Source organism: Pleurodeles waltl, chromosome 4_1 (assembly GCF_031143425.1).
Source record: "Pleurodeles waltl isolate 20211129_DDA chromosome 4_1, aPleWal1.hap1.20221129, whole genome shotgun sequence".
Classification (NCBI taxonomy): Eukaryota; Metazoa; Chordata; class Amphibia; order Caudata; family Salamandridae; genus Pleurodeles; species Pleurodeles waltl.
In genome coordinates this window covers 264,061,703-264,133,791 of record NC_090442.1, presented here as the reverse complement: position 1 = coordinate 264,133,791, position 72,089 = coordinate 264,061,703, and the positions used below count along the sequence as shown (strand labels likewise).

The window sequence follows — 72,089 nt, the reverse complement described above, 5'->3', positions numbered from 1 at the left end:
TTTTACCAGGATGATGGACAGCTTACCAAAAGGCCGCTCAGTGCATTTGCCACTGATTTTGGTGGCGTGTCCTTTATGCTGAGGGATATGAGGACATCTCCACAAAACAAAGAAGCACGTACATTATATAGATAAGAGCAAAGACCATGGTTTGGTAGACATGTATATCTTTATAGTCTTGTTTGCCTCTCTATAGGAGGATTCATGTTATCACAGAATTTTGGAGAAAGAGGAATGAGTCACAATCGCATTGCCAAATACACACAAGGTCAATGAAGACAGTCTCTCTTGATCCACTACACAGCTGTAGTGTAGGATACATACTGGACATTTACCCAAGGAGACAGAAAGAACTCCACTTGGGTAGCTATTCTGTGCAAAACTGTGGACTCTTGTTGGATAAATGGGCAGGTGACTTTCCTTTGTGGCTGAGTCACTCACACAAAGACACTCACACACCCACTCACAGATGCACCCATACATTTATTCAGGCACTCATGCACCCACTCACAGACCCGCTCAGAGACTCACGTACTCACTCACAGACTCACTCAGACACTCACACGCCCACTCACAAACCCACTCAACCCCTCACACCACATCACAGACCCACTCAGACACTCCCACACCCACTCACAGACCCAATCAGATCCTCACACACACTCATCACAGACCCACTCAGACACTCATGCACCCAATCACAGACCCACTCAGAAAATCACATACCTACTCACAGACCCACTCAGACAGTCAATCATCCACTCACTGACCTACTAAGAGTCATGCATCCATCCACACACACATCCACTCTGGGACTCATGCACCCACTCACAGACCCACTGAGAGACCCATGGACCCATTGACAGAGCAACTGAGGTACTCATATACACACTCACAGACCCACACAGAGACTTATGTTTCCTGGGTTTGGTGGTTATAGGGGGTTTGCAGAAGGGCATGTCTGTAGGCCAATCCCTGTGATCAACCCTTGATTCACACTGCCAAAGGATTGCGTGCTATGGGATAGTCATAGGGGGTTGGCTGCAGGATCTGACCACAGGCCAGGCCCTGTGTCCAACCCCATCGTGTATGAGTGACATCCCTGCAAGATGCGGGGTTGGGCAATTATAGTTATAGCGTGTTGGCTAGGAATTCAAAACAAAGGTAACAGGGACATTATAGTTAGGAAACAGAATAAAAAAAACATAGAAAATCACTTAAAAAGCAAACGTTTCAGGGACGTTATAGTTATGTTCTGACTTAACTCACACAAAACAATAGAAATTCATCAGTTATAGTTTCAAGTAACTATAATTTGTGCCCTAAGGTAACTATAACTTATGCCTTCGCCATGCGCAGCTAATTACCACATAATTACAGTGTTGATGACAACTTCTGTGGCATCATTGATATCATCACTGCAGCTTTTTACAAATATTATTGATGATAAAACTGTGCCTGGTGGCGGCGTGAGTTATAGTTACCTTAGGGCACAAGCTATAGTTACCTGAAATAACTCTAACAGCTGAATTTCTCTGGTTTTGTGTGTGTGAATTCAGAACTTAACTATAAAGTCCCCGTAACCTTTGGATTTTTCATTAAATATATATGCAGCTAGTAACAACACCACAATCACAAATAAGGTCCAGTCAAAGTCAAAATAAATTAATCCTTACCCTATGCTTGGTAGCTTAGTTGCTGGGCAGTCAGGCTTAGCTTAGGAGACTGGTGTCGAAGCATTTAATATTAACAAAACAGTAAATAAGTAATACAAAAACACACAATAAAAATCCAACACCAATTTATTAAAGTAGGAAATATTTATATCTTTAAAATGGCACCAAAACCACGAAAACAAAATGTAGGGAACCGGATATATGAATATTTTTAAAAGAAATGTGTTTTCCAATGCCGAAAAGTGAAAAGCGGGACCTCCAAAGTCAAAAGTTAAGGGCGGCCACAATGGAGCATGAGTTCGATACACTGAGTTGTAGGCCTCGGTCAATATTTTACCTTCGCACTCAAGGCCTGATTTAGATCTCAGTGGAGGGGTTACTCTGTCACAAACGTGACGGATATCCTGTCTGCTGTATTACAATCTCTATAGGATGTAATTTTATCAGAATAAGGCAGACAGGATGTCTGTCACGTTTCTGATGGAGTGTTCCCCTCCGCCAAGATCTAAACCAGACCCATAGTCAATTTTTTATTTCTTTTTCTCTCAACAATGAGCAAGTGTCCTCAGCTGGCCAGCTTGCGAGTCAATGACAGTAACTAGCTTTAGGTCAAGGCCTCAGTGAACTCCTGAAGGTCTAGGAGCACCAGAGCTTTCAGTGGGACCAAACTGAAATCCACGCTCGATTGTGGTTCGATGTCGGCGACTTGACTCTTACTTAAATTCTTCCAATGATTCTAAACTTTTGGACCTTCTTCCAGATGGTCCTTTAGGGGTCTTGAATGGTCCACAAAAGCAGGCAAGATTCCAGAAGCTCACAGTTGCTTCTTGGAGAGTTGGCACCACAATTCCCACATTGTACCTGGTCAAATCTTTAAACGTCAACTGGACGCTGGTCAGCTGGGGTCTTCTGACGGGAGTTGATGCAGGTGACTTTTGGTAGCTTCTTTGTATCTGCTGCTTACAGGAGTCCACTCAAGAATTCTTTAGAAGCCGGGCAAAGTCCTCTTTTGTGAAGCCCAAAGTGTGGAGCAGGTAAGGTCCTACAGAGTCCTCTTGTGGTGCAGATCCGGGGTTCTACAGGGCAGTCCTTCTTCTCTTGATGTTTCCAGGTAGGGATCTGAGTTACTGGGCAGCTCTCCCACATTTATCCAGGTTTCGTCGCTGGCAAGCAGGGAGGCACCCCTGATCAATGGGGTACAGGATGGCACACTCTGTTATGACAACTTCCTTAAAAATGTAGCATATTGTTGGCCCAGAAAGCAGTGTTTCACGAAAATCCAAAAAGGAGAAAAACTGCCTGGAGATTCAGGTCTGTCTAAGCCCAACCACAGGTGTGACTAACTTTCTCCTATACTCCCTTCCAGACCCTCTCCTAATTAAACTACAGGGCTTGCCATCTGGCTAGTGGCGCAGGAACTGGGGTGTGGGTCTAGTTTCTCTCCTAACTGTCTTTCTCCCTTTTAAGACCAATCTAAATACCCAGCCCCCTTCCTGTTCTAGCATCTGCAGGCAGCAGATCTCCTCCAACCAGATGCCTCCTTTGTCTCAGCTCAGGCCACTTCACACCTCATCAGAGCACCCTGGTCAGCCTGTCAAAGGCTGACCAATCAGAAGAGGCTGCTACAGGGCTAGTTTCAGGTAACCTTAGAAAGGCAGTTCTAAAACTACTTTCTTGTAATAATAAATCTAACTTTGGCAAGTTGTTGGATTTATTGCAACTATTAATTTCACACTTTTAATGACTGTTCAAGCTCAAACCTATCAAAAATTATTGGACTTTATTAAACTTTAATAAAGCCTTCCCATGTCTGCCTATGGAGCTACCAGTGCTGCAATGGGGAAAAATAAAATTGACAGTTATTTCCTCACTAGGGCATATAGAACATTACCCTGCTTATTATTGCAAAGCACCCTACCCTTGGGGCACCTAGGGTAGACCTTGGGGTGAGGTGTGTGTAAAAATAAGGTAGTTTGAGATGTTCAAAGTACTTTTAATTCCAAAGTCAGATTTGGACATAGGCATATTGTAAAATCAGCCTGCAAGTCAAGACTGGCTTTTAAAATGACAGCAGGCACCACAGCAGGCACAATAGCAGTGCACACTTAAGTGCATTAAATCTACCAGTCCTCGAAATCCACATGCTCTACCATATGCTAGGGAATTACAGGTAGCTTGCTATTACCCATTGTAATTATACCTAATCACCACATACCTTCTAAACAGAGCACTGGCCTTGGGCCTGGTTATAAGAGCCCAGGGCACAACCAGAGTCAGAAAACACTAGGATCAGTCACAAATGTAGGCAAAAAAGTAAGGGGACATCTGCAAAAAGGTAGGTTTTCTCGAACAACCCCTCCTTCTTCCAGCCAACACACACAGGGGACTCGACCCAATTCTGGGAGAGTTTTACTGGCTTGTAAGGCGAGGAAGACAGTGAAAAAACTGGCAGTAATATTAAAGGACCTGCTTTCCCTTACATCCTGCTGTTAACATCACTCCCTCTGGGCAGTTGACCCATCCCTACAGTGACAGGACCCATGTTAATTTGAAACTCCAGTACAGGATTGTTGGTTTCTTCCTCCCTTATTATTGTGGGTAGTGAGCTGCGCACCTATACCTTGGCTAGGGTAAAATATAGCTTACCCACAGAGGTCACCCAACACTTGAGCCACCCCACCATGACCAGCATGGTCAGGGGGCCTAGGTTACTTTTGGCCATAGGTTCTGCCTCCCACACCAAGTGCAGTGCTGCCATGAAGGCCGGAACCCAGCAGAGGCTATTGACAGTTGTCAGAATCCAAAACGCAGCCTGCGTTCTCCACTGACATGTGGGTGGGCTGCTTCATAGGCAACTGTGGGTTCTTGGAACCTCGCTTGCTGTATAGAATGGGGGCTACCACATCCTATGTTAGACACTCTTCTTCCACTTTCCCTTCTGTCTGTGCAGGAGTGATACCCTGCTGCTGAACAGCTCCTGACTGCTCAGGACTTCCTTGCAGTCAGGTGAAGCCTTACTAGTGCCAACCCTGGGCTTCCCCCTCACTGGGTCTGAAGGCCCTTGGCACACTGGATCTCACTTTAAGAGTGGCTTACCCTTTCTCCTTTTTCCCTTCCTTTTGAGAACCCAGTCTCCTAACTGTAGGGACTGGCTTCCTAGGATCTTTGGGTTGGGGCGTTCCCTGGGCAACCGTCCCATCTGGGATCAGACCAACCTCTGGGAGGTCATTGCCTAGGCTACAATCTATAGGGGAGGTCACCACTGTTAACCACCTTGTACCTGCCAAGGGGACCCTCCCTTTCCAGGTGCACTATGGCCTCAGGCTTAGTGTAGACCTTACCTGGAGCTGCCCTTGCTCCCTTGGTTTCTCCTGGCACATATAGGTCTGGGGACACCAACCTGTCACTCACTATGGTGTGACTGGCACATGTGTCTCTCAGGCCAGTGGTAGGGATCCCATACACCTGAATAGAGTGGAAGTACCTACTCACCTGCTCCCACCCTCATGGATCACAAACTTACCATCCTGACCTGTTTCACAGCAAAATACCAAGCAGACCTTCTTATTTGAGGAGTCCCTCCCCTAAAGGTACACTGAACAGCCCAATGCTAGCCACATTCTTAGTACAGGCTGAGTCACATCTGAAATGACCTGTCTGCTGACAGTCAAACCAGGCCCTGTTCACCAAGATTCTTTTTAGCCTGGGCCCCGTACTCTGATTGTCAGAGTTCATGTGGGATTTACTCTCCTCCTTTTTAGGCCTCTGGGGTACTAAGGGAGTCTAGTTGGTGGGCGGGTTGGTGGGTTTGTGGGCCTATCCTCCCCTTTCTTGGAGTCTCTGCCCCTGGGACTTCTTGGGCCCGCCTGGCGGGAACCGCCGAATGACCGCACCACCGCAGTGGCCATTCTGGCTTTCCCGCTGGGCCGGAGGGCAACCGCCAAAAGGCCGCCCGCCGGCCCAGCGGAAAAGACCCAGCAACGATGAAGCCGGCTCCTCTGGGGTGCGACGGGTGCAGTGGCACCCGTCGCGATTTTCAGTGTCTGCAAAGCAGACACTGAAAATCATTATGGGGCCCTGTTAGGCCCCACGACACCCGTTCCCGCCATCCTGTTCCTGGCGGTAAAAACCGCCAGGAACGGGATGGCGGGAAGGGGGTCGGAATCCCCATGGCGGCGCTGCAAGCAGCGCCGCCATGGGGGATTCCCTGGGCCAGGGGAAAACCGGCGGGAAACCGCTGGTTCCCCTTTTCTGACCGTGGCTTTACCGCCGCGGTCAGAATGGCCCAGGAAGCACCGCCAGCCTGTTGGCGGTGCTTTCACGGTCGTTGGCCCTGGCGGTCGGTGACCGCCAGGGTCAGAATGACCCCCAGAGTCCTCTATTATGAAGTCCAAAGTGTGCAACAGGTGCAGTGCTTCAGAGCGCAATCCTGGGCAGTTCTTCTTTCCTTGATGTTTCTAGGCAGAGATCTGAGTTGGTGGGTAACATTCTTATATTTATTGAGGTTTCTGAGCTGGTAAACAGGGGGCACCCATGGCCAGTGGGGTACAGGGTGCCACCCTATGTGATTACAACCCCCTTAGAAGTCTGACATATTTTTGTCACAGAAAGCACTGTTCAACAAAAATCAAAAATTGAGAAAATCTCTCCTGGAGGTTCGGGTCTGGTTAAGGCCACCCATAGTTGTGACTATCTTTCCCTACACTGCCCTTCCAGTCCCTCTCGTAATTCAATTACGGGGTCTCCCATCTAGCTGGGGGTACAGGAAGTGGGGGTGGGCCTGGTTTCTATCCTAACTGTCTTTCTCCCTTCCTATTCTGGCATCTGCAGACAGCAGATCCTCTCCTTTGGCTCAACCCAGGCTGGTTTACACATCATCAGAGAAACCTGACCAGCCTGTCAAAGGCTGACCAATTAGAAGAGGCTACTACAGGACAGATTTTAGGTAACTGTAGGAAAGCAGTTTAGTAAAGTGCCAATAGGTTGAGCAAAATAGTTATAACTTTCTATGTATTTTTTTCAAAAACTATGGAGCAGCGCAGGAGCACTGCTGTACCCTAAAAATGTTTCCAAGGTTAGCTTTTTGTTTATAATTTAGTCTACATTTTTATAGAAATGGAGGGTTACTTTTTTAAGTAGTGCAGTGATTTTTTGTAACTATTTACTACACTTTTATGTGCATATTTAAATATGTAAAAAACTGAAAAAACACTTTAGCACATTATATTAATAAAGTATGCCCTACAGTGTACTTCCATTTTTTGCATTTTTGTTTTGGGGTGATTCTTGTTACCGTGGTACTGCTGCTATACTCCCAATGTTTAAAAAAATATATATATAAATGTATAAATATTTTCCCTACTTATAAGCATTTTACTATAGTGTTAATAGGTATGCGAAAAATATCAAACCTAATACTTACCTACAGTGAATGGTTTAAAGTAGAACATAGAGAAACTCAAGCTGAAAACAAGATGGCTGCCTCCACTTTTGTAAAGGCAGTCATTAGCTAATCAGCTAATGATGGGTCATCACAATGTATCTCTGGAGTACTGCAGTACTACCATTGCCACTGATATAGCTATATTAAAAACACTTAAAACATATGAAATACTTACCCTATTTCCTTGCAGCTGTCCAAAGAATCATCTGTGCACATAATATTTGATCCTTCCAAATTTCGTAAAAATCCAACGGATGGATTTTGTGCTATGTGAAATACAAATGACATTGTAAAATGCATTGAATTTTATGTCTGTTTTGCAACCCCCTTTCTTCCTTTGTATTTCTTTGATGAAATGCAGCACACTTTCAGGAGTCCAAGAATCAAGCAGGGACTGCAGGTCTGCAAAGTTTTGCAGGTATTTATCAAATGGGAGCAAAGTTATAAAGGGACTAAAGTCCCCAAAAATCACTATCACTGTTCATTGTACAGAGTGGCTAGACACACACACATATATATACACACACACACATATATATGTATGTGTATATATATATATATATATATATATATATATATATATATATATATATATATATATAAATATATATAAATAGATATTGATATAGATATTGGATATGGATAGATATGTATAAGTATATATATATATATATATATATATATATGTATGTGTATGTCTCTCTCTCTCTATATAGACATACTATATATATATATGTATATATATATAGTATGTCTATATATACATATATATATATATACCATATATATATATATTACGTATTACCTACCTACTACTAGTTGCCCGTAGGTAGTTATAATTAGGACCTATTTTCCTTAGAAAAAGCATTTTTTTACTTGCCTATATCTGTGGCGCTGTTTGATGAATCTTCAAAACATTTTCCAAAAAGCGCCCTCTGGGGTCTTGTTGTGCATGGAAAGTTTTAGTATGATCCATTAAGCAGGGTCAGAGAAAAAGGAGGTGGTGAAAGTGTGTTTTCCATGTTAATTCGCATTGACTTTTTAGACACATCTGCAGCCTTAACCACTAAATGGAATTACACCAAATTGTGCAGAAAGGTAACATTTGGTCCGTAGATTAGGTTTTTTGTTATTTGGTGTAAATCTGTATAGTAGGTTTTGAGATATTAAATGAAATCCAAATTTGTGTAGCTAGAAGCGTGAAAACATTGCAAATAGTCCCGATCCCGTGCTGAGATTTTATAGGCTATCAATACTTCAACCAGGAAGCATTGACAGGCATTTTGGGACCTGGCTTTGGCTGAGTGCTTAAAAACAGAAAGGAAAGAAAAGGGGACAGGGTAGGAATAACTTAACAACCTAGCCTTAGTCCATGGGTCCCCATGGGACTCTGCCAGGGCAAACATTTTTAGATTCATGGCAACATTTGTGAATTGAAAAAAAAGAATTGGGTGGTTTAAAAAAATGAAGGGGGCTCACGTGGCCCTCCTCAGAGGCTCTCTTGAAGCCCTGGGTGCCACCACCTCCCCGGGACTAAAATGCAAGTTAAGGGGGGGGTCGCAGACCCCCGGGCCCTGGGTACCACCACCTTCCCGGGGCTACAACATTACAATGATGCAGGGAGCCGAGGGGATCTCTGGGCCCCGGGGAGCACCACCTCCCTGGGGTTACAATTAAAAAAAAATTTAGAGGCCGCACAGCCCCCAGCCCCAGGGTCCAAAACCTCACTGGGGCCAATTCGTCTTTAAAAAAGGAGGGGGGCACAAGCCCCCCTCAAAGGGCTTCTTGAATCCCCCGTGGACAATCACCTCCCCAGGGCTGAATTGCATGTCATGCATGGGGGCCACTTGGACTGCCCAGCCCCGGGGAGCACCACCTCTCCAGGGCTATATAATTGCAATGATGCAGGGGGCCACACAGACCTTCCAGGCCCTGCGGACCACCACCTCCCCAGGGCTACAACAAATGGTGCAGGGGCTAAGCAGACCCCCAGGTCCTTGGAGTCACTTCCCTGGGGTTATAATTAAAAAAATACCCCGGATGGCCACACCAATTCACTTGTCAAAAAGGTGTGGGCCTGGGGCCTCCCTGCAAGGGTTTATTGAAGCCCAGGGGACCAACACCGCCCTGGGGCTGAATTGCGAGTGATGTGGTGGGGCAGCGCATACCGTCCCAGTCCCCAGGGACCACCACCTCCCCAGGGCTATAACTTTCCAAAGATGCAGGGGCCACCCAGACCACCCAGGCCCTGGGCATCACCACCTACCCGGAGCTACAAAAATTAAACTATACAGGGGACCACATGAGCACTCGGGCCCCAGAGACCATCACCTCCTTGTGGCTACAACAATTAAATTATGCGGGGTGGAGCCTCCCCAGGCTACAATAATAAAATAACGTGGGGCGTGCAGACACCTCCCCAGAGCTATAATTAAAAAAGATGTGGGGGCCTACGTGGAACCCCTGGGCCCTGGGAATCCCCACTTCACTGGGGCCAATTCATCTTTTAAGAAGGAGGTGGGCCCCAGGCCTGGCCTGAACAAAAGAGGGGGCCACGTGTTTGAATTAACGTATAGTAATGAAAATTACTTTACGTTAAAAAAGAACATTACAATTCACTGAAAAAACAAAGGCTATAGAGATGTTATAGTTAGGAAATAGAATTAAAAGAAACATAGTAAATCACTTAAAAAAACAAAGGTTGCAGGAAGTTACTTAGGCTCACATTTTAAATGTACAAAACCATAGAAATTCAGTTGTTATAGTTAGAGTTTTGTCAAGTAATTATAACTGGTGCCCTAACATAAGTATAACTCGCACCCTCGCCATGAACTGCTAATTATCCCAGATCTACAGTACTCATGACATCTTTCATAACACCATTTTTAACACCATTGATAATATCACTGTAACATTTGCAGCAACATTATTGATGAGAAAACTGTGCATGGCGAGGGCAAGAGTTATAGTTACCTTAGGGCACAAGTTATCGATACTTAAAATAACTCTATTCATTTCTAAATTTCTATGGTTCTGTGTTTTTGTATGTTTAAAATGTGAACCTAACTATAACGTCTCTGTAGTCTTTGTTTTTTAAAGTAAAAAATATATATAAAATCTAGTGGTGGTTGCCACTAGGTAGTTATAGCTAGGACTTTTCTTCCACAGATGGAGTGCTTTTTGTTTTGCCAATAACTTTGGCATTGATGGAGGAATCTTCATGAAATATTTAAAGCTTATACTTGAGCTCAGCTGCTGTCTTGAAAGTTCCAGGGTGATCCGTCATATGGGGGCTGAGAAAAAGGGGGGCAGCAAAACACTTTTTCCCCATTCTATGTCAATGGGATGTTTAAAAATTTTGAACATAACTACAGCCCAAATCAATGAACGGGACTACACCAAATTTTGACAGAATGCCAGCTTTTGGTCCAGAAAGCATTCTTTTTGTGATTTGGTGTAATACATTCAGTAGTTTCTGAGATATTAGAGTTTCAACAATATAATTAAATAGGGACACCAATCTGAGTCCTGATCCGTGGATCCAGGGGAAAAGCAAGGCCCTGATTGGCTGGGCGCAACCTGACAGAAACGTTGCAGCCACCATTTTGTGTGTTGCATCGGCTCGGGGTGGGAAAGAAGAATGTAAAAACACATAAGGAGTCAGGATACAGGTATCCTAACTCCATAGGACATGAAAAGGGGTCAATTTGCCCAAATACTTTTTTTCATCTGATCTGCAGCTCCACGGTTCCGTGGACACACTGATCCACTGGTGGATCCACAGATCCAGAGAAAATGTTTTTAAAAAAACAACCACAACATCCAACCCCATGCTTAGGCCATGCGCAGCTTGGTTTTAGGTGCATGCAGGAGGGTTGGCCATTAGGCCATACGCCCTGTGGCCAATGCCCACCGCACGCAACCAAAGGTCATGCGCATCGCTGGTTATATTTACATCTGTGCATGCTAAAAAAAAAAAAGAAATTCACTGAAAAAAAATAAAGGTTACAGGGATGTCATAGTTAGATCCTAAACTTACTCGCACAAGATCATAGAAATTCAGCAAATATAGTTATGGTTAACTCAAGTAACTGTAAATCACGCCCTAAGGTAACTATAACTTGTGCCTTCGCCATGCATAGCTAGTTACTTCACATATTACATCATTGATGACTCCTTCTATGGCATCATTAATATTATTACTGCAACATTTGCTATAGAATTATTGATGAGAAAAATGTGCATGGTGGGTGCACAAATTATATTTACCTTAGTGCTTGACTTATAGTTAGTTACTAGAGTTACCCATACCTGCTGAATTTTGTGCACGTAAATTCATAATCTTACTGTAACGCCCATGTAACTTTTGTTTTTTTCCGTGAATCTCTCTCTCTCTCTCTCTCTATATATATATATATATATATATATATATATATATATATATATATATATAGATATATGTAAATATAAATATATCACCTATCACCTACTGGCGGTGGCCAGTAGGTAGTTACAGTTAGGACCATGCTTCTATAGAAAAAGCATTTTTTGACTTGCCTTTATCTTTGAGGTTGTTTGACTAATATTTACGAAATTTTCCCAAAAAAAGTGTGTCAGTGATTCTTGTGGTGCATGGAAAGTTTTGAGGTGACCCCTCAACCATGGGCAGAGAAAAAGAGTGGGTCAGTAACCCACGTTTCCCATGTTAGTTCCAATGGGAGTTTTGAACATGACTACAGCCCAGACCACTGGGGAGAAATCCACCAAATTTGGCACAAAGCTTGATTTTGTTTCATGGAGTGTGCTTTTTTGTTATTTGGTATTGATCCATTCAGTAGTTTTTGAGATATTAAAGGAAAAATATACTTGTATATCTAGGGTTGCAGATCCATCTTAAAGTTTTTGCGGTGATCAGGCGTATTCTCAAATGTACACACCAACAGGAATGCTGTGATTGGCTGACTGCAACCTTGCCGGAAAGTTGTGGCCTCCATTTAAGTTTACGGGACACAGTCCCCGGGGCTGAAAAAGAAAATAAAAAGTTGCAGAAAAGGTCAGTGTTGAGGTACCCTGGCCCCAGGGGTGTGATATAAGGGTCTTTGAAGGTCAAATTATGACCGTTTTTCTTTTTTCACGGTGTGATATGTTTTTGAAAATGTCGCGAAGCTCAGCACAGCCCCCATGTAACGTGCGACAATTTGTTTAAGATCAAAGAAATAACATAAAAAAACATTCACACACTCATTCATGCATTAATTCATTCACTTATAGTAGCACTCACATACTTATGCAGCTACTGACAGAGCCACTCAGATGCTCTTAGACCCACTGACAGACCCACACAGACATTCATACTCCTACTCACATACCCACCCAGACCCTTATGCATCTATTCACAGACCCACTCAGACTGCCACACATCCACTCACAGATCCATTCAGACCCTCACACACCCACTCATAGATCCACTCAGACCCTGATACACCCACTCACAGACCCACTCATACTCTCAGGTACCCACTGACAGACCCACTCAGACACTCATGCACCCTCTCACAAACCCACTCAGACCCTCACATACACACTCACAGAGCCACTCAGATGCTCTTAGACCCACTGACAGACCCACACTGACACACCTAATCACGGACCACACAGGCACTGATGCACCCGCTCACAGAACCACTCAGAGCATCACACATCTACTCATGAACCACTCACTATAGATAGATAGATAGATAGATAGATAGATAGATCTACATATATATATATATATATATATACATCTATATATATATATATATAGACGTAGATGTATATATACATATATATATATATATATATATATATATATATATATATATATATATGTGTATTACCTAGTTGTGGTCGTCACTAGGTAGTTATCCCCTTCTGTGCCCAGGACGTAATGGTTACGTCCTGAGGCACAGTGCTCGTGTGCCCAGGACGTAACCATTACGTCCTGGGCACAGAGCCCAGAGGGAGCGCTAGCGCTCTCTCTGTGGGGTTCCCCCCCACCCCTCCCCCAAGGCAGGAATGGAAGGGGAAGCCCTTCCCCTTCCACCCCCGACCCCCCACCCTCCCCCTGTGACGTCAGCGCGCGATCACACGCTGACTATCACAGAGGCCTCCTCCCGTCACGCTGGAAGCTCAGCTTCCAGCGCGATCGATCACGTGGAGGAGGCCAGAGAGGCTTCAAAGGGACGGAAATTAATTTCCTTCTCTTTGAAGTCTCGAAGGAGCGTTTTAGCAGCCGGATCGCAGCTGGATTGCAAGCAATCCGGCTGCTAAAACGCCCACTAGACCCCAGGGATTTATTTTTTTACAGGAAATTGGCATGAGGGAGCGACCCCTTGGGCAAAGGTCGCTACCAGGGGGGGGCATTTTTTTTTAAGGCCTTTTCTGCCCCCCCTGGGGGTAGATCGGCTTATTATTACCCCCCCCCCAGGGGGGCAGAAACCTCTAGGCGCCAGGGCTAATTTTAATTGTGGTTTTTTTGGTCGCTCCCCTGGGGGGCAAATTGTATTTAGACCATTTCTGCCCCCCTTGGGGGCAGATCGGCCAATTTTAGGTCAATCTGCCCCCAAGGGGGGCAGAAATAACTAGGCACCGGGGATTATTTTTTTTTGCGCCAATGTCACGCAAGGGGAGCGACCCCGTAGGCAAGGGTCGCTCTCCGAGGGGGGTTGGGGGAGCAAATTTATTTTAGGCCATTTCTGCCTATTGTTATTAGGCCGATCTGCCCCCAGGGGGGGGCAGAAACCTCTAGGCGCCAGGGCAATTTATTTTTGGTGTTTTTTTTTGTTTGTTTGTTTTTTTAGAGGTGGGGAGAGACCCATTAGGCAAGGGTCGCTCCCCTGGGGGGGGAATTGTATTTAGACCATTTCTGCCCCCCTTGGGGGCAGATCGGCCGATTTTAGGTCAATCTGCCCCCAAGGGGGGCAGAAACAACTAGGCACCGGGGATCTTTTTTTATGCGCCAATGTCACGCAAGGGGAGCGACCCTGTAGGCAAGGGTCGCTCCCCGAGGAGGTTGGGGGGTGGGGGGGCGAATTTATTTTAGGACATTTCTGCCCCCCCTGGGGGCAGATCAGCCTATTGTTATTAGGCCGATGGGGGGGCAGAAACCTCTAGGCACCGGGGATCTTTTTTTATGCGCCAATGTCACGCAAGGGGAGCGACCCCGTAGGCAAGGGTCGCACCCCGAGGAGGTTTGGGGGTGGGGGGGCGAATTTATTTTAGGACATTTCTGCCCCCCCTGGGGGCAGATCAGCCTATTGTTATTAGGCCGATGGGGGGGCAGAAACCTCTAGGCGCCAGGGCAATTTTTTTTTTTAGTTTGTTTTTTTAGACATGGGGAGCGACCCATTATGCAATGGTCGTTCCCCTGGGGGGCAAATTGTATTTAGACCATCTCTGCCCCCCTTAGGGGCAGATCGGCTGATTTTTGTTAGGCCAATCTGCCCCCATGGGGGCAGAAACCACTTAGGCACCAGGGATTGGTGTGTGTGTATGCATGTGTTTTCTTTAGGGGGGCAGCCCCTTGGGTAAGGGTCGCTCCCCATGGGGGCACATTACTGTTGGCCATATCTGCCCCCCTCTGGGGGCAGATGGGCCAATTTTTGGAAGGCCCATCTGCCCCCAAGGGGGGGTAGAAAGCCCACTAGAGGCCAGGGAAGTTTTATTTTTCAAAAAATAAGAGGGTGGGGGGTATGGCCATACCCCCACCCCAAATAAATGGGGCCATAGTTGTTCTGCCCACCAGTGGGCAGATGGGGCAATTACCCCTGATCCACACCCGGGGGGGCAGAAAGTCTACTAGATGCCAGGGAATTTTAAAAAAACAAAAAATATTGGGGTGGTGGCTACCAACCAGTGTGGGCCTGGTTACACCCCCACCTCAACTAAAGGGGGTAACAGTCTTTCAGCTGTCCCCCGCACTCTAAAACATCTTATCCCACTGCAAGCAAGAAGACATTTGATTATTTTGGGTTTTAGTTTTACATTTGGGCCATGACAACTTGGCTTACTCTCAAAATCGTCCCACTTGGAATGGTGAGGGCTGCACTTTATGTCTTTGGGACGCTGTCATGTAGAAAAATCCACAAGACTAAACATCTGGGTGATTCCAGGGTGGTGTGTTTCACATGCACCCGCACCATTTTTGTACCCACAATCCCCTCCAAACCTCCAACTTTACTGGAAATCACAAATTTTTCCCAGGTTTTTGTGATGGAACCTTCAGGAATCTGCAGGAATCCACAAAATTCCTACCACCCAGCATTGTCTCATCTATACAGATGAAAATTCTGGTGCACTTCTCAGCCTAAAAATGTTCTTTTGCAAACTGCCCTTTTGGACCCCCTTTGTTCCCCCTCAATATCAACTTGTTTTTGGCTCTTCCCTTTCACAAGCACTTGGCCCACCTACACAAATGAGGTGTAATTTTTACCGGGAGACTGAGGGGAACATTGGGTGGTATGAAATGTGTCCCAGTGCGGTGATCCCACAAAGAAATGTGGGAACAATTTGATTTTTTAGCTAAATTTGAGGTTTTCTGAGGATTCTGGGTAAGAAAACATTGAGGGATCCACGCAAGTCACACCTCACTGGACTCCCTCAGGTGTCTAGTTTTCAGAAATGTCTGGGTTTGGTAGGTTTCCCTAGAAGGCTGCTGAGCCCAGGACCAAAAACGCAGGTGCCCCCCTGCAAAAACAGGTAGTTTTGTATTTGATAATTTTGATGTGTCCAGATAGTGTTTTGGGCAATTTCCTTTCGTGGGCGCTAGGCCTACCCACACAAGTGAGGTACCATTTTTATCGGGAGACTTGGGGGAACGCTGGGTGGAAGGAAATTTGTGGCTCATCTCAGATTCCAGAACTTTCTGTCACCGAAATGAGAGGAAAAAGTGTTTTTTTTTGGTCTTATTTTGACGTTTGCAAAGGATTCTGGGTAACAGAACCTGGTCAGAGCCGCACAAGTCACCCCATCTTGGATTCCCCTAGGTGTCTAGTTTTAAAAAATATGCTGGTTTGCTAGTTTTCCCCAGGTGCCGGCTGAGCTAGAGACCAAAATCCACAGGAAGGCACTTTGTAAAAAACACCTCTGTTTTCGGTGTAAAAATGTGATGTGTCCACGTTGTGTTTTGGTCCATTTCCTTTCGTGGGAGCTAGGCCTACCCACACAAGTGAGGTACCATTTTTATCGGCAGACTTGGGGGAACGCTGGGTGGAAGGAAATTTGTGGCTCCTCTCAGATTCCAGAACTTTCTGTCACCGAAATGAGAGCAAAAAAATGTTTTTTGGGTCAAATTTTGAGGTTTGCAAAGGTTTCTGGGTAACAGAACCTGGTCTGATCCCCACAAGTCACCCCATCTTGGATTCCCCTAAGTGTCTACTTTTAAGAAATGTGCTGGTTTGCTAGGTTTCCCCAGGTGCCGACTGAGCTGGAGGCCAAAATCCACAGGTAGGCACTTTGCAAAAAACACCTCTGTTTTCTGTGAAAAAATGTGATGTGTCCACGTTGTGTTTTGAGACATTTTCTTTTGTGGGCGCTAGGCCTACCCACACAAGTGAGGTACCATTTTTATCGGGAGACTTGGGGGAACACAGAATACCAAAACAAGTGTTATTGCCCCTTGTCTTTCTCTAAATTTTTTCCTTCCAAATGTAAGGCAGTGTGTAAAAAAGACGTCTATTTGAGAAATGCCCTGTAATTCACATGCTAGTATGGGCACCCCGGAATTCAGAGATGTGCAAATAACCACTGCTTCTCAACACCTTATCTTGTGGCCATTTTGGAAATACAAAGGTTTTCTTGATACCTATTTTTCACTTTTTTTGATATTTCAGCAAATGAATTGCTGTATACCCGGTATAGAATAAAAACCCATTGCAAGGTGCAGCTCATTTATTGGCTCTGGGTACCTAGAGTTCTTGAAGAACCTACAAGCCCTATATATCCCCGCAACCAGAAGAGTAGAGCTGACGTAACGGTATATTGCTTTAAAACATCTGACATCGCAGGAAAAAGTTTCAGAGTAAAACGTGGAGAAAAATGGCTGTTTTTTTCACCTCAATTTCCATATTTTTTTATTTCAGCTGTTATTTTCTGTAGGAAACACTTGTAGGATGTACACAAATGACCCCTTGCTGAATTCAGAATTTTGTCTACATTTCAGCAATGTTTAGCTTTCTGGGACCCAGCATTGGTTTCTCACCCGTTTTGGTCACTAACTGGAAGGAGGCTGTAAACACAAAAAATAGTAAAAATGGGGTATGTCCCAGTAAAATGTCAAAATTGTATTGAAAAATTGGGTTTTCAAATTCAAGTCTGCCTGTTCCTGAAAGCTGGGAAGATGGTGATCTTGCCACCGCAAACCCTTTGTTGATGCCATTTTCAGAGAAAAAACCACAAGCTGCCTTCTGCAGCCCTTTTTTCCCATTTTTTTGAAAAAACCTAAATGTTCACTGTAGTTTTGGCTAATTTCTTGGTCTCCTTCATTGGAACCCACAAAGTCTGGGTACCTCTAGAATCCCTAGGATGTTGGAAAAAAAGGACGCAAATTTGGCGTGCGTAGCTTATGTGAACAAAAAGTTATGAGGGCCGAAGCGCGAACTGCCCCATATAGCCAAAAAAAGGCTCGGCACAGGAGGGGGAAAAGGCCTGGCAGCAAAGGGGTTAAAGTTAGAACTTTTTTTCATAGACAGAGTGTTTTTTGTTTTTCCAATAACTTTGGTGCCGCTTGATGAATTTTCAAAACTGATACTTTGATCAGTTTGGCTGCTGTCTTGAAAGTTAAGGGGTGATCCGTCAAGTGGGGGCCAAGATAAGGGGGGTCCGAAAACACTTTTTCCCCATTTTACTTCAATGGGATTTTTCACATTTTTAACAAAACTTCCAACTGAACCGCTGGACGAAATTGCACCAAATTTGACAGAAAGCTGGCTCTTGGTCCAGAAAACGTACTCTTTGTGATTTGATGTAAATCCGTTCAGTAGTTTTGAAGAATTTAGAGTTTAAAAATTATAGATATATAAGGATGTGGATCCTATGTGGATCTGACTGTCCCTGCAGATATCTGATTGGCTGCCAACACTTCAACCAGGAAGTGTTGGCAGCCATCTTGGGGCTCGGCTTCAGCTGAGTCTGGAAGAATTTTTTTTAAAACAATAAAGGGGCCAGGGTAGGGACACCTTCTCCCCTTAGCTCTGGTGCTTGTGTCCCAGAGGGGCACCACCAGGGCTTAAAAGCATTTTGTTTTAAAACAGCAGAAAAATCTGCAGATCTTGATCTCCATTTTCTTCTGATGTATTTTTTTTTTAAATGGGCAGTTTCCTTCCCTTTTCATAAGCCCCTGGGTCGGCCAAGTCCCAGGGGCATGAGAGAAAAAAGGAGTGGTGCTCACAGGGCCTCCTCCTGAGCTTCCCGAAGCTGCAGGGACCGCTACCTCCCCAGGGCGAACATTTTGGTTTGTGTGGGGTGGCCATATGGCCCGCCCCACAGCCCCGGGTACTGTCACCTCCCCGGGTACCTCCACCTCCCCGGGGCTTTAAAATAAAATAATGCAGCTGGCCCCTTGTCCCCCCCCCACGGCCTTGGGACCGCCACCTCTCCGGGCCTTTGAAAAATTGAAACACAGAGGAACTGTCTGGCCCCCCCTGCAACCCTGAGGACTGCCACATCCCAAGAGCTTCAAACAATTGCAACGGGGGGTCACCCGGACCCCTGGCAGCCCTGGGGACTGCCACCTCCCTGGGGCTTTCAACTAATCTAGGGTGGGGGTGCTCTGCCCCCCGCAACCCTGGGACTGCCACCTCACCAGGGAGGGCTTTTAACATATCTAACACAAGGGGCCGCCGGGACCCCACAGTCCTGGGGACCACCACCATCTTGGGACTTTAAATAAAAATAAAAGAGGGGCCAAGCGGCACCTCCTGCAGCTCCGGGGACTGCTACCTCCCCAGGGCTAATTTTAAAACAAATAGCGGTTCAGTTTTCAATCTTTGGGCCGCAGGTACCACCACCTCTCGGAGCCTTTGAACAAATATGCATGCAGGGAAACAGATGAAAACATTGCTCCCACAAGCAGGGAGTTTTTTAGAGCAACCTTCTGCTTGTGGGAGCAATGGCGGCTCCTGGAAGACGTGGGGAGCCGGCTAGGACCGCGGGTGCCTTGAGGCTCTGCCGCAGTCCTGTCATTCTCTCTCTCTCTTCCATAATAGAGCGGAAGAGAGAGAGAAATTGTCATGCAGTGGTTTCTCAATACAATGACTTCACAGAGGTAGACTAGCAAGATGTTTGGTGCAAATGTTATAGTTACGTTGGATGCAGAGCAGAACATAGTCACTTCTGGCCTATTTGTCAAGGTCTTGTGCTGTCACTCAGTAGGTTAAAGGGTGAAATCCTAGTATTGCTTGGCAGTGTGTTTGTTTATTTACCAGTGTTTTGACAGTTAAACCTTCCTAGTAATGGAACATTCACATTTCTTTCCAATCACATGCGTGGGCTGACTATTATAGGTATGTCTAGAAGCATCACACTAAGGAGTCACCTATGGTCAAAAGGTTAAGGTCACAGTTCATCACACTGAAAGTTGAGGGCTCTATTCCAGGTGTGCCCATGGTTATTTTCCATCATTCATTTCTTTTAAACTTCAGAAGTTTAAGGTTTAGACTGAAAGGTGATCCCACTCTTTTTAATTGACAAATAAATGTTTGTTTTCAATTTGTCCAGAAATATCACATTCTAAGTATATCATTCATAAAAGCCTAAAAAACTCTCTAGTTCTCTCCCTTGCACTCTTTCTCTCTCTTTCAATGTATCTGTTTCATTCTCTTTCTTCCACTAACACACTCCCACTCAGGCGCTTATGCACCCACTCACAGACCCACTCAGACCCTCCGGCACCCACTCGCAGACCCACTCAGACTCTCAAACACCCACTCACAGACCCACTGAAACCTTCACACACCCAATCACAGACCCATACAGACACTGACGCACCCACTAAGACCCTGATGCACCCATCCTCAAACCTAGACAGACACACTCATCCCCAGATACACATAATCTCAAAACCAGAGAGACAGGCCACGGCCACTCCTGCTGTGCACAGCCAAAGGGACGCGCGCATCATGGAGTTAGGTGGTTAAGCGGGTTGGCCGCAGGGAAAACAACATAGAAACTCACTGAAAAAACAAAGGTTACAGGGACGCTGTAAATAGGAAATAGAAGTTTAAAAAAACATAGAACTTCACAGAAGGGGGGCGGAGCTAGCCAGCCAGGGGGGCGGAGCTAGCCAGTCAACAAGATGGCCGGCACTCTGTGAGGCTCTGCTCTGGCGGGGGCCCAAATAACTTATTTACCCGGCCAGGACGAAGCTGGCCGAGCAGTGAGGAGATGGGGGGCAACTGAGATCGGCGTCACCCCCTTGATGCAGTGAGCAGAGGCAGATTGGCGGCGCGGAGAGGGAAACCGGACTTCTTGTGGCGCAGCGTGGTCTTGGCTGCCACGTCGGAGGCGGAGCCGCTTTGCGCTGTCCCCAGGGAGTCCTGGGGCTGCGCCCATTGAGACGCGTTGGGGAGCCTGTTCGGCGGTGGGGTCGTGCCGCGGCCCCCCCCTCTTCTGCACCTGGGGATTTCTATTCCGACCGTGGTCGGGATCACGGCTGGGACGCGGAGCTGGTTGGCGCGCGGCCTGGAGAGCGGGCGGCTGCGCGGACGGCTCCGTGTGATGGGCAGCCGGGGAGCTGCCTATTGTTGGACGACAACTCGGAGCGAGAGGTGAGGCCTCCGTTGGTGTTGCGGGCTGGTGCCTGGGGGTTTCAGGGGGCCCCTCTTGGCTGGAGTTGGATGACTTCGCGGCCGGCCATAGATGGCTGCCTGAAGTTGCTGAACTTGGCGCGGATAGCAACGTGGAGTGACAGTTCGGCGTGACTTGGCCCCTGTACCTTGGGACTGGCTTATAGAGGTCAGTGGGGCTGCGGTGCCCTTTGGTGTAAACATTGTGCGAACTGCTGGTGTGGCGGAGCTGGGTGTGCGAGCTGGAGGACCGGAGTTGGACGGGGCTGACTGGCAGAAGCCTAGCGGAATTTATGTGAGTGACCTGTATACCTGGCTCCCTTTCTTGAACTTCCACGGAGGTTGGAGATATCTCCTTGGCGCCGACTTGTTGATTGAGAGATGGGGAAGGCGGAGCAGAGGCAAGCTAAGCTCTCCTTTGAGGGAGGCCGACGGAAGGGGGGTGCACCTGCTGCTCGGCTGGAGGAGCCTGCGACGGATGGGGAGCCATCGGATGGATCGTTCAGGGCTATGTTCACGGACTTAAAAACCAGCCTGGCTGGCATAGATGGGAAGATAGACCACGTGACAGAGTAACTTGATCGCATTAAGACTTGGGTGGACGAACATGACTCCCGTCTTGACCAGTTGGAGGCACGTACCTCCGGGCTGAAGGACACGCAGCGAGGGGAGAGTGAGCAGTTGCTGCGCATGGAGAGGGTGCTGGAGGTCATCTGGGCTAAAAATGAATATTTGGAGGCCCGGTCGCGCCGGAATAACCTCAGGCTGATAGGACTTCCCGAATCCACGGACATGGGCAGAATGGAGGACTTTGTTGAGGAAATGCTGTCAGATCTCTTCGCACAGATCGCTGGGGCCGCAGCCCCCCCCTGGGACCCCCCCGCACCCTGTTGTCATCCGACTCCTAAATTATCGGGATCGAGACACGATTCTGAAACTGGCCAGGGAGCGCCGCCTGGTGAGCTATAAAAACACTGAACTGAACTTTTTCCCGGACTACACCCCTAGCGTGCAGGCGGCACGTAGGGCGTTTTTGCCGGTAAAGCGCTCTCTGACCCAAATGGCTGCTAGGTTTTCACTAATATACCCGGCAAAACTAAAGGTGCAGCATGGCGGGTCTCTTCAATTCTTTACGGATCCGAAGCAGGCGGCGAGATATGCTAAGTCTCTCCCACGGAGGTCTGAGGTGGCTCCTGCGGAGGACCGTGCCGCTGAGCGGGAGTCGCTGAGTGACAATGACTGATCGACGCGGATGCCTTCCAGCAGAGAATATGTCGCTGCATCTGGATGTGAAATAGTTTTGTGCCGCTCGTCCTGAAGACACTTCTTTTGCGTTGGGCCCCCTGCCTGCCCTCCCTGCTGTTAGTAGGCGGCTTGGGCGGTTAGCTTCCGCCCTCTGGATGAGTCCCCACTATTTACATGATTGGGTAATTGTGGTTTTTGGGGGAGGGATATGCATTTGACCCGTTTGGGGGGTCGGTGTGGGTGGCGGGGTTTTCGGGGCTGTTGCAATGCGCAATGTTTTGTTTTTCTTTTTGTGTCTTGTGGATGGAAAAGTCTGGCCCGGATGGAGGAGAGATAAAATTCTGCTGTATGTCTGCTGAGGAACGGGGATGACACCGATGAGAGCATCTTTGATTTGTTGCTTAACATGGAACGTGCGTGGTTTGAATGATAGACGGAAGGTGCAACTTATGTCAGCCTATGTTAAGAGGCAGAACATAGATATATGTATGTTACAGGAGACGCACCTGGTGGAGAATACTTTGCATTACTTAAAGGCGGGATGGATTGGGGAGTGCCACGGCTCTGTGTACTCGCGTTATGCTAGAGGCGTAGCGATCTTGATACGGAAGGGCTTACAGTGGCATACTCGTAAGGAAATTGTTGACCCTATGGGACGCTATGTACTGCTTAGTGGAGTGTTGATGGATAAGCCGTGTCGCCTTGCGTCGGTGTATGGACCCAATACAGATGACCCTGAGTTCTTCAGTGAGGTCTGGCGGTTGATTGAGTCTTTGGGGGGAGGAGCTGTGATATGGGGAGGAGACTTCAATGTGACCCTTGATCCTATTCTTGACAGAGAAAGTGCGCCTCGGGTGCAGCGCTCTACTGCTGCTCGCGTCTTGTCCGCAGTTATGGAGGATGCGTCGTTAGTAGACCTGTGGCGGATGAGACATCCTGCGGCCCGGGAGGGCACTTGCGTAAACTATGTGCATAATAGTTGGTCGCGACTTGATCGCTGGATAGGCTCCCGTGATGTGGCCTTATGGACCCGCTCGGTCATCCATCTGGCACGTACGCTGTCAGATCACTCCCCGGTACGAGTGGAGCTGGAGATACCTGGTTGGCCGGCTCAGACCTATGTTTGGAGGCTGCCACTCAGGGCACTTAGAGATGAGGGCCCATATTTATACTTTTTGACGCAAAACTGCGCCAACGCAGTTTTGTGTCAAAAAAATTAGCGCCGGCTAACGCCATTCTGAAGCGCCATGCGGGCGCCGTATTTATTCAATGACGTTAGCCGGCATTAGCCGCCGGCGCTGTCTGGTGTGCATTAAAAAAAACGACGTACACCAGGCAGCGCCGGCGTACGGGGGAAATGGCGTATGGGCATCCAGAAATGGTGCAAGTCAGGCTGAGGCAAAAAAATCGCCACAACCCGATTTGCGCCATTTTTTTACGACGCCCATCCCCCATTGAAATGACTCCTGTCTTAGCAAAGACAGGAGTCATGCCCCCTTGCCCAATGGCCATGCCCAGGGGACTTCTGTCCCCTGGGCATGGTCATTGGGCATAGTGGCATGTAGGGGGGCACAAATCAGGCCCCCCTATGCCACAAAAAAAAAAATATATATACTTACCTGGACTTACCTTAATGTCCCTGGGGTGGGTCCCTCCATCCTTGGGTGTCCTCCTGGGGTGTCCCTGGGGGCAGGGGAGGGCACCTCTGGGCTCATTCTGAGCCCACAGGTCCCTTAACGCCTGCCCTGACCCAGGCGCTAAAATCCGGCGCAAATGCGGGTTTTTTAGACCCGCCCACTCCCGGGCGTCATTTTTGCCCGGGAGTATAAATACGACGCATATGCATCGCAGTCATTTTTTAAGACGGGAACGCCTTCCTTGCATATCATTAACGCAAGGAAGGTGTTCACGCCAAAAAATTACGCTAACTCCATGAACTTTGGCGCTAGACGCGTCTAACGCAAAGTATAAATATGGAGTTAGTTTTGCGTCGAATTTGCGTCGAAAAAAACGACGCTAATTCGTCGCAAACGGAGTATAAATAAGCCCCGAGGTGTTCCGTGAGGAACTGCGCCAGGACATCAATCTTTATTTCGAACAGAATGCAGGCTCGGTGAAGTCTGCTGGCACATTGTGGGAAGCCTTTAAGGTGGCTCTACGCGGGACATGCATTTCAAAGCAACATAGTGTACTATGCGCGCTGCGGCGTGAGCTGGCTGACCCGGAGGGCCAGATTGCGGATCTGGAGACCCAGCTGATGTCGGACTGGTCGGGAGATACATTGGCTGCCCTGCGGACTGCGGTGTCTGCGTACGAGGAGGCCTCTTTGAGAGAAGTACATTTTTTAGGGAAATTTGCACGAGCCAGGGGTTATGGAGAGGGTGACAGAGCTGGGCGCACCTTGGCGAGTTTATTCCGGCGGCCATGGGCTAGCAGCTATGTGGCCGAAATGGATGATCCGAGGGAGGGAGCGAGCAATGGGTACGTCTGAAGTTTTTAGGGTTTTCACTACATTTTTTCAGGATCTCTATTCTGCCCCCTCTGCGATTCCCGTGGAGGTGATTCAGAGATACTTCTCAGACGTTAGCCTCCTCTGGTTTGACAGGGCGCATAGGGAATATTTGGATGTTCCCTTCACTATGGAAGAGGTAAAGGCTGCAATTCGGAGCGTTCCGGGAGACAAGGCCCCTGGGTTGGACGGGTTGACACCAGCGTTTTACAAAGAATATGCTGACATCTTGGCGCCCTATCTGCTGGAGATGTATGATGAGGCCTTACGGGAGGGTGTCCTCCCGGCCTCTCTGTGCGAGGCGCTTATTGTTACAATTCTCAAGCCTGGTAAGGCTGCAACTAGCTGTGATTCGTATAGACCTCTGTCAATGATCAATATTGACAACAAGATATTGGCTAAAATGACAGCGGCTCGGTTGCAGCCTCTTATGACAAGCCTGGTGCTGCCGGATCAGTCGGGGTTTATCCCAGGGCGGTCCACCGCACACAACCTGCGTACATTCTTTGCCGTTGCTGGTTCAATTTCTGCCGATGATGTGGCTGCGGCGGTGTTTCTAGATGCTACTAAGGCGTTCAATTCATTGCTGTGGCAATATCTGTTTGCGCTTCTTGAAAGGGTGGGAATGAGCAGACGTTTTGTGAACTGGATACGTCTGCTGTATTCGCAGCCAGTGGCCCGCTTGCGGGTGAACGGCTGTGTGTCAGAGCCTTTTGCGGTGGCGCGCGGAACTAGGCAGGGATGCCCCCTGTCACCATTGCTTTTTGCGATCGCAATGGAGCCTCTGGCGGCCTTTTTGAGACAGCATCACAGTGAGTGGGGGCTTCCGTTCTGTCAGAGAGCGATTCTGATCTCCATGTATGCCGACGACGTGGCACTGTATGTGCGCGACCCTGCACGCAACTTAGACGTGTTGTCAGATGAGATTGTTAGGTTTGGAGGTATTTCTGGAGTGGCGATAAATTGGACTAAGTCGGTCGTGTTACCTCTGTCGTCTGGAACGGTGGAGTGTTGATTCCATTTCCCTATTGTGTGGGCCTATGGGCCTGTCAGATACTTAGGCGTTTGGCTGAGCTGTGATGTTGAGACGCTATGGCTGGCCAATTATGGTAAAGCCATGGCTTGGCTAGAAGACAGAATTACAGCATGGCGTTCATTACCAATGTCCCTGACGGGGCGGATCGTGGTAGTAAAGATGATTGTATTGCCTAAATTTTTGTATTTGTTCATTAACCTCCCGCTAGTGCTTACGGTTAGCTTTTTACAGCGCCTGCGTTCTGCGCTGATCAGATTGGTATGGGTCAACCTCGCATAGCTTGGAAAACACTAGTGCTGCCATTCGAGATGGGAGGACTCGCGGCCCCTGACTTGGAGTTATATTATTACTGCGTGCAAGCCCTATTTGCGTATTATTGGATCAGGTCGATTCGTTATTTACCGCATCTAGCTCCTGAAAGCGACGCAGTGTGGCCTGACGGACTTGAATGAGTGTTGGGCAGTCTGGACAGGGCTCGGCCTCGGGGCATAGATACAGTGGCTTCCACGGTCCGGGCCTGGTCGAACTTACTGAAGCGTTCTGGAACGAATGTGTCATTTGCGCCGTCTATGCGTGTGGCGGCTGCGGGGGATGAAGTGATGTTTCGAGACTCGCAGCTCCAGAGTTTCCTCCAGGCCTTTGATTTGACAACCCTAGATGATTGGTTTGTTGAAGATAAACTGATGTCCCCCGAGGAGGTCCTGGGCGATAGACCTGCCACTGCGCTTTACCGCTTTTATGTGCAGCGGATATGCGCCATGCTGCGCGCTCGCTTCCCCAGTTCGCCTGTGGCCCCGGCGTACTGTCGTACGCTGGAGGTGCTGTGGAGTGCGCGGTCTCCTAAGAGGCTTATCACTAATCTGTATGGTTGTGTACAGGAACAAGGGGAGAGGACGGGGCTGTCAGCAAGGGTGAAGTGGGCGGAGGATATAGGAGAGAACATTTCAGAGGATGCTTGGAGAGCGTGTTGTGCACATATGAAGGAGCTGTCACCCAACTACAGGCTACGCCTTATACATTTTAAGTTTTTGCACCGCCTGTATTACACCCCTCGAAGTCACATGCGAACCTTTTGTCAGCCCCAAACCTTTCTTTTAAATACACATCAGTCACCCCTAGGGTAGGCCCTAAATAGCCCACAATGCAGGGTGCAAAGAACTTAAAAAGTAGGACATGTAATTTCATGTTTTAATTGTCATATTAAAAAAGATTTGGATTCATTTTCAACTACTGCAAGGCCTACTTCTCCCATAGAATAACATTTGAGTTACCTTATTACATTTCAAACCTGTAATATCCAAATGGGAACAGGTAACCAGTTCATGTTTGATGTCTTTGAAATTATAATGAACATTAGAAAGTTGCCATTTCCCAGCCTTAGCCATTTAGTGCCTGTAGCCTGCCTCTAGTCACATGAATGGATGTAGCTGACATTTGGACTTTGGGTATTTCTCCTAGAGTGTCACATACAATAGGGAACTAAGGTGTGCAGGGATGGGCCATCACTAGCATGATGGGAGGGCAGAGCTAGGCACAGCTCTACTAACACTTGAATAGGATTTGTCCTGACTGCACACAGAAGGCTGCATACCCCCTGTTCGTCAGGAGCCAGGCAGAGAAGACAGTGGAAATGGAAACCGCTTCAAGAGTCTCCTACTTCAAAGGCAGAATTGGGTATAAATATTGAATCTCAGAAATCAACTCTTCTGTCCCTTTCTGGACCTGTGGATACTATGCCAGGCAGAAGGACTTCTGTCCTGTTCAAATGACTGCCACTCTGCTGGACTGCAGTTCTGATAGAGTGCAGCCCTGCTGTGCTGACCTGCTGTCCTCTTTCCTAGGTGAGAAGGACTGGACCTGCATCTGTTGAACACAGGAACCCAAAGTGGCTAAAAGGGCTAGTTGGCTGGCCTTCTGACTAGAGCCTCAGGGACCGAAAGTGGCAACAACCTTGAACCCAGCAACTGAACTCTGTAATCTGTGAGTCATACCCTAACAAGTGGTGCCACCCCAGTCCTGGACCCTAGGAAGTCGGCCTGAAGGTGCTCTGCCAGCCCATCTGTTGTTCCAAAAAAACTAAAGCATCTTTTCAACTGCAATGGTTCTCCAGGTGCAAAGGTCTCCGCGTCAACCTCGAAGCCTGCATCAGTACTCAGGACTGTGCAAAGCTTTCCCGACACTGGTCCTTGCATCGCAAATCTATCGCCAACGACAGACTTGATGACGCAGGTTCTCACATCACAGCCTCACAGCTCCTCAGAACCGGCGGACGGCCTAGACTGTGCGACACATCCCCGACACCGGACTTCACATCACAAGCCCTTGTTGTCAGGATCATCATTGATAGACACAGGACCTGGCATGCAGCTCCGCAGCTCTTCAGAACTGACTCATCTCCTCGGCTGCTTGATGTATTCTCAGCATGGGACCTTGTAATGCTCCTCACCAGAATCCAAGCTGCTGTGCTCAGGGGCCTAACTGGGTCTCTGTAGCTAGCCCATGCTCCATCATCAGATATCCACAGTTCATGCTTTGTGTTTTTAGGCGCTATTTTTACTGAAATCTTTAAACTTGGATATCTCCAGTTCTTCCGGTTAGATTTCGGTCATTCCCATCTTGTTTATTTATCACACATTACTCTATGTTTCTAAATCTGGTATGGGATCTTTTGGTGGTGTGTTTTTAGTGTGTTACTGTTTAAAGTGTTTCACAAATACTTGGGACTTTGCCTTGACAAGCATTGTGGTTTATCCCTGTTGGACCTGGCTTTTTGACAGGGACATCCCCAAACTTTTTGCCTCCTTCCTCCTATTTTTTCTGACCTGTTGTTGTTGGCTTTTGACCTCTGGGCACTTTACCACTGCTAACCTGTGCTAAAGTGCATATTCTCTCTGTGTAAATTGTACTACTGATTGGTTTATCCATGATTGACTATTTAATTTACTTGTAAGTCCCTGGTAGAGTGCACTACATGTGCCTAGGGCAGGTAGATTAAATGCTACTAGTGGGCCTGCAGCACTGGTTGTGCCACCCACCTCAGTAGCCCCCTAACCCTGTCTCAGGCCTGCCATTGCAAGGCCTGTGTGTGCAGTTTCACTGCCACTTCGACTTGGCATTTAAAAGTACTTGCCAAGCCTAGAACTCCCCTTTTACTACATATAAGTCATCCCTAATGTGTGCCCTGGGTAACCCCTAGAGCAGGGTGCTGTGTAGGTAAAAGGCAGGACATGTACCTGTGTAGTTATATGTCCTGGTAGTGTAAAACTCCTAAATTCGTTTTTACACTACTGTGAGGCCTGCTCCTTTCATAGGCTAACATTGGGGCTGCCCTCATACACTGTTGAAGTGGCAGCTGCTGATCTGAAAGGAGCAGGAAGGTCATATTTAGTATGGCCAGAATGGTAATACAAAATCCTGCTGACTGGTGAAGTCGGATTTAATATTACTATTCTAGAAATGCCACTTTTAGAAAGTGAGCATTTCTTTGCACTAAAATCTTGTTGTGCCCTTCAATCCACGTCTGGCTAGGTTTAGTTGACAGCTCCTTGTGCATTCACTCAGACACACCCCAAACACAGGGTACTCAGCCTCACTTGCATACATCTGCATTTTGAATGGGTCTTCCTGGGCTGGGAGGGTGGAGGGCCTGCCCTCACACAAAGGACTGCCACACCCCCTACTGGGACTCTGGCAGACAGGATTGAACTGAAAGGGGGCTTGGTGCATTTCTTAGACACTCTTTGAAGTCACCCCCACTTCAAAGGCACAACTTAGTATAAAACAGGGCCTCTGCCCTACCTCATCAGACACTTGCTGGAGAAGAAACCTGAACCAGAAACTACATCCTGCCAAGAAGAAATGCCTGGCTGCTCAAAGGACTCACATGTCTGCTTTTCTACAAAGGACTGCTGCCTTGCTGTTGGCCTGCTGCCTTGCTGAACTCTTGTCTGGCTGTAAAAGTGCTCTCCAAGGGCTTGGATAGGGCTTGCCTCCTTTTCCCTGAAGTCTCAGGACCAAAAAGACTTCTCTCTTCCTCTTGGACGCTCCGTGCGCCGAACTTTTCGATGCACAGCTTGTTCTGCGGCAAGAAAAACGCCGCACACTGACGCTGATCAACGCGACGTCTTCGGGACGACCGAAACTTTGACGCACGGCCTCGCAAGGACAATGCCGCCCGACTTCCCAGGAGAAATCGACGCGACGCCTGCCGTGAGATCAAAACTTTGACGCACGGCCTCGCAAGGACAACGCCGCCCGACTCCGCAGGAGAAATCGACGCGACGCCTGCCGTGAGATCGAAACTTTGACGCACGGGCTCGCAAGGACAACGCCGCCCGACTTTCCAGGAGAAATCGACGCGACGCCTGCCTTGAGATCAAAACTTTGATGCACGGCCTCGCAAGGACAACGCCGCCCGACTCCGCAGGAGAAATCGACGCGACGCCTGCCGTGAGATCGAAACTTCGACGCGCAGCCCCGCAGAACGACGCGCAGCCAGAAAACAAGCAGGAAAATCCACGCACAGACCCGGGACATCTGGTACTCCTCGCAAACCACAGTAAGAGACTGTCCGCGCGCCGGAAGACGACGCCATACTCCCCGCTTGGAAAATAACAACGCAAGTCCGTGTGTGCTGAGGAGAAATCGACGCACACACCAGTTTTCCACGCACCTCTTCTCCTGTGGCCCTCTGAGGAGATTTTCCACCAGAAACCAGGTACTTTGTGTTTGAAAGAGACTTTGTTTACTTTCTAAAGACTTAAGACACTTTCTATCACTTTTCAGTGATATCTTTACAAATTCGTATTGCAACTTTGATCGTTTTGACCTGAAGATACCCAGATAAATATTATATATTTTTCTAAACACTGTGTGGTGTATTTTTGTGGTGTTATGCTATGGTGTTGTATGATTTATTGCACAAATGCTTTACACATTGCCTTCTAAGTTAAGCCTGACTGCTCGTGCCAAGCTACCGGAGGGTGAGCACAAGCTGATTTTGGATTGTGTGTGACTTACCCTGACTAGAGTGAGGGTTCTTGCTTGGACAGAGGGCAACCTGACTGCCAACCAAAAACCCCATTTCTAACATTGGTGATCAGCGGTGAGGATAGGACTTGTGTTTGTGCAGTGACATACAATAGCTAAGTATTTCACTACCTACCCACAGTTGAAGGTCAACTTGATTTTTCATCTTTTTTTGGCTGTTGGTTCTCTGATGTCCTCCTGGATATACTATTGATATTTTGGACTTTGAATTTTGTTTTTTGCTGAGAAGATCTTATCAGAATGGGATTGTGTACCTACTCATTCTTTGTTCGTACTGACCACCTCACTAAGGCTGACCTAAGGAAGCTTTGCAGAAAATGGGGCCTTCCTGTAGCAAGGAGATCTACTAAGGCAGAGATGCTCCATCACTACATAGTCTGGGGGGAGGAAAGATGGGCAGAGAGAGAGGCAGCAAGAAACCAAATGACTAAGTACCCCTCAGATGAGGAGGAGGACTACGCACCTAAGGAGGAAGACTTCTCAGATTTGGACAGTGACCCAGAAATAGATGAATGGCTCCGAGGTCAAAGGCGACAGGAGCAACAATTAGAGGAGTATCTTGCAGAGGTTGAGGCAAAAAGACTCTTAGCTCTGGAAGAAGAAAAGATTGCAGCTCAAGAGCTGAGCTGTAAAGAGCTGAAACTGGAGGCCGGAAGGGCTGAGTCCAGTTCAGATGGTGGCAGCAAAAATCTTGCATCCGGTACTGCTGAAGAAGGGCACAAGCCCAGAGATGTGGTGCCCAACTTGAAGAAGGGAGTTGACACACCCCAGGCGGTTCAAGGGTATGTGGTAGTTCCCGTTATGCACAGGGTCCCTGAGAAGGATTGGGGAACTGGCACAGGGAGTCATATTCCTACTGGGGGGAGGGACACTTTACTGACTCTAGCAGAGAGTGACAGAGAAAAGGGTTCCCCCCTGGTGGACGTCCTGGATATAGAGTGTAGAGACATCCCAGAAGAGTATGGGTTGAGTGTCAGGGACAGACAGATACTGTCTCACCAGTCTCAGGAGGGTGAGGTAGAGTACTTTTCCAAGGTTGAGTTACTGGGTGGTTGGGTGAAGGGTACTGTGGTTAATACATGTGAAGGGCAGAGTGATGTAATTGCTGGAGAGCATATGTCTGGTCCTTATTTTCCAGAGCTACGCCAACACCAGGTGGAGTGTGAGTTCTCTGACCCCAGGGAACTTACAATGGAGGCAGACTTCTGGGTGAGTACCAGAGAGTCTGAAGAGGCATTTGGGGGTGCTCCTGAAGGGAGTGGTCTAGGTGGTTCCCAACCGAGTGTGGTGGGAAAGGATTGTAGTGTCCCAGGTAGGTTCCAGGTCCTAGAGGGTTCCATGAGGGAACACCAGGAGGGAAGCCTAGCCTGTACCGTAGGGCCACCTTTTGAGGGAAGCCCCGCAGTGTCAGAAGAACTTGGGGGGGTGACTGTAGCCAGCATCCCAACAGTTCTGGTGTCTGGCAGTACCCCTCCTAGTGAGGGGGTGCAGAAGTCCAGACATAGGGTTGAGAGGGGGTTGCAGACTCCAGTGGAGGACCTTGAGAGTCAGGGGACAGCTCTGAGAGCAGAGCCCCCCTGGAATGACCCAGGTGAAACCGTTTCTGGTTTGGGGGAAACCCAGACTCTGCCGGATGGGCAGAGGTCGGGAGACCTGCGCCAACCAGACTCTTGTGTGGCCCTTGGGGACGGTGTGTCCCTTGTGGGGGGTGAGAGTGCCCCCAAGGTAGTCCTGGCATGCCAGGCAAAGATTCAACCTCAGGGTGGTGACTCTGGGTTGGATACCCAGGTTCAGAGGTTAAACTCTGACCTGGTGGGAGGTAGATGTGCCTCCCAAGAAGTCCTGCTGTGCCAGGTAATTGTCCAACCTCAGGGTGTTGACTCTGGGTTGGATGAACAGGTTCAGAGGTTAAACTCTGACCTGGTGGGGGGTAGGTGTGCCCCCCAGAAAGTCCTGGCGTGCCAGGCAATTGCCCAACCTCAGGGTGGTGACCCTGGGTTGGGGAACCAGGCTCAGAGGTTAAACTCTGACCTGGTGAGAGGTAGGTGTGCCTCCCTGGAAGTCCTGGCCTGCCAGGCAATGGTTCAACCTCAGGGTGGTGACCCTGGGTTGGGGCACCAGGCTCAGAGGTTAAACTCTGACCTGGTGGGAGGTAGGTGTGCCTCCCTGGAAGTCCCGGTGTACCAGGCAGTTGTCCAACCTCAGGGTGCTGACTCTGGGTTGGATAACCGGGTTCAGAGGTTAAACTCTGACCTGGTGGGGGGTAGGTGTGCCCCCCAGAAAGCCCTGGCGTGCCAGGCAGTTGCCCAACCTCAGGGTGGTGACCCTAGGTTGGAGAACCAGGTCCAGAGGTTAAACTCTGACCTGGTGGAGGGTCAGTGTGCCCTCCAGGAAGTCCTGGCGTGCCAGGCAATTGTTCAACTTCAGGGTGGTGACTCTGAGTTGAATGGCCAAGTTCAGAGGTTAAACTCTGACCTGGTGGAGGGTTAGTGTGCCCTCCAGGAAGTCCTGGCGTGCCAGGCAATTGTTCAACTTCAGGGTGGTGACTCTGAGTTGAATGGTCAGGTGCAGAGGTTAAACTCTGACCTGGTGGGGGGTAGGTGTGCCTCCCAGGAAGTCCTGGTTTGCCAGGCAGTGATCCAGTCTGAGGGTACAGACCCTGGGCTGGAAGACCAGGTTCAGGGTGTCCCCCCGGACCTGGAGGGAGGAGCTACTGATAACAGTGCCCCTACCATGTTGTCTTCGAGGAGGCCACTCCTAGTTGGAGGGTGCTGGACCCCAGAAGGGAGGGCAGGGGGAGGGAAGCCTCACCCCGGGCCCTAGTCCAACCTGAAGGTACAGGCCCCAGGTTGGAGGGCCAGTTGCAGGTTAACAGCCCTGCACTGGTGGAGGAATGGTACAGGGCAACTTCTGTAAGCACCCTGACCATGTTGGACTCTGGGGGTACCGCTCCAGGAGGGAGGGTACAGAGCCCCAGAGGGGAGGACCAGGTTCAGGCTGTCATCCCTGACCTGGTGGAAGGGAGAGTGGTTAAAGGGTGCCCAGCACCTGGGGCTACCACCCCCCACTCTCCACAGCCACAGTGGTTGGAGAGCTTTGAGAGGCCTGGGGCCTGGCTCTCATCCCTGGCAGCTGTCAGTAATCACTGTGGCTTGCTGTCCGGGTGGACAGAGTTATCCCTAGGGAGGGGACAAGTGTCACACCCCGGGGGTAGAGTGGGCAACACCACTGTGTTGGTCATGGTGGTACTATCCTGCTCCTGGGATACATCTGTGAGCAAAGTAAGGTTAGGTGCTGCACAGATGGGATCCGCAGGTAAGGAGAAAGGTTCCCCATGGGTTGGCTTAGTGGGCCCTGAGAGTATGGACAGAGGGATCCAATTGGAGTCAGGAAGGTGAAGAACTGGAGCATGCCCCTGCTGTTGTGGGCCTGGGTCCTTGTTCTGTCGCCTCAAACAGGGAAGTACATCAGGATAGTGATTGTTCTCCCCTGGCTTTAGGCTGGTAGGGGGTCATGTTGGACCTGGCTTTTTGACAGGGACATCCCCAAACTTTTTGCCTCCTTCCTCCTATTTTTTCTGACCTGTTGTTGTTGGCTTTCGACCTCTGGGCACTTTACCACTGCTAACCAGTGCTAAAGTGCATATGCTCTCTGTGTAAATTGTACTACTGATTGGTTTATCCATGATTGACTATTTAATTTACTTGTAAGTCCCTGGTAGAGTGCACTACATGTGCCTAGGGCAGGTAGATTAAATGCTACTAGTGGGCCTGCAGCACTGGTTGTGCCACCCACCTCAGTAGCCCCTTAACCCTGTCTCAGGCCTGCCATTGCAAGGCCTGTGTGTGCAGTTTCACTGCCACTTCGACTTGGCATTTAAAAGTACTTGCCAAGCCTAGAACTCCCCTTTTACTACATATAAGTCATCCCTAATGTGTGCCCTAGGTAACCCCTAGAGCAGGGTGCTGTGTAGGTAAAAGGCAGGACATGTACCTGTGTCGTTATATGTCCTGGTAGTGTAAAACTCCTAAATTCGTTTTTACACTACTGTGAGGCCTGCTCCTTTCATAGGCTAACATTGGGGCTGCCCTCATACACTGTTGAAGTGGCAGCTGCTGATCTGAAAGGAGCAGGAAGGTCATATTTAGTATGGCCAGAATGGTAATACAAAATCCTGCTGACTGGTGAAGTCGGATTTAATATTACTATTCTAGAAATGCCACTTTTAGAAAGTGAGCATTTCTTTGCACTAAAATCTTGTTGTGCCCTTCAATCCACGTCTGGCTAGGTTTAGTTGACAGCTCCTTGTGCATTCACTCAGACACACCCCAAACACAGGGTACTCAGCCTCACTTGCATACATCTGCATTTTGAATGGGTCTTCCTGGGCTGGGAGGGTGGAGGGCCTGCCCTCACACAAAGGACTGCCACACCCCCTACTGGGACTCTGGCAGACAGGATTGAACTGAAAGGGGGCTTGGTGCATTTCTTAGACACTCTTTGAAGTCACCCCCACTTCAAAGGCACAACTTAGTATAAAACAGGGTCTCTGCCCTACCTCATCAGACACTTGCTGGAGAAGAAACCTGAACCAGAAACTACATCCTGCCAAGAAGAACTGCCTGGCTGCTCAAAGGACTCACCTGTCTGCTTTTCTACAAAGGACTGCTGCCTTGCTGAACTCTTGTCTGGCTGTAAAAGTGCTCTCCAATCTCTGAGGAGATTTTCCACCAGAAACCAGGTACTTTGTGTTTGAAAGAGACTTTGTTTACTTTCTAAAGACTTAAGACACTTTCTATCACTTTTCAGTGATATCTTTACAAATTCGTATTGCAACTTTGATCGTTTTGACCTGAAGATACCCAGATAAATATTATATATTTTTCTAAACACTGTGTGGTGTATTTTTGTGGTGTTATGCTATGGTGTTGTATGATTTATTGCACAAATGCTTTACACATTGCCTTCTAAGTTAAGCCTGACTGCTCGTGCCAAGCTACCAGAGGGTGAGCACAGGCTGATTTTGGATTGTGTGTGACTTACCCTGATTAGAGTGAGGGTTCTTGCTTGGACAGAGGGCAACCTGACTGCCAACCAAAAAACCCATTTCTAACAATCCCCTCAACCAGTAACCCAATTTCACATTTTCATATTCATATTTTTGTGGTTTATTAGCACAGAAAGTATACTGTTTTTGAGTTCACTATATTTGGACGGCACTGTAGCTTATTCTGTACGTGCGGTAAAAGCTGCTTAGTCTGTACCCGTGATGGTGATATGTCACAAATCCTTCGTATACTTTTCTTTACATAAAGAAATATTTGTAAGCCATCTGCAGCTGGTAATCCTCTTACAATTCGTACAATTATGCAGCTCGACCTGCAGGTTAATTCTGGTTGACAGTTGCCAGTTGCGCAGCTCAGTGAATAATGAATTGTGTGCACTTTGCAGAAGAGGCCATCCTTCAGCCAAACAGATGTTCCCAATTATCCGGGAGCGAAGCTCTGTGAGGGATAAGAAATAGAAAAACTTAAATGGTAATGTGGGCTGCGGATATGCTGCTCCAACGGTCGGCAGTGTATGATTTGTCAGGCGGCAATGGTAGGTTCATTTTGGAAACAGCATATGCACGCATGCCAAAAAACTCAAACGTGTCCATTAAATAGGGAGCTTGGTGTGTGTTGCCAAAGAAATGCGTCACAACTCTAGCTCTCATTTCCTCGCAAAAGAATGTCGTGGGTGCCACCTGCCTCCTCGTGCGCCTCACATGTCGGTATACGTGCTGCATCGTACTTCAGTGTTAATATACCGTGTTAAAGGGGAAACCAGTGTCTTCTGAAGATCTTGATGTTTAAAATCTGCGCCCCTGGGTCATGCTCTGAGACACTGACCTCGCTGTCGGCATCATTCCATCATTAAATATCCTTTTGCCTAAATCTCTGTTTTTTTACTTATCTCCTCCATCTTCCTTCTCCTCCTCTGCTACCTCTTCCATTCCATAAGCCAAACTGTATATGCATTTCGTCTTTACTCAGTTCTTCACCTTCAACCCTAAGCAGTATTACCAGGAAATGTAATAGCCAGGTTCATAACACAGGACGCACCGGGGACTAGGCTAAGTGTCTTTTTTCTCAGATTGATAAAAAATTGAAATACTTCAGGGAACAAGCTCTGCCAGCTTAAACCCACAGGTTGCCTGTAAAATTAAGTGTCCATATAAGGGTCTTGATGTTGGTTTTCAATGTCTTCAGGTAAGGGATCTTTGAACACGAGTCCAAAAATTCAAAAGTATGTTCCCACAAAACCCCTATCGTCGAGTGATCTTTCCTCCTTATTGTCTACCAAACTAAGGGTCTGTGATTCATAATCAGTATGTACGGAATCGCAAAAGATGGTTAGTAAATTGACTGCATGGGTTTCTCATGGGCAGACTGTAAGACAAATATACATACATAATGTGTGTGTGTATGTATTCTTTAAAAAACATAGGTTACTGGGACGTTATATTCTGAATTTACTCACACAAAACCATGCACATTCAGCAGTTATAGGTATAATTCACTCAAGTAATTATATCTCACGTCCTAAGAAAACTATAACTCGCGCCCCTGCCATGCACAGTTTTCTCATCAATAATTTAATTGCAACTGTTGCAGTGATGATATCAATGATGCCATAGAAGGTGTCATCAATGATGTAATGTGTGGGTAATTTGCTTTGCATGGCAAGAGTGCAGTGGATCTGCAGATCCACGGATCAGAGTAAAAAAAAAAGGCCAATTTAATGCCCATGAGCGGACTCTCTGTGTGCTCTACGGGGTCAGAATACCTGTATCTTGACCCCTTATGTGTTTTTGCACTTTTGTTTTCCCACCCCACCCAACCAATGAGACGAACAAAATGGTGGCAGCAACTTTTCTGTCAGGTTGCGGCCAGCCAAACAGGGCTTTGCTTTTCCTATGGATCCGATCCACATCTCTTTCTTGCTATATTTTTAATTCTAAAATAACTCTAAATCTGCTGAACTGTTTTACACCAAATCACAAATTTGGTGTAATTCCTTTCAGCGGTTCGGGCTGTAGCAGTGTCTAAATAATGCAAAATCCCCATAGACACAGAATGGGGAAAATTGTTTTGCCCCACCTTTCATTATTCTTATGCCCCTGCCCCACTTAACGAATCACCCGAAACTTTCCACCCAGAGTCACGCAAAGCAGGACACTTTTTTCAGAACGTTTTGTGAAGATTCAGCAAACTGCTCCAAGGGTATTAGCACAACAAAAAACCCTTCATCTGTGGGAAAAGTTGGTCCTGACTATAACTACCTACTGGCTGTCACCAGTAGGTAATGATAATAATAATAAGAATAATGATATATATGTATATATATATATATAATCTAGTGGCAGTCGCCACTAGGTAGTTATAGTTAGGACCTAGTTTCTATAGGAATTTTTTTTTTTGATTTGCCTATTTCTTTGGCGTCGGTTGACAAATCTTCACAAAATTTTCCCAAAAGATTTGCAACTTACGTGACCTGCTGTCTGAAAAGTTTTGGGGTGATCAGTCATGCGGGGGCTGAGAAAAAGGTGGGGGATTCAAAACACTTTTTCCCCATGCATTTTTCTATAGGCCATAGGGATTTTGAACAGGAATAGCTCCAGAACCACTGGATGGAATGGCACCAAATTTGGCAGAAAGGTATGTATTGGTCCAGAAAGTGCGCTTTCTGTTTTTGGTGTAAATAAGTTTAGTAGTCTTTGAGAAATTAAAGAAAAAACTAATTTGGATATAAAGGGACACCACAAAGGGTTTGCAAACCCTCCTGATCTCATGCTGAGATCTGATTGGCTTCAACAAGTAAGTGTTTGCAGCCATCTTGGGACTCGGCTTCAGCCAAGTCCCAGTAAAAGAGGGTACAAAAAAAAAGGAGCCAGGGTAGGCACACCCTGACCCCTCAGATCTCTTAGCTCTGGTGCTAGGTTCCCAGAGGGAACCCCTTTAGAGCAAAAAAACATTTGTTTTTTAATTTTAACCATGAGTTATGGCTGACCTGCAGAACCAGTGAAAATAATAAAAAATAAAAAAAACAGGTTTGGGCTTATTTTGTAAACAGCCCTCAGGTTGGCTAGGGCCAGTGGGCATGTAAAAAATAAGGAGGGCCCCGGAGACTGCCACCTCCCCGGGGATCATATTACATTGAATGTGGGGGTGGCCCCCCACTCCGCAGGGACCCCAACCTCCCTGGGGCCAACTTTGAATAATAAGCTGGGAGCAGGTCCCCCCCAACAGCCATGAGGACTGCCACCTCCCTGGGACCATAGAATGAAATGCAGGGGGCTGTCCAGCCCTCCCCCCGGCCCCATGGACCACCATGTCCCCAGGGCCACATTTAAAGAAGATATGGGGTCCATTGCAGACCCCTGGCCCTGGGGACCACCACCTCCCTGGGGCAAGTTCTAATGTTGGAGGGGCACCCTCGTGGAGTCAATATTGGCTAGGGCCAGTGCCTGCCATGTCCTGGGGTGCCCACCCCTGGGACATAGCTGTTTGCTCTGACTATGGGGGGGAGCTTTGACGGCTCCCACCAAGTTAGAGCAAACACTCTGGTGAGTCATACAGCTTTCACTTGCTCAAAGTGGTGATTTTCTCTGTTTCTGTACCTGCAGAAATGCAGACAGGCAAACAGAAGGAAACTATTGCTTTCACAGAGAGTGAGCTGCATCTTTAGCAGCTCCCTTTCTGTGACAGGAATGCCGGTTCCCAGAGAAGGGGCGGCCTTCAGGCTCCCCTGTGGTCCCCAACCATTTTAGCTGGCTGCCCACGGGGGCACCCAGATGACATAGCCGGGCTCCAGGGGATGGGTTCCCCTTTGCCAGAGATTGGCCGGGGAGAAGGGGGTCGTGTGGCGCCCCCCCCAAAAAATGTTTAGACTGGGCCTCAGGGGATGGGGTTCCCGGGGCTGAGAATGGCTTGGGGAGTGAGGCCATGCAGCCCACCTCCCCATAAAACATGAATATATTAATATCAGGTTCCGGGGGATGGGGCCCTTAGGCCAAAAAGAGCCAAGGGAATTTGAGGGCACGTGACCCCAGGGCCAGGCCCTGGGGTTGGGGTCCCCGGGGTCAACATTGAGCTAGGGAGGGGGCCACTCGGCCCCCTCCCCCAAAAATATAAACATATTAACACCGGGCACCAAGGAATGGGGTCTCCAGGGTCAAAATGAGCCAGGGAGCGGGGTTGAGTGGCCCCCATTCTCCCAAAAACATTTAGATGGTCGGACCTCATGGGATGGGGTCCCTGGGGCCGAAATCCACCAGGGAAGGGGACCACTAACGCGCATGGCTGAAGGCTGTGCACGAAATTGGTTGGATTAACGTGTAGTAATGAAAATTACGTTAAAAAAACATAGAAATTTACTAAAAAAAAGCAAAGGTTACAGGGATGTTATAGTTAAGAAGAAGAATTTAGAAAAACATAGAAATTCACTGAAAAATCCAAAGATTACCAGGGGTGCAAGTTATAGTTACATTAGGGCACGAGTCATAGTTACCTGACAACTATAACAGGTGAATATCTATGGTTTTGTATGTTTAAAATGTGAGCCTAACTATAAAGTCCCTGTAACCTTTGTTTTTTTAAGTAAACATATATATTTCACTAAAAATGTCAATGTGACATCACTGATCACATCATACCGTGCATGTAAGTGTTTCATAAAGTTTATGAGACTTAAAGATATATACTAACCTACTGCATAAGTTAAATTGCTTTTCTTTCTGTACTACTGAGTGATACTGTTTCTAACATATGTCATCTGGTCTATAACCCCATTTTGTAAGTGGGTGTGCTATTTATCAGTGAGCTAGGCTCTTCACTGGCACTGGCTAACATATGTTTATAGTAGTGCTTTGCAACACCCTAGGCTGTTTGAAATTTTACTCCACAGTGATGGCTCAGTATAGTTCTGTTTTATAACACACTGACCAGTTTCAACAGTAGATTGCAACAAATAAGACCGTTTGCTGGGTGATGGCTCAGTGTAGTAGACATTTACAAAGATTGACCACTTTTCTCACTCCTTTCTCTAGGGTGAAGAATATTTTAACTAGTGGTTTGTGACATAGTGCTTGGTCTGCTAAGACCTCTCTAGTGATCATATATTGCAGTGGTATGTGTAAATCTGTCATTTGCACTAAAACCTCTTTTCAGGTTCACAAATAGTATGGTTGAATTTTGAAATAGACTAGCTTAAATATGGTTAGACCTTTTACTTCAGTCATAAGTGTTTATTGTGGCGGTTCAGAAAAGGCAGGACTAGCTGCTGAGAACTGTCTCTTATTTGAAAAGTGAGTGTAGTAGTTCAGAAGCTTACTGTGAGCTCTGTGCTGTACCTCCCTCCCCTTTGTCTTCTTATTCGAAATTTGTTTATGAAGTATATTGAAGTTTACTTTGCTGGATGATGTCATGAATGATGTATTATGTAAGAGCAGTGACTGACTGTGTCAGTCACTTTCTGTCCATATGAGTGGTGGGTACATAGGTGCTTTTGTTGGAGTGTAACTGGGTGTGTAAGTGCCTGCCTGACTGTACGAGAGGGTGTAAATTAAGCGTGGGTGAAGTGCACTGAGTCACACAACAACTCTGCTGTGGTACGTGGAGTTCCGCGGGCAGGTGGAATACTGCATCGTGCCCGTTTGCATTGCATTTTACTTCAAATGCAATTCAAAGTACGTTCTCCCTTTCAAAATCAAGCACAAACTGCACCATGTGGTTCACATGGGAACGACCATCTTGTTTTTCCTGCTCTGTTCATGGTGCTGGGCCTTGTTTGTATCCTTCTATTATCTTTTCAATCCTCCATCCCCTTAATTAATCTACACCTCATTTTTATTTATTGTATTAGAGTGTGTTTTTGCATGTGTATATTATGTTTTTTAACATTTTTCGTGTTTTCTTGACTTTTTGTATTTTTTAACTTATTTTTTCCTTTTACTTCTTTATTTCCTTTTTCCCTTCATTTCCACCTTCCCCTATTTTTTTCATTATCTTTAACCCACCCAGGCCAGTGCCATGGCAGGGTAGGTTGGCAAGCAGGGGAGCAGCAGCGCCAGGCCCTCCCAAGCAGCCAAGAGCAGCCACAGCCCATGTTTTGTGAGGTAGGGGTGGCAGCACTTGTTTTATGGGCAGTGCTACCTCCCCTCCATGCTGGCAGCAGGTGACAGCCCTGGCACTGGGTACCCCCTGCAGGAGCATCAGCTACGTTGGGGGAGGGTGTGTCAGTGTGTGCGGCTCACCAGCCAGGTACAGAGCACCATCCAAAAGTTATTTTTCAGAATAGCATGCTGCTCACACTCAGAGATAAGTTACATTTAGCTTATGCGAAGAATATTATTATGTCATCCAGTTAGAGCTAGGCAGGTGCTCAATGCTACCACATTGTACTTGTCGGCACTCTCTTTGGCTGATTATTTAGGAAGCCATTCCAATGCAGACTCCTCTGTCCTCCTGTCACCATAGTGAATTAGTGATATCAGTGAGTTAGAGTTCTCCTTGACTTTTATCTATGCATCTATGCATTGCAAAAAGGGAGACTGAGTTGGTCCATCAAGGGTGTTGAGAAATGAGAATACAATCAAGGATCATTCATTACAATTCATTAGTTCCAAATGTAGTTTTTGGTAAAGAAATGTGGAATAGGGATTTTAGGAGTATAGCCAACTCAACGATAGTCCATAATAATACTAGTACCATAGGCAATCTAATTTAAATAAGTAAAATGCTACTGCATTTGCCTCTCATAATAATTTTGTGGAGATTAACTGTACCACAGATTTTTTGAATTTTCTTCATTTCTTACATCAGCACCTAAAGGCAAGAAGGGGGCACAGAGACAGGTCCAGCAAGAGCTGGGAAGGAGGACCTGACCACCAGTGCCAATGCTAAGGGCTCTGCTCATCTCAGTAAGTCCTACATATTATTATTACCCTAACTTTTACCTCTGCCCACTATAATACTACTTTTAATTGTGCCTTGTTTTTTTTTAATACTGTCTCCTTTTTTCCAACTCATCTATCCAATTTTTGTTTATTTGCTGTTTTTCCTGCATTATCTTTTTCTGTCTTTTATTGACCATTTTATTCCACCCCTTCATTGCGCTTCAATGATTCTTAGTCATCATCATCATCATCATAGGCTATAGCTTTGCTCCTCCAGTAAAAAAGGTTTTTGGCTGTCTTGACTACCTGGCTTTTCTAACATTGTGAACCAACAAAATGCCAAGCGTGATATTTTTGATAGGAGATACAGCAGTGCTAAGTGAACTGTAGCGATGTATTGTAGTTCCATTTTGTTGACTAAAGAAATGTGAAACTGTAAATTGATTTTTTCTAGCCACACCAGCGCCAGCTGCAGGAGGAAATGGAGCAGGGGCAGAAGCTGCAGCAGGGATGGGAGATGGTAAGTCACATTGCTTGCTTATTAACATTACTATTATACTCATTAGCTACAAGGATGTTGTCATGATCATAAACCCCCTGCATTACCAGCTACAGCAGTGGTTGGGTTATGGGCTCTTCTATCTGCAACTCTGCAAAAATACATATAATGTATGCTACAAATGATGGCTTGATGGAAACGGGAAAGAACGGAAGGTTAAATAGAAAGAATGGGTGAACTGAGTGAAAGGAAAGGATGAGTGGTTGGGTGAAAGGATGCATGGGTGAGTTTTGGGTAAATGGACGGATGGGTAAAAGGATGATTGAAAGAAAGGGTGGATAGCGGGTACTGAATGGATGAATAATGGATTGTGAATTATGGTAAAAGACTGGATGAGAGAAAGTAAAGCTTAAATCATAGTGGCTATAGATGAACATAGTAGGAAGAATGAAAGGATGATTGAATAATTGCATGGATGAATGAACAAGGGAGCTCTTTTAGAGAGGGTAATGCTGCTCACCTGCTTCACTTACTATGTTTCATAGTTATCAAAGCTATGGTTTAAAATGGGGGGTATTTTAATTTGAGATCTAATCCCTTGACTCACTGTATTTGTTAAGCAAGGCAAATATGTATTGCACCCATCATCATTCATCAACTCCCTCCCTGCCAGGGCACTTCATGACACATGACAGAAGTACAGTATGGTTCAATTTGTGACTGCAGTGTTGGCTGTGCAATGTGCGTCTGCTTCAGCTAGTGTGGCATTTACAAAGTTTTCAATGCATTGTAAACCGAACACACAAGGTGTGTTTCCCTTGGCCTACTCAATCACCTCTTAGTACTTCACTCCTTTATTCTTTCCTAAGTTCTTCTGTCCCAGCCCACCAAACAATATGAAAAATCTATTCTTGGCATGTGTCATTTTTTTAATTTTTATAACCAAATTTTATTATGTGTTGTTGAAAATAGTGAACACACAGGATGTTCCAACATTGGCATCATTGAATATGCATATCAAATCTCACAATACATTCCATGTTCATTTGCATTGACAGCAGCATCACAGTAATACACCCTGATAGTTCCACCATTTCCCCATATTCTATCATGCTTCTGCGGACACCCTTGGGTGGCATAAATCAGCTTTTCTTGATGCCCACACCAATCCACCCCCACCCTCCATCCCACCATTGATGGAATTTTGGGTTGCTTTCACAAATCGGCTATATCCTTTTTAGCTAAGGGGCATGCTACTCCTATAAATATCTGCTCTGCACTTGGGCCACCCAGTTCCTCCAGCAGTCCTGTTACTGCTGTTTTGAGGCTAAAGGCCACAGGACACCCCAACAGCTCTCATATTTCTTTACCGACCCCCTCTCAGAAGGGCCTTAGCTGGGATCAGCTCCAGATCACATGGAAGAAGTCTCTCCTGCATCTAGCACAGGTTGGATGTGTCCTAGGATATTCTCAGTAGTCTTGGATGTGATTGAATTGTATCATGCACAGTCTTGCTGAGACGGTTAGTTCCCTGGGGGCCAGGGATGCCTCCTGCCAATCGTCGTTATCAAGTTCCCCAACCAACTTTGTCCATTTCTGTCTCAGATGGTCAAAGCCATCTGGGGGCATTCGTAAGTAGTGACCTGTAGATTTGGGATACTGCTTTTTCCCAAATTTCCCCATTAGTATATTAGCTTCTAGCGGATTAGATTCAGGGAGGTGTGTTTCTGAGGGAACATGAGCCCCCAGGGCATATCACATTTGTAGATAGTGGAAAAATGGTCTTATTCAGTCCATATTGTTCTTTCAGATCTTGAAAAGACAAAAGGCTACACCCTCTATAAATGTCTCACAAGTCAAGTTGGTGATTCCTATCAAGTCCCAGCAGTGGAACACTTTAAGTGCTTTAAGCTGGTGTAGCCATTCCCAAAGCCAAAGGGGAGTCATTTGAGTTAAGCGCAGGTCCCATTTTATTAAATGCAGGGCCGCCCTCGAGCAACCTTTAGCGACCCGAGTACATGAAGACATCTGTTTGGAGATTTTACCCCTCCTAGAGCATACCCAGCAGATCATTAAAACCCACTGAATGGATTCTAGCCGGTAAGCGGGGTCGTCCCTTCCCCCCTGCAAACCAATCATTAACAGGCACCAGCTGTGCAGCTAGTTAGTAAATGCATAAGTCTGGAATCCTCAATCCCCCCTCAAAAGGAGACTGCAGCGCAGTATCAAAGACTATTTTATGTCACCCCCGTTCCACATAAAATTTGTGAATTTTGTGATTTTAGATGTGAGTGATTGGAACCACTCCTGTGGTATCTGGTATGGATAGTTCATCTAGGCATACAGGCAGGATAAGGATAATGGTACGCCCTATTGGGTTTAAGGGCAAACCCTTCCAATGTTGTAGGTCTCGATCCAAGTTTGAGGTCAAGCCCCGAAAATGTAGTACTCAAGCCAACTTGGGGAGAAGGGGGATGTGAACACCCAGGTATTTGAAAGCATTCCTCCGCACCGGAAATTTGGGGCACCAATGTCGTCCCTCTGCATCACCCTTCACTTCCACCAGTGTTGATTTACTAGCATTAACAAGAAGCCCAGTTATCTCCCCGAACAACTCTAATAGCTCCAAGCACCTGGGGCCCGACAAAGATGGATCACTCAAAAGCACCAGGACATCATCTGCTTTTAGTGCCACCTTGTCTTCCAGTCTGTTACCCCATCTCCAGCCCCACATTAGAGGGTCGCTACGCAACAAGTAGCACAAGGGGCTCTATAGGTAGTGCAAAGAGCAACAGGGATCAGGGACACCCCGGCGTGTTCCCCGCCGAATTGGAAATGGGGGGGATAGAACTCCATTCACCCGGACCTCAGCTGTGTTTTTTGATATAGGATGAGGATAATTTGGTGAAATCTCTTTCCCAACCCCATACGCAATAGGACTACCTCCATATATTCCCAAAATAATCTGTCAAATGTTTTACAGAAATCAGTGAGGAGCAGGGACACTTTACCCCCCCCAGTTGTGGGCCTCGGGAGAGGGCCGCCTGGACTCGACGGATGCAGTGCCTCGTGCTTCTATCTGGCATGAAGTCACATTGATCTGGGTGGATGAGATGAGATAGTGTGCAGGTAAGACGTGTTGCCAGTATTTTGGCTTGTATCTTTATATCGGCATTAATAAGAGAGATTAACCGATATGATGCACATTGGTCACGGGTAGTCCATCTTTTGGCAGTGCCACAATCGTGGCACAGTCTAGTTCAGGAGAAAGTGTCCCCTTTGACAATGCCTCCTTATAGAGGTTTAGAAGATGAGGCACCAACAGTGAACAGAACATTTTATAGTACTCTATTGGGTGCCCGTCTGGTCCTGTAGTCCCCCCCACCCTTAAGCTCAGATATACCAGCCTCTACTTCCTCTTTCGTCAGCGGTTCACATATGGTTGGCACCACTTTGGCAGCTGCCTCACCTGTGGCCAGCCAGTAGAACAACTTGCTGGGTTTGTCACCCACCCCATAGATTATACTGGTAGAAGCCTGCTAGCATTGTTTTGCCTATTCAAGAGATATCTGTCTCAGTTCAGTCCACGCCTGCACCAGCTGATGTTGTGTCACCTGTATTTCTGATCGTCAGGCCTGTCTCTCTAACTCAAGTGTCCTATTCTCAAGGTCTATGCATTTTTCCCACTGTTCCCATTCTTGTCTATGGATGTAGCCTTTGAGTATTTCCTGCATTGGAGGTTTGCATGCCCCCAGAGCTTCGCTCTAAAATTTACTGAGTCCTCATTACAGTGGAAGAAAGCCTTAAGTTCCCCCTCTACAAAACGGGCACATTCAGGGGACTTCAAATACCATGCATTGAGTCTCCAAGTCTGCAGCTGTGCCAGCCGCACCAAACCCCAATCCACTGAAAGCAGCGCATGGTCCGATATGCCCCTAGGAAGTACTTGAACGGATCTCAGAAGCATCACATCCGTTGCCAGTACCCGTATGAGGTCTATTCTGGCTTCAGTATGATGAGCTGCAGACCGGTGGGTATAGGCACGTTCCTCCGGATGCCAGACCCGCCATGCATCACAGAGGCCCAAGGAATCTGCCCAGGTTTTTGAGTATGCAGACTGGATGCAGCAGTTGGATTTGGATCCCGCTGAGACATCCCAGATCGGGTCCGGAACTGCATTGAAATCTCCTCCCACCAGAGTGAATCCGGCAGGGAGCGACGTTAGGTGCGATCCCAGTGCCTCCCTCGTGGGCTGCAAAAGTTGTGGGGGAATATAGCAGGACAGCAGATTGTATTGCTTGGCCTCTATTTGGCCCTCCACACCTATATACCTCCCCAAGGGGTCTTTGTGAACCTTTCTTACTGTCAGCGGAAGCGATTTATGCAGTAATAGGGCTATTCCCATGGAGCTTCTCACAGACCCTGCATGATAAACCCAATCATATCTAAAGCACCCTAGGAAGGAGCAGTGGATCCGCAATAGATGTGTCTCCTGTAGAAAGACCAACCCCGGGGAATGCCTCTTTATGTACCGGAGGACTGTGGTCCGTTTAATGCGGTCTAGCAGCCCGTTAACGTTCCATGAAATTACGGATATAATTATAAGTACAAGGATTAGCATGAACAGCCCATGGGGCTTCCCAATGGACAGAGGATGACCTCTGGGGACATTTGACTATGAGAATTGGTCCTTTGGAACAGCACAGTGTATGCCTCAGTGCACCTGAACATGTGTGAAGTGAGCATCAGTGATATACGTATTCATCTTGTGAACTGGAAGAGAACAATCTGTAGAAACAACCTTAAATGGAAAAAAAGTACCCCAACTCCCCACCTCCTCATACTTCCTCCCTAGAAGCATCTGTCAGCCTTATATTAGCCATTATATAACTGTATTAACTCATGAAGGTGTTCTACAACCTGAACTTGGATAATTCCCACCCACGTCTGGATGATTCACCTGACAGCTTCATTTGATATACGAGAAGAAAGATGGAGGGGCGACTACTCAGTACTTCCAATCCCACCCTAGTGTCCCAGTACTTCATCTCTCTGGACTGTCCCGGGATGAGAATGACCCATGGCAACAAACAATCATAGCTAGGCAAATATCAGTGTTTATTACAGTTGCTGAACAGGTTTCCTGTTTCCAGATCATTCAAGGCCACGATCAGGGGGGACCCCCCCATCTGAGTAAAAAATGGCTGGTGCATTAGACAGGTAGGACTCCTCGGTCTCTGAACTCCCCTGCTCAACCCCCAGAGCCGGGCATGCCGACACCCCCCTCTGCCTCCACATGAGGGGCGCCTCCTCTTGGACCCCCAGTGGCACTCTCGGGGCTCTCTAGCAGGCTGCAGCAGCTGGGATCCAGGTCCATCTATGGGGTCCACTGCCGGACCACTCTGAAGATTCAATTGCCACTGTTCCATCACCCATTCCCATGCCTGCTGCGGCATTTTAAAAAAAAGAGAGTTGAGGCACCATTGATTATCTTAAGCTTGGCGGTTAAAAGGAGCATGTAGGGCACATTCAGCACACACAGCTTCTGTTTTACTTCCTCATAAGAGCGACAACGCTGGTGGACAGCTTGAGTATAGTCCGGGAAGATCAGGATTTTTGTATTTGGGTACCGTATCTCTGCCTTGGTGTGGGCCTCTTGGAGAATAGTGTCCCGGTCTCTGTAGTTGAGGAGCTGGACCACCACAGGCTAAAAAGGAGCCCCGGGCGGTGGCCTTTTTCGCCAATACTTGATGCGCCCGCTCCACCATGGAGCAACGAGACAGCCTATCTTCAGGTACACAAGAGCAGATTCAGGTCTCCATTAGTTCCTCCATGCCACCCTCTTCTATTTCCTCCGGCAAGCCCACAAGACGGAGATTATTTTCGCAAGAATGGTTCTCGGCATCACTCAATCAGCTGAGCCTACAGCTGTCGCCAAAGGTGCAGTGTACTGGTCCATTTTCATTTGCGCCACCTTAGTATGAGGGGGCCTGTCACACCCCATGTCCACATGGGATGTCAGCCAATCGGATGTATCCTGGGGGCTGGAAGGAAAGCACCCCAGTCCCACCGTACTGTCAGTGGTATTCAGGAAGGCCCCCTGATGGCTTGACGGCCCCTGTTCCATTGACAGTCGATCTACAGGACACCAATCACCAGGGCAGAAGCACAAATCTCTGGAGTGGGGGGCTCACTGCACCACACCTCCTTCATGGCCTCTCACTGGCCGCACCATTCTCTACCCCCTTGAATTCAGAGACCGGTGGGGGCAGAGAGGTAGGAGTCCAGCCATCCAGCTGCGAGCCTGCTGGCGCAGTGCCCACAGTTGGCCTTCTGGCTGTAACAGTTGAGTCTTAGGCCCTCATTACGAGCCTGGCGGTCATAGACCGCCAGGCTCGCGGTTGGCGGGAGCACCGCCGACAGCCCGGCGGTGCCCCGCAGGGCATTCTGACCGCGGCGCTTTGGCCGCGGTCAGAAGAGGGAAACTGGCGGTCTCCCGCCAGTTTCCCACTGCCCAAAAGAATCCTCCAAGGCGGCGCAGCTTGCTGCGCCGCCGAGGGGATTCTGACACCCCCTACCGCCATCCTGTTCCTGGCGGTTCGCCCGCCAGGAACAGGATGGCGGTAGGGGGTGTCGCGGGGCCCCTGGGGGCCCCTGCAGTGCCCATGCCAATGGCATGGGCACTGCAGGGGCCCCCGTAAGAGGGCCCGCTTGTATTTCACTGTCTGCATAGCAGACAGTGAAATACGCGACGGGTGCAGTAGCACCCGTCGCACCTTCCCACTCCGCCGGCTCGATTACGAGCCGGCTTCATGGTGGGAAGGTCGTTTTCCCCTGGGCTGGCGGGCGGCCTTTCGGCGGCCGCCCGCCAGCCCAGGGGAAAACTCAAAATACCCGCCGCGGTCTTGCGACCGCGGTACGGTATTTTGGCGGCTCCCGCCCGGCGCGCAGTCACCGCGTCCGGCGGGAGTCGTAATGACCCCCTTAGTCTGATCTAGTGGCCCCCAGTGTGCGAAGCCCACTGACCACACCAGCACCGGTCTGCCGGTCGTGGCACGTATATTCCAGTCACCTCCATTGAAGGGAGGGGAGGATCAGGGAGCCACGGAACCCCAGGCCGCAGGGAGCCCCCCAGGGCCTGAGTGCGATGCCATCCACCATCTTGTGAGCATCAAAACCCGATCTCCTCCTTCTCCCACTCCCGCCAGCACCAGCACCAACCTGCAGTTCAGGGCAGAGGGCCTCACCCCAATGTGATCCTCAGTCTCTAACATGCAGGTCCCCCGGTTGCAGGACGAGGTTCCAGCTGCCTCAATTCACCGGTCCACCCCAGTGGGCTCCCTCGTTCAAATGCAGCCGTGCGGTGTGCCCCGCAGTGCAGCCCCAGGATCTCCACCACAGCCAGGAGCCACTCCCACCTACAGGCTGGACCCACTGCTGCTGCCATCTTAACGAATGATGGCGGGCTCATTTGCCGTAGAGCCGCATGTCCCACTGGGCCCCAGTCGCTCATGCCTGGGCAGGCCTCAGCCTTCCGAGGCTGCCACACTGCACACCTCGCCCGCAGCTCCCCTGCAGATTCCCCCCGCTTCCGGGCGCCTCACCCGTCACTTAGGCATTTCGGGGTGCGTTCTGCTGTCAGGCAGGATGACTTGTCGGATCGGAGGAGCAGGAGCTCCTTCAAGTTGCGTCCGCTATGATGGCTCCCTCCGGCATGTGTCATATTTTTATGGCCATGTGAAGTGTTTCCAAAATATATTTAATGGTTTCCCATAACTTATTTATTTTATGCCTGTTCAGATTTTTGCCTTTAGACTTTCTTCTATACCGTGAATGAATAAGCCAAAACGTAGGCAAATGATGAATTGATGATCAGTTGACACTCCTCTATTTTATTGCAAAAGCTCTGACTACCCGCCTAATCCCTGTGCCTTACTCTGTAGTAGAGTAAGTCAAGTTTCCATTCGTTACTGCCCAGTGAATGAATTTGTTAGAAAGAATTTGTGATGGTGGGTGAGGTCAGTGAGTAAAGTGGGACTAGTAGGTGCCCGATTTTATTTCAAGTTTGGTGTAAGGAACACTCTGTGACGAACGTACCAAATACAATCAATATAGCCCATTCCTTTCCCTGTAGTGCAGTGCATCGTTTTCCCCACTGTCTGCATAAGACAGACAGGATAATATATCCACATTTTATACGTGACATGTGTGATGTATCTTATTTATTATTCATCTGCCTCTTAGTGTTAGAGTAGAAACTAAGTGAAAGGCATTTGAAGAAGAGCAGGGCTATTGGAATTAAAGATAGATAATTGTCAACTATAGCTGCCCCAGCTACAGATAGTAGCAAAGTACTTGAAGCGTTGGCTGGCATGCCTCCATTAGTTTGGCAGAACAGCCTGTACTTTATAGTACATAATGCCTTACTCATATATAAGAGGAAATTCATTTTTATGTTTCCACTAAAAGTGTCTGTTTAGTTACGAGAAAAGCTTTTGAAAGAAAAAAATCAAATCACAGTTTTTTTATTATAGTGTTATTCTGCATTAATTTTTTTCTACTAGACAGTCAGTGCTTTTTATCTGAGGCATGTGTGGGTAAACAAATAAAACTGGCCCTGAGACCCCAAGAATAATAATCACATCAAATTCCAATGTGTGTAGGGGACCAGCAATGTTCTGCTGCTGTACCGCCCACTACCTACTTTTTAAGAAGTGTTTGCTTGGAGAATTGGTTACAAGTTGTCTTTTTTATTTTTGTTTTTCTCAATATTGATACTCCAGCTGATTGACCAGCACTACACACCAGGCAGGAGATAGCTGCCCATCTTCAGCAGCAGAGGCTACAGAGTATACAGGCTGAATACTGGATGATAGTAGTCCTGCAGGAGGAAGTGGAAGAAATTGCTGCCTTTTACCCAGGACCAAGTTCAGCAGCACATCAGCCCCAGCCTCCCGGCCACTACATTGCCAGTTGCTAGGGTCCTTGACAGTACCTGCTGCCGCCATCACCTGCTCTGAAAGGGCATTGCTCCACATATACTGCAGCAGATGGACGGTATGGAGAGCAGGCCTGGACCAGCTCTGGACTCAAATAGACAATGCCTTCTTCCGAGCCCTTTTTTACATTTTTTGTTTTGGTGGGAGGAACTTGTTGAGGGAATTGTGACCGGATTTCACTTTGGACTTTCGTGGGACTTTCGGTGACGGGGCTATTTGTTTGGGGAGAGGGGCAGGCCTGTTGTGGGTGGAAATTGTGGGTTCTCTATTTGTTAAAAATAGAAGGGGATAATTAATGTTACTTGATTTATGCCTTAAATGTTTATTCTGGTGTTTTAGTTTGCACTGCTGTCTTTTAGTGTAGCCTGTTTTTTAAATCTGCTAAAAAAGTGTATGTCATTTACTTATACCCTTGCTCTACTGCCCTCTGCAACTACATTGACCACTAGGGATGATTGATATTGCCTATTTTGCATAAAAAACCTAGATACACACAAATAACATATTCTTCAGTAGAAGTTAATTACTAACTAAACAAGTTCAGGTCAGTCCATAGCTGTTCCCTTACCTGAATAGATGAAGCAAAGGAATCTTTTTACTGCAGGGTTTTTCCCAAGGTAACATCTTAAGGCGGTGGTAGTAGTAGTAGCAGGCTAGTGCGCTAACAGGGAAGACAGAAGGCACCACTCCCACCTATGTGAACTCCATCTGCAGGATTAATCAAAGGGTTATCCATCACTGTCAACTAGATTGAAAGAAAGCAGTTAGCGGGTCATATCATATAACTTTAGGAAGACTGAGACCAGACCACCACAATGACAGTATTTGAAACACAACAAAGAAGAGCTGTTATAATAATAAGAACTAGCAATATCAACATCTTCTGGATAAAGGTGGGGAGCTAGTATTTAAAAATTAAACGTAGGAAATAAAAATCATGAAGTAAGGAGAAGTGGAGTCAGGAGTTGTTGGACAAGGTTAATTGTTTGCACAACACACAACAAAAGGCCTTAATGTTGATGGGCCGGTGTGGAATATTGCTCAGGTAATAGAAGGTCATGCAGTGAGTTCATGTCGCTTTCACCACATCCACCCCAGCAAGTGTGTGATTCATTTATGGTGCAAAACAAAGTCACACCTCAATAAATCCCACAGCCTGGTGGAAGAGGCTTAGGGGCTCGATGAATGGATGGGAAGGGGGATTTGGGGAAAGGTTTTATAAATGCAAACACTACAAAAAATAAACTACAACAATATTCATTGGGGTGCTGAGCAGCATCATCATCAATCTGTTGTGGAAGGAAACACAATCTTTTGTGGAAGAAAATGATGAAAGGATAAGTATGACACAGTTCTTTAAATGCATTGCAAACAGTCCTTCTGCCCCAGAGAGACCCAAGATAGTACATCTCTAAATGTTATGTCTTCTAGGTTTGGAAAATACAAATAATGGAGAATTTAAGTTAACCCTCCTAGTTCTAAAATTTTTTTTTGTTTAAAGGCAAATGATCCTGTATTGACAAATTAGGCTGTGCATCTCCATTCTTCTTGGAATGTCCGTCACTCCTGGTTGAGTGCCTGGCTAAATCTTTCCAGTAGGTAAGCTGGAGTGTTGATCTTTCACCAGGTTTTTTTTGTGCAGGAGAGGACTAGGAAAAAGCCTGCATATTGAAAAAACAGTAACTGTATTATAGAATAAAGGAGAAGGACAAAAGGAAGCAAGGTAAGCTCCATAAGGAGACAGACCGTACCAAGAAGACTCAGAGGCAAAGAAAGAATATAAGAGGAGTTTCATGTTTGAGTCAGCATTGCAGCAAACACATACTCAGAAGCATTTCCCAAATCAACACACCTCTCTCCTGTAAACAAAGCTGAGAGAGTAGTAGGCCTCAGAGTCTTTGCCATCATCATGGGTTCTCTTTAAAGTCAATAGCTTTCTCCTTCTAGCTGTTGAGGTAGTCCTGCCCTGAGTCCTTCCATCCTCCTCCTACTGATTCTGAGTAACTCCCTCCCAGTCCCAAACCAAGCAAGGCCATTTTTTGCATATTCCTTTATTGTATTTTACTGTAAATTAGCAAACATTCCAGATGACAAATCTATACAGTATGATAAACTTTAAGCTGCAACAACCCATTGCCTATTTTTGGATATTGGCATCCAATACAGTACACAATAAAGACCAATCTTAGTGAACTAGGAATCAAAGGCAGTAAAATATGTAACGGTGTAGATCAATTACAGGATAATAGTTACAAGACCGCTGAATAATATGCATATGTCACTCTGTTTGCGGGATACAGAAAAAGCAAAAGAAAAAACAATACAATACCAACCCCTTAAACAACTGCAATAAACTACAATAAACTGCAGTTGAACTGAGTAGAGGCGCTGCCAGGACATGTCAAGGGAGCGCCAAAGAGGGCACCTGAGCCGGATTTGTGTTTGACTATTTACGAGCAGGGCGGGGGGCGGTGCCGCGAATGGGGCACTACCAATGCACCAGCACACAGAGGGGGAGAGGAGGAGAGAAGGAAGGGGGAGAAGGGTGAAAAAACAACCCCACCCCCCACCACACAACCCTGTTGGCCGATTCAATTTGCTCTCGATCACCGCAAGTACCCCTTCCCAATCAGGGAGATTCGAAGGGGGTCCAATCTCAGCATGTGATGATGTTAGTACCTGTTGTTCTGCCAGAACACCAACGTGCAGATCAGCGAGCCATCTCGATACTGGCCGTAAATTGGGGGATTCCCAACTCATAGCTAAGTGTCTTTTTGCCAGTACTAATGCTAAGTCTAGAATTTTATTCGCTGATTTGTTTTTGGAGATTCTGCGTGTTCTGCCAAGTATATAGTGTGCCATATCACAGTGCGTGATCCCTCCCGTGATTTTATTCAACGTCGCAGTTATGGTTATCCAATATTCGACTGTGCGGGGGCAGGACCACACCATATGTAAGAAATCAGCAGTCCCACTGTGGTACCTCGGACACTCATCCTGTGCAGATGGGTAAATCCTCGCCAGTCTCGCAGGAGCAAGATAGGTGTGATGCAAATAATTGAACTGGATAAGTTTGTAGCGGGCATTCATTGATATGATTTTAGGAGCTGCGAGGGCCTGATGCCATTGGGTATCTGTAAGTGTGATGTGTGGTGCCTCCCCCCAGTATGTCCGGAGTGATGTAAGGGAAGTATTGTGATCTATGCCTAGCACATTGTATACACTTGTGATCGCCTTATTTGTGTTCCCATGAGTCAGAAGTGTCTGGAGCAGAACCGATGTGACAGGCCCACTGGGTAAGGTGCCCCAGTAGGTTGCTGCTAATCGGGTTGGAGTGGCATAAGTAAGAAAGGATCCTGGAGGGAGGCTGAAATCGTCCACCAAGTTAGCAAAAGGTGTCACCCTGCGGTCTTCAAAGAGGTCACCCCATTCCACTATTCCCGCCTCCTCCCAGGCAGCGTCCACTGTTTTATGTAGGGTAGGAACCCACCCCGGTAGTACCCACAGGGGGAGCTGCGACGTGTATGGAGTAACCCGGCCCGACCTGTGTGTGTACCTGAACCAACATTTCTTTGTGTTTCTCATCAGTAGGTTGGTATCTGCAATTGTGGTAGCGGAGTTAGGGGACAACAACCATCATATTATTCTAATTGTACCTCCTTGTTTGACCGAGACACATAGTTTGTGCAAATTATGGCCTGCTAGCCAACGCATAGCCCATTGGAGCTGAGCCGCCGCATAGTAGTGCTCTAAATTTGGGGCACCCAGGCCACCCTCCGACAGGGGAGTGTAAAGTTTGCTTAAACCCACACGTGATCTGCCCTTGCCCCATATCAGCGCTGTGAGGAAGGAGCGCATCTCCGCAAACCATTTATTCGGAAAAGAGAATGGAAGAGCCGAAAAGTGATATAATAATCTTGGGAGGACCAGCATCTTAGCGATAGTCAATCTACCCAGGGGAGAGTGTGGGAGAGAAGTCTAAAAAGGAAACAAAGACCTCGCTCCTGATAGAACGCCATCTATATTTGCGTCTATTAAATCTTTTACCTCATGGAAGATCTTAACCCCAAGATATTTATTGGTGCTGCATGCCCACGACAGGGAGGTATTAGGTAACTGCTCGCGTTGGGCCATGGACAACGGCGTGAGAGGGAACAAGCAGGACTTTGTCCAATTTACTTGGAGGCCGAATGCCTTGCCAAACTCCTGCAGCAATGACAACAATTGGGGCAAGGCCGCCACAGGATTGCAGAGGTATATCAAAGCGTCGTCCACCTAAAGCGACATGACGTGCACATCCCTCCCATATAAATTCCCCAGTCAGGTGCTCTCAGTCTCCGCCAAGGGCTCCATAGCCAGTGTGAAGAGGAGTGGTGACAGGGAGCATCCCTGGCGTGTCCCACGAGCGATACCAAAGGGCTTGGAGATCACTACACCCATCCTCATCTGGGCTATAGGTGAGTGATATAATAGAATCATCCATTTCAGGAAGTTGGGACCAAAGCCCAGCTGTTGTAGAACCCGCAACAGGTAAGTCCACCCCAGTGTGTCAAACTCTTTTTCTATATCTAAGGAAGCCAACGCAGATTCGTTTTTCTACACCCCCACCCAGTTCATAATGGAGAACAATCTACGGAGGTTGAGAAAAGTGCTTCTTCCCGGGATGAATCCGTTTTGGTCAGAATGAACCAATCCTGTGATTATGGGCATAAGTCTATCCGCCAGCATAGGACTTAATAACTTGTAATCAGTGTTTAGTAACGATAGTGGGTGGTATGAACCCATCCGTAGAGGGTCTCTGCCTGGTTTAGGGAGGACCACCAATGTCGCCTCCCTCAGGGAAGACGGAAGGTCTCCTTCCTCGAACGCTGCATTGTACATGGCCAGCAGTTTAGGGGCCAGCGCGGCCTGATATGTAGCATAAAAATCAATCGGCCACCCGTCCGTGCCAGGGGCCTTCCCGCATGTCATACTTTTTATAGCCCCCTTGAGCTCTGTAAGCTATAGAGGGGCGTCCAATCACTGCCTTTCCGCTGGGGACAATCTGGGCAAGTGGAGAGGGGACAAAAACTATTCCGCCACAGCACAATCCCCCCGATACAGAGGCTGTATATAGTGTGGAGTAATATTCAAAGAATGCCATATTGATTTCTTCCTGTCCATTTGGTTATTCCCACCCTACAGCGCAGTAATTGGTGATTGGGAGTGTTCTGTGTGAAGCAGCCAGGCCAATAACTTGCCCACCTTGTCCCCCTCAGCATGCTTGCGAGCCAGGTAGCCAGAGTAATGGAGCCAAGACAATTTGTCTAAGGTCTGCTGATAGTTGATCCTAATATTAGCTAGTGGAGCAGCTGCCTCCACGTCAGTGGGCAGAAGCTGTTCATAATGTTGCAGCTCGGCCTCAAGCACATCTAGCTCTTGGCGCAATAATAACGCCATACCGTAATTCGTTTTTATCATGTGACCCCTCATCACCACCTTAAAGGCATCCCACTCTATCCGCACATCAGATGCCATGCCTGCATTAGTTGAAAAATAAGATTCAATATGCCCTCTCATAGTCTCTCTGTATGCAGCATCCTGTAATGCCGCCACAAGCATTCTCCAGGTTGGTATACCTGGAGGAGCACGGTTCCAGCGTACCCCCAAGTGGAATGGAGAGTGATCAGATAATGTGCGTCCAAGGTATTCTGTGCTGGTGACTTTCAGTAATGCGCCAGTATTGGCATACACCAGATCAATTCTAGTGTGCAGTACATGTAACCCAGAATAGTAAGAGTACATACGTCCATTTGGGTGCAGGCCATGCCACACATCATGCAGTTAATTATTTACGGACCAGAGGCGAAGTTGGTGTGCAAGCGCGCTTGACTGGGCCCCCTGCAGCGGAGGGTGGGATCTATCTTATTCAATACAAGGAGTACCATTGAAATCGCCCCCCCAATAGCATGGCGCCTCCGGGGTAAGGAGAAGAGATATGGACAGTGACTGCCAGAATGCATTCTGATTAGCGTTAGGTGCATATAGTGAAATTAGGGATAGAAGTGCACCATCCAAGGTTCCTTCCAATATAACAAAACGCCGTTCTGGGTCTATCTTGGTATGTGGTATCAACAATGGCACTCCAGGGGCCACCCATATCAGAGTCCCACTAACATATCTAGAATGTGTTGTACCGATCATGGACCCACGCCAGCGTCTGTGCATTTGTTCCAGGTCCGGAGCCGTATGGTGTGTCTCCTGAAGCATAGCCACATGCACCTTATGGCGACGGAGAAATTGGTAGACTTTGTGCCGTTTGCTGAAGCCTGCCAACCCCCTAACATTCCAAGTCATAAAGGAATATTGTGACTTGTAACTAGATGTGAGAGCAATAGGATGCAGCTAGGCGGAGGGGTCACAGGCTTCGACAGCCCAAATACCAGTCCCCCACCACCACCCCTGCACCCAGCCCAAGCCCCCGTCCCCCCTGTGTGTACCGCCCTGCATATTCCACCACACCCACCCATGCACCCATGAACAAGTCCACTGAAAGAAAAAACATAAATGTAACATCAAATATTTTTCCCAGGCTACATCAAGGATTGGTGGACAGCCAATAGCACTGAAATGCTTATACCGAACTGAAACATTATTTTTTTTGTATGATTACACCTACGTGTAAAGGGAAGGGGGGAACGTAGACAATACGAGCGGAGAGGATTAACCTGGAATATAAGAGCAAAGAGGGCAGGCAAGCTAAACCCGCCCAGGCACGATGAAATTTTAACGTTGACAAGATGCACAGATATGTAGTGTTGTTCCCAGATCAGAGAGGTTTGCCTCATTAGGTGCGTCCCTCGCTACAACAGATCCTCTGCAGTCTGCAGTGTCACTGTCGGTCCCTCGCCCAGTATTACTCTAAACTGTTCCACTTCCAAGTCCAGGGAGACCACATCCTGACGGTCCTCACTTCTCGCTGAAGATGCAGGGGATCCTACCCACCGCTCCACCTCCACACAGGCCCGATCCCTTTCTATGGAAGCCTGTTCAGCGGTAGGGGCCACCTGCGTGCTCCGGGTACTGTCCAAGTGGCCTCTCCTTGGACCGCGCCTCGCCAAGTGTGAAGGTGGCTGTGGTGGGCCTGAAGCCATGCCATTGTCCTCCAACCATGCCCAGGCCTCCTCCAGTGTGGTGCAGAAAATGGTGCTAGTGTTTGTTATAATCTTAAGGGTTGCCAGGAACTGGAGAGCGTATTTGACCCTGTGCTCCCTCAACATGAGCTTTACAGTGAGGAAAGAGGTAGATCTGCGCTGCACCTCTTGTGTGTAATCGGGGTAAATGTTCATCTTTGGTTGGCGATCCTCCATGGGCCGCCAGTACGAGCCCTTTGTAGGATGTGATCTCTGTCTCTGTAGTTAAAGAAATGCACCACCACTGGGCGAGGAGGGGCCCCCGGCGGAGGAGGCCTGCCCTGGACCCTTTGCGCTCTTTCCACCAAAAAAAGGAGGATTGTTTACCTCGGAGAACCGTCCGGGCCAACCACTGCTCCATGTACAGGTCCATATTTGGGCTCCCCTCCTGTTCGGGCAGGCCCACCACCCTAATGTTATTGCGAGGAGCTCTCCCTTCTTGATCCTCAAGATGTTGGTGGAGGCTCGAGACCTCCCTCTGCAAGTCCCTGACGTGTTGAGTGGCAGCAGTAAGAGGGGGACGTAGCCCTGCGTCCTCACCCTCAGCGGACGCAACACGATCCTTCAACTTTTTATGTTCCTCTCGCAGGTGGCCCATATCGATACACAGGGCGTCAATCTTAGGTTCCAGAGTAGATTTAATGCTCTGTATTGCACTAAGGATGTCATCAAACTTCTGCGTGTGCGCTGCAAGTATGGCCGACACAGGTAAGTCTTGAGGGACACCAGAGAATTCTGTGCAGGTTGCACGCATGGTGCAACGCCATCCGCACCATTTTATCAGATTTGTTGCGCCCCATCACTATATCATAGAAAGACGCAGACTGCTTACTTTTAGGCTGTGGTGCGAAGAATAGTCCCTCCAAGCCCCTCAACAGGACAGGGTTGGGCAAGGTAGCTTGACACTGGGAGGGAAAGGCCTGACCCCGCACTGGCCACAGGATCAATGGGGTGGGGAGGTCCCCCTCGTCCTCTTAGTAAGTGGTGCACCGATTGCACTGCTTCAGGCATCCAGAACAATTCAGGTGGGGTGGAGGGGAGAGGGGAGGAGACTGAGTCGAATTGTAGGAAAGGGCCCCCCACCGCACCTCACCTTCGTCAGCCGATCTCCGCAGCTCAGGCCCAGATGACAGTGCCAGGGCAATGCTACTGCCCGCATGTACCACACCGCTGGGCGACTGCGCAGCGTGAACCAGTGCCCAAGCATGCCGGCATGATCGCCCGTGATCCGCAGCCCCCTCCAAGCGGTGGCCGGAAATCCTCGAGTCCAGCGTGCCGCAGAGCCGCCAGGTCTCTCGCTGCCCTGCACACGAGAGCCGGCAACACTTTACAGGGCACGCCGTTGTCCTGAAGTCTCTCCAGCAGTCCGCGACTCCCAGGCCAGCACCACCGCACAGGCCTCAGGACGTGCACAGGCTCAATATAGTCCGGCAGCAGCCCTACCACAGGGATGCTGCAGCGCGGCCAACAGTATCCAACAGTGACCTCGGGAGCCACACTCTATGCCGGTCAAATCCGTGCAGGTCGTCCGGATAACGGCAGGATTACGATCGGGTCTGGCGCGGAGACGGATTCAAGCGCCTGCTCCCTCTGCCATCTTGGTCACACAACCCCCCCAAACCAAACAAGGTAGACCTGTATAGTGCACTGCTGGTGAAGAACAAAGTGACTGGTCTGGTCTGATGAACCAGAAAAAAGAAGTGGACCCTGCAGGTAAATTTCACTAAGTTTCAAAGGCCAATCACTTTCAGGAAAAAGTGATCACCCATCAGCTCCCAAACATGGCAAATCATCGGAAACAAGTTTACACATTTGTTGAACTCACTCGCTCACTGTCAGTTACCACATATATATATATATATATATATATATATATATATATATCACTTAATAAAACAAAGGTTACAGGGACATTATAGTTACTCGCACAAAACCATAGAAATTCAGCAATTATAGAGTTATTTCAAGTAACTAGAACACGCAGCTTAAGGTAACTATAACTCTCACCCCCACGATGCAAAAATGTTCTTCATTTGACTGCTAATGTCTCATTAATATTTGATGTTATGAAAGTTGTCATGAGTGCTGTAATACCTCGGGTAACTAGCAGTGCATGGCAAGAGTGTGAGGCATAGTTACCATAGGCTGCGGTCTAACTTTGGGAGACATTTCACAGATAAGAGCTTGCACCCTCTTGACTGTGTGTTTGTCAACGCGAAATGCAACATTAACTTTGGGAGACATTATGCTGATTTTTGTGCCGTGCGTATCCAACATTGATTCTCTGCCAAAAGTGGCATGGTGTAATGCAGAACCACATGCATTTCCATTTAATGCTACTTTCTGTTCTGTGCCCATGTAATATTGAATGTTTGCCTGCTGTGGCATTTTGTACTGCAGAACTGTATCCATACCCACATTTCGAGTGTAAAGACTGTGGCTTTAACAGTTATTGGATGCATGAGGTTATATACCCATCGCCGTTTATGCCATTGATTTTTTTTATTTCTCTTTTATGTTTACTGTCTATATGACGTATGCAACATTGTTACAAGAAGGCCCTTGTCCCATGACGTGTATCTGTGGGATGGGATATTATTCCATTTTGGCAGCCATATGCTGCTATGCAGTATAGTGTCTGTCGGTATACCAATACACTGGTAGTCAATCGTATAGAGTCTATCAACATGGCCTTGTGATATCCATTGCATTGGTATACCATATCTACACATTTGTGCCTTTGAGCTTTCAATTGAGTGCCTGTAAATGCTATTCATTGAGCGTTATCCTATTTTGAGTAGTATAACACATACTTACTAATTACTTATGGTCAACACAGATGTGTTTACATTATATTGACATGTTACATGTTGTGCCAGTCATGTTTATGTAAAAGAGAAAATATATGGATTACAGTTGTACAGTGCACTGTCGAAGATGGCGCATGTGTGTTTCACTTTATCATTTGTCCTTTATATTGGTTAGTTTAATAGAGGCAGTCATGTGATCAAGGCCGTTTCATTGCAAGCACACATCGTATTGTTTGCACAATAAAACTTTGGTTCCTGCATGTTGGAGCCCTGTGTGAGCATCTTCTACGTGCTTTGGTTGTTTTGGGATTAAGTTGCCGGCGCACTCTACCATCTTGACACTTTACCCCCAACAGTTTGGGATATATTTTCTACATCAACTCCCTGCCTGACTATATGGTCCAACAAGTCACAGAGAAGTACAATGCCATCAACTTCTTCAGTAAAAAGATACAGCAGATTCAACAACACATCAACAACACCAAGTCTGCTTTTCCTTTTACACCCACCCCTTCTCAAAGAATCCCACAATGTTCTACCATAAGAACCCTATCTCTTGCAAATCTGATCAACACACTCAAATCCCTCAAAGCCACTTCCAATGTGGATGATGTTCAACCATTGCTCTCTTGGGGCAACTCTTCAATCCCTACTCACCACTGTCTCAATGCCTCTCTCACACAAGGCATCTTTCCAAAGGTTTTCAAGGCAGGTCACTTCCTTCCAATCCTAAAGAAACTTACACTAGTCTCTGATGGGGTCTTTACATATTGGTCAATTACTCACTTACCCTTCATTGGCAAACACATCAAAAAAGCCATCTACACTAAACTCAAAAGATGGCATCAGTGTTAAACCTCTCTTTCATGACTGCCAATATGTCTTATTTTCACTGTGCAACACGTAAACCGCTAGCTTGCACCTCAATGATGATGCCTTTATGACCACAGATGAAGACAACCCCGCCTCCTGATACTGCTGGACCTATCAACCTCCTTTAACAGAGTTGGGGAATCCCACTCCTATCAACACCCTGGATGGGATTCACTGGCTATGAACTTTTATGGTTCTCCTCCTACCTTATCAATCAACACCAGTTTGCATTAATGGGCACCTCCAGGTCTGCAAAAGTTCCTATCATCTGTGGAGTCCCCCATGATGTCATAGAGTCCCTCTACGTACAGATAACAGCATTAAATTTGTCAGTGTGGTAATGACACAAAACTCCACTTGAAAGTCTATAGTGTTGCTGTCATCCACTACCTCAAACATGCATGCACCTCATTCAGAACTCAGCAAACCTGTGGCTCAACCCTACTAAGACAGATTCCTCTCATTTGCCAGGAATCAGAAAGAAATAATACAAATCTAGCTCAGTTACTTAAAATGCATAGTGATTAGGATTCACCACGGACACCAACCTCACCCTCAAGGAAAACGTTGACAAAATACAAAGGGTTTCTTGTACCCATCTGTCTTTTAAGAGAAGTTAAACAATTTCTTCCAGAAAGCAACTCGAGAATTGCTGTTGATGCTACCTTAATCCCATATTTAAACAGTGGTAATGCCCTGCTTATTTGCCTCCCAGATTTCATAAGGGCCCTCTTTTAGGACATCCTACATGTTACAGCAAATCTCATCAACGGCCGCAAGAAATATGATCAAATCGTCAAATCCTGTTGGAACTCTGTTGGCTCCCCTGGCATTCCAGCACCATCTTTAAAAGCAGCTGCATCATTTACAAGTTCATCACAACTAACAGACCTCACAATTTTTTCCTAAAGCTAATAATTGGGTTTTTGTCTTTTGGTGTCAAATGATTTTAAAAAATATACCCTATTTTCCTAAATGTTATGCTCCTTGTGTTGTGTTTTCACTCTTACTGTTTATATGTCTCATGCATACTTTCTACATTATCTCTAAGTTAGGCCTGACTGCTTTTGTACCATGCTACCAGAGGGTTAGGCACAGGTTAATTTAGTGACTTTAGTGTTTCACCCTGATAGGTTTATGGCTGTTGCTTGAGCAGGGTTCACATCCCACTCAACCAATAACCCAAGTCCTCACATCTAGTATAAGTCTTGTATGAAAAGAAAAGAAGGACACCCCAGCTTGACATGTGAATGCCAGCACAGGTCCGATTACTACACCTGTCCTTCTTCAGCTTATGCACTGCCCAGTTGCACTATACTACAGCCATTGGGTAGATGGGCACCACGAAACAAGTCAACCAAGGGAAAAAGCCAAGCAGCACCACAGAGGGAAAAACACAATTAATATTGCATGTACAGCAAAACCATCACAGGACCATATGAGTCCAACTGCAGGATGGGGGAATTGAACAAGACCAGGGGACACTGATTTCAGACCAAGCAATATGGTGTCACTGAAATATCACATGCTGTGAACACCCTATGCCATTAAATTGGCAAGGAATCAACAACATTAAGGTGACGCCTGCTTACATGCATTTAGCCACTTAGTAGAACAATGGGCAGATTTGCCTCCAGCACATCCAACTTGTGCGGTTATATCAGGAAATGTCAGGTGGAGCTGGTGCACCACAATAATGTCATGACAAGGAGCCTGGATCAGGTCACACATGCACTGGAGGAAACCAAGAACGAAAATGCTGGCAATGCAGCTGCTCTCCCACTAGCTTTCTGCTCCATAATCAGCAATACTTCTGTGGCTGAGGGCGACACATAAGAGCAGAAGTGGAGAAGGACAAGGAATGACCACACAGTAGCCACCCAAGGACTCTTCTCTGGACAAAGGAAGGAGGTAGGAGGCTATTGAGTATTGACACAGGACTTGTGCTAAAATGTGTATGTTTATTTTAGAAATAAAACTAATGGAAAGATGACTTGTTTTTCAATTTCAGAACAACCAGGAACAAAGAGGCCATTGTTAATCACAGGTACAGCCATTGCAGATGTTTATTATGTACACTATGCTTAGCTCAAACATAAAAGTCAGTGAAATACAGCATGAGTATTCTGCTTACAGCAGTTATAACTGCATAATATGTAGGGGAGGTGAGATCATCTCTTTATCATGCAAATAATCATTGTCTAGGTCCAGTGGCAGACCCTACTTCATGACTACACAGCGTAGCATTTGACATGTTGCTCTTATCTCACAACTTGCTTCAAGATTGGATTCTTAAACAACCTCACTTTTATGAAGGCGGCAAAATATTTCTCTGTTTTTTCAAATGGCTGTTCAATGATATAATGGACTATCACATCAAGGAGGCCAAAAGAGCAGCCATCATGGACCACATTGACACTGAAGCCAACTACACCAAAGAACTCCTCAAAATGACTTTGGGGCTGCTCAGGAGGACATGGCGGGTGGCGTCGCGGTCGCAGCTCGCTAGACGCACGTTCCGCCGTTCCTGGGGGCGTGGCTTGCACACACAGCGATCGGCTGGATGTGCAGGCCGGTCGCTCGAATTTCGGAAACCCGGCTGCTTCGGAAACCGGGAGAGGCATCCGGTGGGAGACTCCGGCACTGGGGGCATGCCACGCTGGAGCTCTGCCGGGTGCGAAGAGGCTCGGTGAGGATTCCCCTTTGGGGAAGTAAGGTTCCTGGGAAGGTGTCCCGAGAGCCTGATAGCGCGGTAACGCACGTATTTTGGGCGAATTTTGAAGCAGCAAGCAAGGCGGTGGGCATTGCGGGGGCCGTAACCAGCTCATGCGAAGGAGATAAGAGCTCTCCCCCACTCCAGCCCTCCGTTAACATCTTGCAGGTAGGGGGGCTGGGGCCAAGGGGGGAAAAAAGGGATAAGGAGGTCGGTGGAAGACCGGGGAAGCCTAAGGGCAAAACTTTGGACCAAGTGAATTACTTGTTTAAAAAAAAGAAAGAAGGAAGTGAGGGGAGACCAAAAATAAAGCACAGACTCACACCTTCACTAAGAGCTTACTTTAAGGCTAGGCCAGAGGATATTGTGCTGGTACCGGGGCAAGGAAAATTGGATAACTATATGACTAAGGACACTAGAAACAGTACAGACTCTGGTGAGGGGGTTGAAAGTAACTCTCTCCCCCCAATTAATATTTTGGCTCACCAGGAGAATATACAAGTCGGTTTTGATGTTTCTCTGACGAGTCAAGGTGGCAACCGGTCTATTTTGAGACAGGAGGGAGAAGTTTTGGTAGAATCGGTTGCCAGCCCTCTCCTTGCCCAGGCTCTGGCCCCGACCCAAGGCACAATCTTTCCATGGAGGAGGTGATCCTCTCCATTTCGGAGGATATAAAAAAAAGGCTTTGCAAGTTCGGAGAGCAATCAAGGGGAAATCAGAGAGGCCTGTGAGGCATTGGAAAGAAAATTTGATAATTTAGTGGAGAGGATCCAGACATTAGAGGAGACGGTAGGGGGGATGAAGGAGGAGCTGAAACATCATAAGGATGATATCCGAGACTTGAACAAAAAAGAGCAAGGATTACAAGTTAGGATTGAGCAATTGGAGAATTATTCGCGTAGGAACAACATAAAGTTGTTAAAGGTCCCGGAAGGAGCAGAAGGGGCAAACTTGAAGTCATATATGGTTTCCCTAATCAAATCCGTATGTGAGTTGGAAGAGAGTAAGGAAGAGATTGAAAAAGATATTCAGAGAGCCCACCGCGACAGCACTAGACCGAGAAAAATCTTGGTTAATTTCTTAACCTATCATCTAAAGGAAAAAATATTGAGTAGCGCATTGAAACAGAAATCATTAAGGGTAGAAAATGTGACATTTGAGATTAGATCCGACGTATCTAAGATCACAATGGATAGGCAATGGGATCTGGGAAAAGGGTTGGACGAGTTTAAAAAGCTAGGAGTCACGGCACAGTTGAAGTTTTCGGCATTTTTGCGAATAATGTACAATAACAAAATGTATAATATAAGGGAGATAGATAGGGCGGATGAATTGTTAGATGTTATAAAGAAAGAACAGACCGATCATGTAAAATAATTTTTTTGAAACTTTAAGGCTCCCAGGTAGGCGGGGTGCTCTAAAACTAGGCCCATGGTGGCTGACATAGTGGGGGGGTTCTCTATGGGAGGGAGTAGGGAGGAGAGGACATTAGGCGTTTTTTTTTTTGGGTCATGCATGGAAATAGTTCCTCATTCACCTAGGCAGAGGCATGGCGGGTTAGTTTTGAATGGCTATATTTGGTAAAGGCCAGGGGGAGGGGAGGATCACGATCAAATTTCTTTCTTGGAATATTAATGGTTTAAGGACTAAACCAAGACGGAACAAAATTCTACAATATTTAAAAGATTCGCAGGCACAAATTCTAATTTTGCAGGAGACTCATTTGGCTGCAGATGAGTGTAAGGAGTTATTTAAGGTCCAAAAATGGGTGCAAATGTGTTTCTGTACTACCCATAACTTTCACACAAGGGGAGTAGTTATTTTGGTTAAACAGGGGCTTCAAGCCAGACCAGAAATTCTCGAAATAAGGGCGGATCAAGCCGGTCGCTGGGTCATAGTAAGAGTACAGGTTGATGAGGTAACTCTGGTATTGGTCGGATTCTATGGCCCGAACTGTGATGACATTGAACCTCTTAAAAAGGTACTCTCTCAGTTAATCGAATTTTCAGATTCGGTCATTATGACAGGAGATTTTAATGTGGTGCTGGATAATAGATTGGATAGAACGGATACCTGCAGATCCTTAGGCATGCCAAAATCACAGCATTACTTAAAGAGAATGATGAAAGATCATGACTTGTGTGATATTTGGCGAAAGAGGGAAGGGGAGGCCAGAGTCTTCTCTTTCTTTAACAAGAAATATAGCCACACCTCACGTGTTGATTATTTTTTAGTTGATTACAGGTTTTTGGAAAATGTTGATAGGATTGAATATTTACCCTCACATCTATCGGACCATGCAGCGATAGTATTGCATCTGACGTTCCCCCAGAGAAGAACGTTTAAGAGGTGGACATTGGAGCGTGCACTATTGTTAGATGAGGATGTCTTGTTGCAATTACGTAGAGAGACAGAGGGGGTCATTCCTACCCTGGTGGTCCGAGACCGCCAGGGTAGGGGACGGAGGAAGCACTGCCAACAGTCTGGCGGTGCTTCTGGGGCTAGAAGCCGGCGGATTCCCGCCGGCTTCCCGCTGCCCCTGTGAATCCTCCACGGCGGCGCTGCAAGCAGCGCCGCCATGGGGATTCCGACCCCCTTCCCGCCAGTCTGGTTCTGGCGGTTTTCACCGCCAGAACCTGGCTGGCGGGAACGGGTGTCGTGGGGCCCCTGGGGGCCCCTGCAGTGCCCATGCCACTGGCATGGGCACTGCAGGGGCCCCCTAACAGGGCCACACATTGATTTTCAGTGTCTGCTTGGCAGACACTGAAAATCACGACGGGTGCAACTGCACCCGTCGCACACCAGCAACTCCGCCGGCTTCATTTGGAGCCGGCTTCCTCGTTGCTGGTGCTTTCCCGCTGGGCGGGCGGGCTGTCTTTTGGCGGTCGCCCGCCAGCCCAGCGGGAAAGTCAGAGGTAGGAATGACCGCCAGAGGTAGGAATGACCGTCAGAATCTTTTTTCAATGTTACTATAGGCTCAGCACCATTATCAACGGTTTGGGACTCCTTTAAGGCCGTAATACGAGGGGAAATTAAGAGTATTGCATGTCATAAACGTAAAGTGTTTAGAGACGAAATAAGCACTTTAGAACAGGAAATGTTAATAAAAAGCGAGAAGTTGGTTGATAAAGGTGAAGAGACCCAGGAGGAGGTAGGCAGAGTGGAATTGGCCGAGCTAAGAACACGATTGGTAAATATTTTACAGGCGTGAATGGCTAAAAGATGGGAGGTTAGTAAACTAAAACATTTTGAATATGGGGAGAGTTCAGGGAAACTGCTTGCCTGGAAAGCCAAATCAGATCAGGTTAGGGGTCATATCAAGGAAATAGTGGTGGAAGAAACAGGCACAAAACTGTCTCGTAGTGAAGATATTGAACGAGGGTTTCAGGACTTTTTTACATCTCTGTATACAGAGCATGCGGAGGTGCGAGAAGAATTGGTGGAGGACTGGCTAGCTCAAGATGTGTTACCGGAAATTTCGCAGCAAACTCAGGAATTTCTTAACTGCCCTATTACGACTGAGGAAGGGCGGGCGGCTTTAGCTGGGGGTAAAGAAGGGAAAGCCCCGGGCCCTGATGGTATTCCAGTGGAGCTGTATAAAGTATTAGGCGATGTAATTACCCCGATTTTGGCTGAACTGTTTGGTAAGTTTTTTTTAAATGAGATAGGTATGCCTTCTTCTTGGAATGATGCAATTATTACATTGATTTTGAAACCCGGGAAAAATCCGACTAATCGCTCATCTTATAGACCTATCTCATTATTGAATAGCGATTATAAGCTGTTTACCAAAATAGTGGCGGATAGATTAAACAGAGTAGTAAATAGTTTAATTCACTCTGACCAGAAGGGCTTTTCGAAGGGTAGATATTTGTACGAGCTGACATATGAATTAATCGGGGCCATAGATATGGCAGTATCTTTTGATTCCCCTTTGGGGTTTATTACTGTGGATGCTGCGAAAGCTTTTGATCAAGTAAATTGGGGTTATTTGAAATTCTTGCTAAAAAAAGCTAAACTGGGAAACAATCTCTGTGGGGTATATAGGGCTCCAACAGCTAGAATACTAGTGAATGGGAATCTTACTGGCCCGATTGCTATAGCTAGGGGCACTAGACCGGGTTGTCCGTTATCCCCTGTACTATTAAATTTATATATGGAACCATTTGCGAGGAAGATTCGGCGGAACGCGATGATCTCTCCTTTCTGTTGTCAGGGCTGGGAGAGGAAACTTGCTCTGTATGCCGATGATCTTTTGGTTTATACAGATAATTTAGTAACTGCATTTCCTGAGATTCTTAAACTGGCTGAAAAGTTTGGTAAGGTTTCTGGTTATCAAGTGAATGTGGAAAAAACAGAGATTATGGCTTGGAACATGGAGTATAAATCTGTCTATTGTAAGAAGGAAATCAGATATCTGGGAATTCTGATACCTCAAAATATTAATCAGCTAGCGGAGAGGAATCAGTTAAAATTGTTGTTGGAATGTAAGAGTTTATTACAAGGTTGGACCCATCTTCCCTTAACGATTATTGGTAGAGTTAATTTGCTAAAAATGTCTATCCTTCCAAAGTGGAACTTTTTGTTTTCTACTTCTCCACTCCCCATGCAGAAAATATATATAGAAAAAATGCAGCGCCTTATAAAAAAAAAAAAAAAAAAGAACTCCTCAAAATCATCAAGGAATTCTCCAACTCGACTGCCACAGAAAGCACGGTACTCCCTTCCTAACAACTCTGTGACTCACTATCCGACTACTTTCACAGCAAGATTGCCAACATCTACAACAACTTTAACCCTCAACCCACCTCGCTCAGCCTTGACAACCTCATCCAACCAGCAAACCTCAGCCCAGCCATAACCACCTGGTCCCCACTCGATGCCCAGATCACCACAACCATCATTTTCTCCATCCACTCAAGGACACTCACTGACCCCTTCCCTTGCCATCTCTTCAACCTTGGATCCAACATAATCAGCACTGAACTCACCAACCACCTCAATGGTTCATTCTCCAAAGCTTCCCAGATGGATGGGAGCATGCAGACATCAGACACCTTCTAAAGAAGCCCTCAGCTGACCCCAGCGACCTGATGACCTACTGATCAATTTCCATGCTCTCATACCCAGCCAAAGTACTCAAAAAGACCATCAACTGGCAGCTCACCGACTACCTAGAGCGAATCCACCTACTCGACTCATCACAATCAGGTTTCCGGGCCTCCCATAGCACTGAAACTGCACTCATCCCTACAATAGACAACATCAGAACCCTCCACGACCAAGGAGAAACAGCGGCTTTGATTCTTCTCGACCTGTCTGCAGCATTTGACACAGTTGTCAGTCACATCCTCAACAACAGACTCCACAACATTGGTATTCAACAACACACCCTCAAGTGGATCATCTCATTCCTCTCAGGATGCACCCAAAGCATCCATCTACTTTCTTTCACCTCTGCTTCCAAGAACATCACATGAGACATACCCTATGGATCATCCCTCAGCCCCACTCTGTTCATCATCTACATGACCCCCGTCGCGGACATTGTCAGATCCCATGGACTCAACATCATCTCCTATGCCGACAACACTCAGCTCATCCTCTCACCCACTAAAGACCCCTCTAACACCAAAACCAACTTGCTTAATGCCATGACTGATGTAGCTGACTGGATGAGAGACAGCTGCCTCAAACTGAACTCAGACAAAACTGAGGTACTGATCTTCAGAAAGAACACCTCCACTTTGGACCACAGCTGGTGGCCGGAAGAACTGGGACCCACCCACACACCAACTGACCACGCCCGCAACCTCAGCATAATCCTGGACAGTCAATTGACCATGAAACTATAAGTCAACACAGTCACCTCCTCCTGTTTCCACACCCTCTGCATGCTCCGCAAGATCTTCAGATGGATCTCAACAAACATCAGAAAGATTGTCACACAAGCCCTCATCACCAGCTGCCTTGACTATGGCAATATGCTCTACACCAGTATCTCCTCCCAGCTCCTCAGAAGACTCCAGACAATACAGAACACGGCAGCAAGGCTTATACTGGATCCCCCAAGCGTACCCACATCACTCCTCATATAAGGAAACTTCACTGGCTCCCTGTCCAGGAAAGATGCTAGTCCCAGACACTCTCACATGCCGACAAAACTCTCCACAAACGAGGACCTTCCTACACCAACCATCAGCTGAATTTCCATCTTCCCTCAAGACACCTGTGCTCCACCTCACTCCCTATCCCATGTGTCCCCTGCATCCATCGCACCTGTTGAGGGGTCGCACTTTCTTCT

At 47.3% G+C, this 72,089-nt stretch overlaps 1 long non-coding RNA gene across 1 annotated transcript; it reads left to right on the top strand.

Annotated features, from left to right (window-relative positions):
* The first annotated feature begins 35,360 nt into the window (after window positions 1-35,360).
* Window positions 35,361-62,459, top strand: LOC138287657 (uncharacterized). Its single transcript, XR_011202263.1, has 4 exons — window positions 35,361-35,522; window positions 42,646-42,743; window positions 43,174-43,239; window positions 52,002-62,459. It is a non-coding gene; the product is annotated as an uncharacterized lncRNA (long non-coding RNA).
* The last annotated feature ends 9,630 nt before the right edge of the window (window positions 62,460-72,089 follow it).